Source organism: Arachis hypogaea, chromosome 18, assembly GCF_003086295.3.
Source record: "Arachis hypogaea cultivar Tifrunner chromosome 18, arahy.Tifrunner.gnm2.J5K5, whole genome shotgun sequence".
Lineage (NCBI taxonomy): Eukaryota > Viridiplantae > Streptophyta > Magnoliopsida > Fabales > Fabaceae > Arachis > Arachis hypogaea.
The window spans coordinates 58017440-58089528 of record NC_092053.1 but is presented as its reverse complement, the minus strand read 5'-3'; the positions used below and the strand labels follow the sequence as shown (position 1 = coordinate 58089528).

The following is a 72089-nucleotide window of genomic DNA, read 5'->3' as shown; positions in this document are numbered from 1 at the left end:
CAAAACTTCAAACATCCTATTTCAATTCCAAAAAAAAATTTAAGTGAGTTCAATGTGTTCCATCATTAAATTTGACACAAAAAAATCGCAACTGAAAAAAATTATACCATTCGAGTTGAATATGTAATGAACGATTTATCAACGATCTCAAATAAAAATTTTTCGTTGATTTTAAAACATTAATATTGATTGTTAGAATTTAAAATGTTGTATAGAAAAAAATTGAGGAAAAAAATGTTAAAGAAGATTTTGGTATGTTTTTCTAACTCAGAAGAAGATATGACTTACCTAATACGTTATTAACGTCTATGTCACTTATTACGTTAACTATTAAGTAAAACGGTAGATAATATTTAACCTGTTTGAAATTTTTGGGGACAGCAATAAGACACTTGAAATTTTAGGGAATTAAATAGGATTTGACCCAAACATTGGAGACTAAAATAATACTTTACTCTTTAAATATTAGATTATCTAAATTTTAAAATTTTAGAATATTCCAAGAAAGTAGATGAAATAGAAAAATAAAATCAAACCAACACAACACTGCACAAATTCTTTTTTATATACTGGATAATTTAAAATTGTAAAAAGTCACTACTAGAAAACTAGTTATTACAGACGGATATTTTCGACGGATTTTTATCCCACGGAAATATACAGACGAAAATTTTAGAGAGATTTTTTGTCGGAAAATAAAAAAATGAATAAGCATAAATTACAGACAAAAAGAGAATCCGCGATAAATCTGTCAAGAAAAATTAATTTTTTTTTGTGGGAAATAGTTACAGATGAAAAATTCGTCTGTAATTAAATGGACAAAAACGCTAACGTTCCATTAAATTATTACAGACGGATTTTCTGTCAGAAATAATAAGCTAAACCTACCATTTGCCCGAGCTCCATTCACAGCACACAAATCAAACGAGATAAACCTAGCAGCTACCTCTTCTTCTCTGTCAACAGGCTACTTCTTCTCTCCTTTCCTCACCCACACACCACCGCTGACCACCCTAACCACTCAGCTACCCTCTCCTTCTCTCCTCTTTTTAAACACTGAACCAGAGAACACAAACCCGTCTCTCTCTCTTTCCATTCACAGACAAAGCAAGCTCAACTCCATCACCGCCGCCCTCTCCTCTCCTTTTACACCCTCATTCTGCTAAGCCACATCTCTCCACACTACAACCTCACTCCTCCAGTCAATGCTGCGGCTACCTCCGCAGCCCTAGCTCCGGGCGACCAAATGGTTCCACCGTCAGCCGCGGTGCCACCTCTCTCTTTCCCCCTGTTCGAACCGTAGAGACCTGAGCATCCTTCTTTCCCTCTGCCCTGTTTTGATTGTCTCTGCTTCCAAGTTTGGTTCAAAATTGTTTTAATTTCTGTTGAGTTCAATAATTTTGTTTAGTTAGTTTGATTTTAGTAATTATTTTAGTTAGATTATTTTTTGATTAGTGATTTTTAGGTTGTTAAAATAGGATTAGATTAGGTTTTGATTCTAAATAGCTGAGAAATGTTTAGATTGTTAATCTGGATTGCTGAACAATGCTGAAAATTAATATGAGCTTGATGAATGTTGTCTAGAACAGAAATTTAATTCAGTTAATGGCTTCTTCTCTGGTAATGCTTCTCTCGGTAGTTTTGCATTTGGAGTATTGAGAATTTGTTTCTGCTTATCTATCAACCTATTTTGTTAATTTATAGATAGATAGTTATTATGAGTTCTCTGTGTCATGAGATATGTTAAATTGAGCAATAAAAAAATAAAATGGAATAATAGGTAAAATTCCTTTGCGTTATGATTTTACTTGTAGATTTGTTCCATAATTGATACTTTGCTGAACAAAATTTTGAATTGCAGAAAATTCTCTATTGTTCATGCTATTTTTGTATCTGTTATATTCTTTTTACCTCTCATGAGATCAGATATTAAGTTACTCAACTTCGTTTCATCGGATGCTGCATTTGGTAAGAACATCTGTATTTTGATCTCGCCTTCATCATCTACTGGTTGGATTGCCAGTGTTGTAAAATCTGGAATTGTGATTGATGATGCTGAGAACTGATGTTGAGGTATTGAAGAAGATCGTTGAATTCTTGAAGTTGTAATTTCTATATCTATATGATGTAATTTTGTTAATCTGTAATTTTTGATCCTCTTGGTGCTGTGTGGTTGTGATTGAGATCTGGAATTTAATTCTTCTTCTTCTAATTATTCTCTGCCAGTTGTTCAATTTCTATTTGTGCTAATTTCTTCTTCTTCCTCTTTCTTTCTTGAATTTTATAAAAAGTAGGAGGAGGTTAGAATTTACAAGCTTTGCTGGTTGTGAAACAGGACCTACAGTTCAAGATCCTTCTCTCATCAAGGTCCCCTACATCATTAATTGAAGTTTAAAAACAAGAAGGTAAACAAAAACAACCCTCCTACCCCAAAACACACACACACATCATGACTCATGAATATTATTGATCAATTTACTGAAATTATTGTTTTGATAGGAAGTTTCAGATAAGTTGGAAAATTTGCTAAGAGAAAGTTGTTTTACCACCAACAGCCTTGTCTTTGACCATTCTTCTACACTTCTCATTTTTCTTTGCTAGTTCACCAAAATTAGATCATCATCGGAGTCTTGCTCAACAAAATCCTGGACTCCTGGTTCTAGTTAAACACTTTAACAGACTCATCCATGCACTCAGTCCAGTGATTCACTTAATTGTTCATTTTTGAATTATTTGTTTGTCTTGTTATAATGTCAGTATTTCGGGTTGCATTTCTACTCATTTGAAAAGTACATATATTTTATTGTAATACAGGGGCGCATTCTTACTATTGCTGGGGTGACTATAGCTATATGCTCTGCACCTTTTATTGGCCTTTTAAATTTAGTTGCTCTAGCTGTTTGGCCAGACTGGCTGGTTGTTGTCACTTGTGAAACATATAAGGAAAAAAGCAAGGAGAATCGAGTGTCACTCTTAGGTGATTCTGTCCATTACGGTGGTTCTATTCCATTGAGCTCAACTATAGAGAGGATGGTAACATAATTTAAGTGGCTTTAGATCTTATTTAATAGACATCTATTTATGTAAAATTTTTCTTTTTTTGTTTTATATGGAACAGAAAAAGCAGTTGGGCCGTACACAAACCCACGAGGAGGTCTCAAAGAAACCCACACACTTAAAAGTGACAAATCTAAATGGATGGACAAGCGCTCTCAAGACCACTCTGTGAGATATAGCATAAATGTTAAATTAATATACATGCTGCCACTTGAATATTATATACACATATGCATGTATATATATATTCAACTAGGAATGCTTAATTAAGACACTACCATGCATTACATGCATTACTAGTATATGGATTTAATTAATTAATGGACTCTGTGTTAACTAGTCATTATCCAAAGGACTGTTACTTCCCAACTAGATTCGTCTTTAAAGCTTGTATAGTCAAAACATGCTGCTGTCTAAACTCACTTGTGTATCGCCCTTATAAGGTAACGTTTAGTAAATGGCTCTTTCCTTATCCTCCCTCTTTTTTCTAGCATTATATGCTACCAATAAATTTCATCTTTAACTGCTTATCCCCTTCAACAGTTACTACTACCTATTTCACAAAGAAATATATAGATATACATGCATTAATAGCACTTTGTTACTTAGAAATTAGTTACCCCAATAGTGATGTAGAACCGTAACTAATCAACTGGTTAATTAAGTGATTAATTGCCCAAATTAGATTTCTGAAAAGTTAGAGTGAGAATTTGAGGATTTAAAGGTGATTTTTGGACTCATGGGTCTTTCTGAGTCAGAAAATGTATTTTCTGAAAAAATCGTGAAAAATTGCGAACCGGCAGTTGAACCAGTTGAACCGGTTGAACCGGTTCAAGTCTGCCTGTACCGCATAGAAAAGTGAAAACCGTCAAAAACTTTAGAAAAATATAGAAATGAAAATCTGGGCGTTAATTTTAAAGGTTTGGCCTGAAGTTGGGCCAAACGGGCTAAAAACGCTAACAGATTGGACCGAGCCCGAGTTGGGCCCAAGCCAACATATAAAAGGCTCATTTAATGAACCCATCTCATCACAAGACACTAACAAACACACACACCCAGCTGAAGGAGAAAGGAAAGAAGTGAAACCCTTGAACACTATTCATCTCAATCTTCCAAAGCTCATATCTTGAGCTAGAGAGCTCCGATCGCCGCACTGTTAGTTAACTTAGCGTTCTCTTTGCAAATGAGCACTGATTGTGAAAACAGAGCACGCTTTCTTGATTTAGTCATGGGCCACACTTTTAAAGCGTGGCCTAAGGCTCCAAAGCGTGCCCAAACTCCAAAATGTGCCCCAGAATTTCTCTTTTCTCCTTTTAACTTATTTTGTGCTTTTTGCTTCTTTTCTTCTTATTCCTATAAAGTTTATAAAATCAAAAGATCAAAGAAATATACCATTTAAGCACAAAAGTATTCAATATTAAGCACTAATCATCAATTTCTTGTATCAAAAAGCATAAAAAAACATGACATGATGACATGTCATCACATTTGCGGCTACGCGTTCCTTGTGAAGAGCTCTACAAAGTCCATACAAGAAACTGGGAAGGTAACCACAAAATCTTTTCTATTCTTCTCTCCAAAATTTCGGTTCTTAGGGTTTGTGATTAAGTGAGTTTTTGTGATTTGGATGTTTAGGTTTGCTCTAATCCTTGCTTAGCCTTGGATTCTTGCTATTAAATCTGTTGGAGAAGGTAAGAGCCATTAAACTCTTGTGAATTTATGTTTAAATGGAACTCTAGGTTGATTTGAGGTGATTTATATGTGTATAGTTTGATTATTGTGGCTTTGGGAGCTATTGGAACTTAATTGTGCTTATTGGAGTGGAATTAAAAGCTTGGATGTGGTTGAGAGCTTGTTTGTGCTAAATTGGAGTTTGATGCATATTGAAAATCGGCCAAGATATGATTTGGGTTTCCTCTATGTAGTATGTAATATTCATGGTCACTTAGGCTAGTGACATATAGGATAGGTTTAGATTTATGTGGTTGGTTGATGTTGTATGCTGAATGATATTGATATGTTGAGAATTAATGATGTGGGATATGATGCTTGATGATTTGAATGATGTATAATGTGGATATGGATTTAAAGCATAATGGGTAATGATTGGTGAATGTATTGGAGAAGGTTGATTAGAGTCATATATTTGATGTTGATGTTTGAGAATGGTAATTGGTGACCCTAGAGGTAAATTGTGTTATAAATGGGGTTTGGTATATATCTAGTTGATTGGCTTGTGAATTTGGTAAATTGATATATGCAAAATTTGGGTAAAAAGGGAATTTGGTGAACTTTGTTTGATCATAACTTTTGCCTCAGTTTTTGAAATTGATTGAAACTTATTTAGAATTAAAGACCTTTGAAAACCCTTTAAATCGATATAGGGTTTGTAAAAATTGGAATTTTGTAGAGAAAGTTATGATCATTCAAAGTTGGTGTTAAAAATCTGAAATTTTGCTAAGTTGCAGAATTTAGGATTTCTGATGTGTGCGCACGCACAGCCTTGTGCGCGCGCACAACCCTGCGAAATCATATTCTGTGCGGACGCACAAACCTGTGCGCACGCACAGGCAGGGAAGTGCCTACTAGTTGCAGCGCTAGCATAGCTGTGCGCGCACACATCAATGGAGAATTGCGACCTGTGCGGACGCACACACCCCTGTGCGCACGCACAAGTCGGGAAGGGAGTCTGTTGGGGCGCTAGCACACCCTGTGTGAGTGGACAGACCTTGTGAATTTCAGTCTCTATGCGTATGCATACACCCCTGTGCGCACACACACTTTTAAAACCTCTTGGGCGTGCGCACGTACACACCCCTGTGCGGCCGCACACGCCGTGTTTCTCAAAATTTACTTGTTGTCAACTATTCCACCTTTCCAACAACGTTGTAAGCTTCTATAACACTATTTTAAGACTTTTGGCTTGGTTTTGAGTATTAGAACATCGGATATAACCTAAGGGTTTTAGTAAATGATTTTTAAGACAAATTAGAAAACGGAGGCCTAGGTTTCTAGCGTGCTGAGGATGGTTGATATTATGTGAAGGATGATTGATATAGGAGATGAGAAATTGTGAATTGTTGATGTTTGGAAACTGAATTGTGGATTGACGGTGGTTGAGTGGAGTCTAGGACTCTAAATGAGATTGACGGATCCACTTTATACTAAAAATGTTTTTGAAAACCACTGTACCATTATTTTATATTGAGATTATGAGACGCTATGCGCCCGGCAGGGACGGCGGTTGGATCTCGCCTGTCGAGGTAGCGCGGTGGGCGTAAGAACGGTGGTTCGTCTCGCTTGCATTGAGATGTAAGGTCTGTGGCAAGAGTATCCCGCTCGCATCCCTTCGGATCTATAGAGTGTGTAGGCGCCGGTAGCTAGACAGTGATCCGAGCACTATATCTCGGGGGTTCCTATATGAGAATCTGAAGGGCGACGTCTCCATGGAGATGTGTCGGGTTGGCAGTTGAACTGACAATGTGATATCACAGCCAGTAGGACAGGCATTCATCATATGCATTTTCTATCTGTTTGCATGCTTTGTCTACTTGTAATGGCTTTCCTATTTGTATAACATGCCTAATTTCTAGTTGAATTAATTGCCTTATATGTCAATACTTGTGTTTTACTTGCATTGTATATTACCTGTGTTTTCTACTGGGATGAGGAGGTTCAGAAGGCGATGGCGATGGGATCGCATGGAGGATGGGTTGGTGAAGGCTGTGGGACAGCGGTGCTTGATTAGAGTAGAATCCCTAAGATAGATTACCCGGTTTATTTAAGTTAATGTTGTTCTAGTTATGCTTATTTGTTTTAGTATGCTTAAGTTTGAATCTTGTGATGGATATGGAGCTTAGGATTGCCTTTGGCGTCCTGGGGTCTTATATCCTACATCACTGGGTATTGTTATCATACTGAGAACCTCCGGTACTCATACCATATTTTCTATTGTGTTTTTCAGATGCAGGTCGCAACCCACCTTAGTGAGTTGCTTTGGATGGTGACAGAAGCGGAGGATCTTGGATTCTTTTGGAGTCTTTTTGGTTTATTTTGTTTATGCATATCTTTTCTTGTATTTTGTTCTTCCTAGAGACATGTATTTGAGAGAACAAAACTTGTATAAGCTGTTTTCACTGTATGGTTTTGTATACCTGTATATGGCTAGCCGGCTTAAACTCCGCGAGTCGTGGCTAGTTTCCTATGATATTATATACTTATCTTTTGTTATATCTTATCTGTTTCTTTTTCCTTAAGCTAGTAGCTTCGTTAGTACGTTTTGTGCTTTGAAATGCTGTTTTGAGCTATATCCTTCATCGGGCTTGTAGATTATACTATTCTTTCTATATATATACTATGCATGAGCTTAGAACTGCCGTAATCTCTAATTAACCTTTGCTTTATGACGCGAGGTAAGTGATAAACCACTATTTTATGGTTTATCTTGTGCTCAATTGAGTGGATTTTATCAACTCTTTACCCACTTATTCATACTATTTGCATGGTTTTACAACTCCTTCCTGTTTTTGTGCTATGATTGAAAACATGCTTCTTTGATCTATATTTGCTTATTATTAATCCTCTCTTATTACCATTAGATGCATTGATATGTGTGTTAAGTGCTTTCAGAGATTATAGGGCAGGAATGGCTTGGAGGATGGAAAAGAAGCATGCAAAAGTGGAAGGAGTACAAGAAGTTGAAGAAACTGCAAAGCTGTCAGCCTGACCTCTTCGCATTCAAACAGTCATAACTTGAGCTACAGAAGTTCAACGATGCAGTTTCAGTTGCGTTAGAAAACTAACGTCCGGGGCTTCGATTTGATATATAATATGCCATATTTGCCCTAACGCTAGGTGACACGACCGCGTGCTCCATGCGGACACGTCGCAGTGACGGAAATTCAACATGTTAAATTCGCAACCAGTGAATTCTGGTTGTTTCTGACCCAATTCTCATATCAGAAAACACAGATTAGAGGCTATAAAGTGGAGGAATGCATCCATTCATAAGGAGGCTTTCATATTCATAATTTTAGGAGTAGATGTAGTTTTTAGAGAGAGAGGTTCTCTCCTCTCTCTTAGGATTAGGATTTAGGACTTCTCTTAGTTTTAGGAGTGACTCTCAATCCCAGGTTCAATGTTCTTTTACTTTATATTTATCTCTTACTTTCAGATACTTAATGCTTATATTAGTTATGTTGCCTATTTGGCTTATGCTACATTCATGTTATGATTTCTTTGAATTAATATTATTTGAGGTATTTCAGTTATCATTGCTTTCTTTTATTTATATGATTATTGCTTCCCATCTGAAGGCATTTTTATTCCAGTAGATTACTTTTTCCCTTTTGGTTTTAGTTAAGAAATCAGTAACTCAGGAGTTATCCAATTCAACAGCATAATTGATAATTGTTATCTTGCCAATTGAATTGAACTTCAATAATCCCAATCTTTTCTTAGGAAATAAATAGGATTCGAAGATCAAACTAATTAATCCATTGACTTCCTTTCCTCTAGCAAAGGTTAACTAAGTGGAATTAAGATTCAATCTTCTTTATTGTTGAGAAGGGTAACTAATTTGAACTTCCAATTTCTCATACCTTGCCAAAAGTTTGCTTTACAGTATTTATTTATTTTAATTGCTATTTAAATTATTTGTCATATTTGTTCCTCATTCTTAAAACCCCGAATTTACAATCTCTATAACCAATAATAAGAACATACTTCCCTGCAGTTCCTTGAGAAGACGACCCGAGGTTTAAATACTCGGTTATCATTTTTAAAGGGGTTTGTTACTTGTGACAACCAAAACGTTTGTACGAAGGAATTTCTGTCGGTTTAGAGACTATATCTACAACGCGACTGTTTTTATGAAATTCTTTACTGGCAAAAATCCTAACGTCAAAATAGCGCCGTTGCCGGAGAATTGCAAACCTGTGCCTTATTATTGGTTATTGTAAATATTTTATTTTTGCTTTTTTTATTTGTCTTTATTTTGTTTTTTATTTTTTCTTTTCTTAAGTTAAGAGGTTATTGGTTTTTATTTTAAAATTTTATTTTATCTTAACTTATTTCAAAAATCAAATTTCAAAATTCAATTTAAAAAAAAAATTTCAAATTCAAAATTTAAAAGTTTTCAAATTTCAAATTTCGAAAATTCAAAATTCAAAATTTAAAATTCAAAATTTCAAAATTTAATTTTCAAATTCAAAATTTAAATTTCAATAACCTTTTAATTTAAAATTATTTTTATTTTCATTTTTAATTTTATTTGATACTATGAACTCTCACCCTTTAGCTATGAGTCTGTTACAATTATGTTGCAGGAAGAAGAAATTACAATGAGAACAGGCATCAAGGTTGGAACAATCAAAGATGGGAGGAGCCACAAGGATTTGATCAACCCTCATGGCAACAACCACCTCCAATGGACTATCAACAACCACCACCATATGCATAAACCCTCTCCTCAACACAGCTTTGAACCGCCATACTCACAAGCCACCTACAACCATTCACCTCCATATGACCCTAACTCGTATCCACCATACCAACCACCTTATGAGCCAAATGAACCATACACAGAACCACCACCTTTCCAACACAACTACTTGATGACAAGTCATCTTAGCCTATTTTAACTAGTCTTTTTCTTTTGTTTTCATTAGAATTATGCACTTTCTTGAGCCATAAGCAAGCTAATTGGGTAGATTTTCATGTTTCCTTTGATTTAATCAACCATGTATGAATTCATGCTATTTCATGAGGTTTATACTATAATTGTTACATATTATGAAAGAATGAATATCTCATGATTTTAAGCATAGCTTTGATGTGTTTGGTTGATTAATGATAGGTGAAGAAAGCTTGGAGAAAGGTTGAAGCAAGAAGGAATAGCTAGGAGTAAAGAGAAGACAATGGAACAAGTGAAATTGAACCAGGAAGCAAAAAGCTGGACCTAAAGTTAGCCTCAAACTTTTGCACAAACTTTTGGGTGAAAAGTTAGCCCCAATGTTAGCCCCTAACTTTGGGCTAACGTTGGAACTTGAAAATCACTCCCTGGGTACCAAAAGTTTGTGCCAACGTTAGCCCCTAACTTTGAGGCTAACGTTGGCACATGAAAATCACCCCTGGGCACCAAAAGTTTGCGCCAACGTTAGCCCCTAACTTGGAGGCTAACGTTGGCATGATGAAAATCACCCCTGGGCACCAAAAGTTTGCGCCAACGTTAGCCCCTAACTTGGAGGCTAACGTTGGCACATGAAAACTACAAGGGGAGGAGCAAAAGTTTGCGCCAACGTTAGCCCCTAACTTGGAGGCTAACGTTGGCGCCACAAGTGCACCAAGGAAGGCCAACGTTGGTGCAAAAGTTAGACCCCTAACTTTTGCACCAACGTGAGTATCAGCAAGATGTGGGAGCTGATATGAAAAGTTGGACCAAAAGTTAGACCCTAACTTTTGCTCCAACTTTTGGTCCAACTTTTGCAAAACTCCAACCCGGTTCAATTGGTTCACTTTGGTTCTTCTCCAAACTTCAAGAGCAATCAACCAAGGCCTCTTTCAACCCAATTCCACCAAGAGCAAAGGCCCAACTCAAGGCTTGAAGATCATTTGAAGAAAGTGTATAAATAGGATAGAATTCAAGTTCTTCGGGGAGCTTTTGCTTTTTGAATTTTCATAATAGTTTCCGGAGAGCTTTGGATATTGAGTGATCTTTAATTTCTTTGTCTTGGGGAAGGAGAATTCACTTCTCTTCCTCTCAGTTTTATTGCTTTCAATTTCAATTACAATTGTCTTGGATCTTGGGTTGAAGAATTGAAGAAATTCTGTTTCAATCTCATCCTTGGATCTCTCTGTTTATTTACTGCTTAATTGAATTTCAGTTTCGGTTAATTGTTCTTCATCTATTTTCCTTGCAATTTACAATTCCCTTGCAATTGTTCTTGTTGGATCTAGGAAGGCATTGAGATCTAGACCTGGTTTTCTAGTCTCTGGGTCCTGAGATCTAATTTCCCAATTTTACATTCTCTGTTACTGTTTCCATGTTCATTTACTTTTCTGCTCTGAGATCCAAATGGATCCCACTCCTCTTCTACTTCTCTGCTTGATGCAATTTGCTTTTCCTTGTTTAAATTCTGCAAATCCAATCCCCAATCCCCTTTACATTTCAAGCCATTTACATTTCTTGCACTTTAAGATTCTGCAATTTACATTTCTTGCAATCTAAGTTTCTGCAATTTATGTTACTTGCACTTTAAGATTCAGCAATTTAATTCTTGTTCTCTTTAATTTCATGCCTATCACCCGTTCCCTTTACTTTCCTTGCAATTTAAATTCTGCAAATCACCAATCAATCAACCAAATCTTGATTCGCTTGACTAAATCAACCACTAAACTAAAATTGCTCAATCCTTCAATCCCTGTGGGATCGACCTCACTCCCGTGAGTTTTTATTACTTGATGCGACCCGGTACACTTGCCGGTTAGATTTGTGTGTTTTGGGAGAAATTCATTTTTCCAACAAAATACTCATCAAGTTTTTGGCGCCGTTGCCGGGGATTGATTAGATTGACAATGATTAAGTGAGGTGGTAATCTAGATCAAGCACTTTTTCTTTAATTTTGATTAACCCACTAACTGTCTGATTTTTTGCTTAAACTAACTAACACTTCAATCTAGAAGTAGATTGAAGTGTCACTGGTTTTGTGCATTTCTCATGCTCTGCTTGTATGTCAGGTACAAGAAGAACCATACCCAATTTTCATGAACAAGACGAAAGAACTCTCAGGAGGTTAAGAAGAGCTGAAAGAGGGAAAAATATTGTTGGAGAAGAGGAATCAGACGAAGAATTCCAAGAGATGGAGGAACATTCAACCAATCCACCAGGTGGAGCAGACAACAACAATGACAACCCACCCCAGAGGAGAGTTTTGGCTTCCTATACCTTTGCAAATCCTAGACATTGTGGGAGTAGCATCTTGGCCCCAAATGTCAATGCTAACAATTTTGAACTCAAGCCACAACTCATCACTTTGGTTCAGAACAATTGCTCTTTTGGTGGAGGACCACTTGAAGACCCACACCAACACTTATCCACTTTCTTGAGGATATGCAACACTGTCAAAACTAATGGTGTGCCTCCTGACAGTTACAAGCTGATGCTATTCCCATTTTCTCTCAGGGACAAAGCCACTCAATGGTTGGAATCTTTTCCAAGGGACAGCATCAATAACTGGGATGATTTGGTAACCAAGTTTCTTGCCAAGTTTTACCCACCTCAGAGGATTATAAGGTTGAAGGCTGAGGTACAAACATTTACACAAATGGAGGCTGAACCCATCTATGAGGCATGGGAGAGGTACAAGGCTCTAATCAGGAAATGTCCCCCTGCCATGTTTAATGAGTGGGAGAAGCTGCAGAACTTCTATGAAGGCTTAACACTGAAATCCCAGGAAGCTTTGGATCATTCAGCTGGAGGTTCCTTGCAACTCATGAAAACTGCAGAGGAGGCTCAAGAACTCATTGATATGGTGGCCAACAACCAATATTTCTTTGCTCATCAAAGAGGCCGCCAACCATCACAAAGGAGAGGAGTAATGGAACTAGAAGGAGTGGATTCAATCCTGGCTCAAAACAAATTAATGCAGCAGCAAATTCAACAACAATTTGAGCAAATAACCAAGAGGATTGATGGCCTCCAAGTTGCAGCAGTTAACACCAGCCAACCATCAGCCACATGGGGGCAAAATGAAGAAATCCAAGAGGAGCAACAGCAGGAACAAGTCCAGTACATGCATTCAAATCCAAATGAATTCTATGGTGATACCTACAACCCCTCATGGAAAAATCACCCCAACCTCAGATGGGGAGACACTCACAACCAAAACCAACACCCATGGTAGAGGAACTCAAATCAAAACAACCCAAGAAACAACCAAAACTACAACCATCAGCAGACTAACCAAAACACATACAGAAAACCTCAAAACAACTACCCTAATCTCAACCAGTACCAATCCAATAACCAACCCACCAACCAAAATGCCTATCATCCACCACCCACATCTCACAACCTACCACAAGCACCACCTGAACCTCAAAGACTCACCAATTTAGAAACCTTGATAGAAAAAATGATGAAACACCAGGAAATAACAAACAAAAACCATGAAGCATCACTAAGAGTCTAGAGAGGCAGATTGGGCAACTCTCCAAGCAAGTATCTGTTGAGAGACCTTCAAACTCACTGCCCAGTGACACAATCCCAAATCCCAAGGAGGAGTGCAAGGCAATACAATTAAGGAGTGGGAGAACATTGATAAGCAACGATGACACTACAAAGAAACAAGCAGAGAACAGCAAAGAACCAACAGAGGATGAGAAGCAAGCAAAGGACGATGAAGCTAAAGAGCAAGTTGTGATGCCAAACAAAAGCACTGAGAAACTTAAAGAGAAGGACAACCAGCTACATAGCTCAAAGAAAATGGCTCAGGGACAGCAGCAAATAGGAAAGAGCATCACACCTCCACTGCCATATCCCCAGAGATTCAACAAAGAGGTTAAAGACCAGCATTTTCACAAATTCCTTGAGATTTTTAAGAAGCTGGAAATCAATATCCCCTTGGCTGAAGCACTTGAGCAAATGCCTCTATATTCCAAGTTTCTGAAGGATCTTATCAACAAGAAAAGAAGCTGGGATGAGAAAGAAACCATAATGATTATTGAGGAATGCAGGGCCTTGATTCAAAAAGGGCTTCCTCCTAAGCTTGAGGACCCAGGGAGCTTCCTGTTGCCTTGCACCATTGGGGAATTGACCATCACTAAAGCAATGTGTGATCTCGGAGCAAGTATTAACTTAATACCATCCTCCTTGGTGAAAAAGCTGCATATAGAGGAGGTCAAACCAGTACAAATGTCTCTGGAGCTGGTAGACAAGTCAATGGTATACCCCAGGGGTGTAATTGAAAATCTTTTGGTCAAGGTGGACAGTTTTATATACCCTGCTGATTTTGTGGTTCTAGAATCAAACGATGATGATGGTGACTCTGTTATACTGGGAAGGCCATTCTTGGCCACTGCTAGAGCTATCATAGACGTAGAGGAAGGGGAATTAACTCTCAGGATGCATGACCAGAGTGTCACTCTGAAAGTATTACCAGAGGCACAATTTAGCAAGGAGAAGAAAGACTATATGAAAAATGACCAGGAAGGTCACAGCAACATCCCAATGCTAAGGATTGTGCAGACTGATGAAGAAACCCAAGAGGATATTAGAGTATTAGCCACTGAAAAGAGAGATCCCCAAGGAAAGCCTACGGCCAGAAAAGAAAGATCAACAAAAGGAAAGATGAAACGCAGAAACAAAGCAAAAAGGGGTTGGAAGAATAGAAAGATTCCAACAGAGGGGCTTTCCAAAGGTGACAAAGTGCAACTGATATATCAACAGCTGGGGGCAAATCAACAAACCGAGGACTACTACACTGTCAGCAACATACTCTCATTAGAGCATGCTGAAATTGAACACCAGAGAACAAAGAAGAGGATCACGGTCAGAGGAGACAAATTGAGGCCCTACAAGCACCAACCACCATAAAAGAAAGCCTCAATGTCAAGCTAATGACAATAAAAGAGCGCTCCATGGGAGGCAACCCATGCTTTAAGATTCATGTCATTTTAAATTCAATAAGTTATGATCAATTGAGAATGAATTCTTTTCTCTTTTCATGAACATGTCCATTGACTGCATGCACTATTTTGAAACATATGCTAAGTTTGGTGTGCCTTCAAGCACACTAAACCAATGTTACAAATAATTCCATTTTGCATGTTTGGAGTATCTTGACAAAGCATATGGCCAAACACTAAGTTTGGTGTCCACATAGCTTCATGAAAAGTAGAAACTCATGCATCAATAATCATGCAATTGTTGTTTTCCAAAATCTTATAAATGGAAAAATTCTTTTCCGGTAATGAAGGCATTAATTGTGATGTACCCTTTGACAAGAAATAAGTTTGGTGTTCATCAAACTTTGATGCACCGATTTAGGGATACAATTGATCCTTCATGAAAAAAAAAGAGAAAAAGAAAGTATGATGAAAACAATTCTTATGAACATTTAACATTTGAATCTCACTAATTGGAGGAAGATACTCATTTTCTTTATATATGACCAAACATTAAGTTTGGTGTCCTCCAAGGAGAGTATCACGGTTCAAATGATATAAGAATTGATGGTTCACATAGTATTAATAAAAAGAACACTCTTGCTACGGTTGGATAAAACTAATGTATGTTGTCTTGTTGTGGTGACTAGGAGGTCAAAGAATCTTCAAAGAAAAAGACAAGACAAAGGAAAGCATAGCATGAGGACAAAATCCCATCACATGCCTCAAAAAAGAAATCTGCCACTCCTTGAGAATGATCACGGCAAAAGCAAGTGAAGAAGCAAGTTTTGTCTTCATTTATCCTTACATGCACACCTTTGATTCCTATAAGTCTAATTGCATCCTAGCCTTTCATTGTTCAATTAAAAACACACCACCTTCAAGCCATGCACATGACCGAATCACTCTAACCCTTGGAACTTCATTCCCTTCATCTCTCCTCAACATAACAAGCTCTGTTCAATATTTCTCTTGCTTTAAACTCCAACCATTTAAACCTCCCTTCATCATTTCTTGTCATAACAAGTTCGGTCTCAATCTCTTCTTGCTCCAAACACGCATCAAATTCTCCAACATTCTCCACACTCTCTCTAACCTCACAAAACTCAACCAACCAAGTGATCATGGCCTCTTCCTCAAGAACCAAACGAAGAAAAGGGAAAGATCCCATGGTGGAGGAAGACACACATGAATATGACCAACGGAGATTCAAGTCTTGGTTTCATCAAATGCAAATTCAATGGATGAACGAGAAAAGAATCTATCCTGAAATTCCACTCTTGTTGCCGGATGATGGATGTCAAGAAATGAAGGACAAAATTTGGAAGAGGAGGTGGGAGGAACTTGCATCACCAGCCACCCGAATCAATGCCAATATCATAAGAGAGTTCTATGCAAATATCCCAAGGCTTGACATGCGTGAGCCCCCAACGTACAAGAGCTATGTGCGGGGGGTGGAAGTAGACTTTAGCCCGGATGCAATCAAGAAAGTCTTGAAACTAAAGTCAGTCCGCTTTAGTGAACCGGAATACCAACAAAGATTGAATGAGGATCAGGATTATGATGAGATTGCGAGAGACATTTGTATGGAGAACTCAGAGTGGGAAGGAGATGATAAGAACAGATATAAGTACCTGAAGAGATGTAACCTCACCCCGGAAGCAAAAGGATGGTATGAGTTGATGAAAAGATCAATTCTGGGCACAGTGAACACCTCAGAAGTTAACAGGGAGAGAGCCGTGATGCTGCATTGCATCATTGTGGGAGGAGAGATAAGAGTTCATGAAATCCTTGCAAAAGACATTCAAAAGCTGGCTGAGAAGAATTCGGCCGGATCTTGGTTGTACTATCCGAGCACTATTTGGAGGTTGTGTGCAAAGGCCAAAGTTCCAATGGAAGAGGAGAATCCAATGTGGTTAAGCCAAGGCATGCCCATAACCATTGAACGAATGATGATGCCCCTTGAAGCACATCAAGGCCGAAGACCACATGGAAGAAGGGAAAGAGAAGAACCAATGGAAGAAGATGAGCCACACATAGAAGAAGAGCCACAAGAGGAGGAGGAACAGCCACACTTTTTCCCACATGGCAATATGGATATGACTCAAATGCAAGAAGCAATAGGAAGATTGTCACAACAGTACATGAGAATTTAAGAAAGGCAAGAGGAATACCATTCTCTATACATGAAAAACCAACAAGCACAAGAAGAAAGGGAGCTAAGAATAATGAACAAACAAAGTGAATTCGAGTCAAGATTCCTTGTGATGCAAGAAGAACATGCCTTTCAATCTCATGAATCTTTTGGGAAGTTGGAACAAATGCAAGCTGAAAATTTGAGGGCTCTCAAAGAATTCACAACACTCCAAGATGCAAGGTATGAAGTACAAGCCGATTACAACATCAATAGCCAAATCAAACTGAACTATATTGGAGAACATTTGCACAACATGGATCCGGCTTTCCCAACTTTTGATGAATTCTTCAAAAAGAGAAGTGAGGTAGAAGTAAGCAACGCCATGAGGCTTGAAGATAGAGTGGAGGAGGCTATGAATAAGGCTGGCTTTTGGCGAGGTCAACAGGCACCAAACACGGATGGTGGGAACACTAGCAGCCAAGTGTATGAAAGGAGAAAGAAAAAGCATGACAAATGAAAGGTGGACTTGCTCCTTGTTCATCACTACAAAGAAAAAAGCATGCATTCTATCTGTTCTAAGTTGTCTTTGCATCTTTAAGTAGTTCTTTTTAATTAAAAGTCTTTGCATTATGTTTGTTTCTTTTAAAATAAGTAGGCTAGTTTATGTGTGTGCTTGTGTGTTTACTTTCACTTGACAAGAAGCATGTGTTATCCCCTGCATCTTTAAGTTCAATAAAAGAAAAGTTTGAATGTGAAGCAAGATGATCTCTGTTAGATAGAAGTAGAATAAAAGTAAGTGGTGGTATGTGTGTGGTTGTATAATAGCTCACTTTTAGTGAATAAAGAGCTAAGATATCTCATTCTAAGTAAAGAGTGGCCTACTGTCTATGAATCTCAATTAAATAAAAAAAATTCCTTGGTTAGAAAGAAAAACAAAAAGAAAGAAAGAAAAGAGATAGCCAAAAAGTGGCAGAACAAAAGGAAACAAAAAGAAACAAAGCTGGACACCAATAGCTTGAACTTTAAAATATATGCCTGTGGTGTCTTTGTACTAGGATCTGCTTGGATTAGTAAGCTCTTAGGAGTGCATCAACACTCGGTGACTTGGGTTAACTAATCCGGGATCATCAGCTGAAAGTCCACTATCAAGAGCAACCTAACTACAAGGCATTTAGTAACCCAAAGAGGTGCTGGGCATCAATGTTTTAAGAAGGAATGTGAGCCAAGTGTCTAAGGTGAATAATGTGTCAAGTATAAAGAAAAGGGAAATGAACTTGCTACACATGACACTCAAATAAAGCTTATAAACAAAGTAATAGCCAAAGATAAAGGAATAATGAGAGGTCATAGCAGTATGTTACTTGAAGCTTGAAGGAGACTTTCTAGGCCTAGGAGTCAATAAGAAGTGAGTATTTACATATCCACACAAAATCCCATGAACTATCAATAATACTCTGCTAGCATGAACATCCTCTTCCATTTCATTCTTTCTTCTCAATAAATCTTTTCTTGCTTGGGGACAAGCAAGCTTTAAGTTTGGTGTTGTGATGACAAGTCATCTTAGCCTATTTTAACTAGTCTTTTTCTTTTGTTTTCATTAGAATTATGCACTTTCTTGAGCCATAAGCAAGCTAATTGGGTAGATTTTCATGTTTCCTTTGATTTAATCAACCATGTATGAATTCATGCTATTTCATGAGGTTTTATACTATAATTGTTACATATTATGAAAGAATGAATATCTCATGATTTTAAGCATAGCTTTGATGTGTTTGGTTGATTAATGATAGGTGAAGAAAGCTTGGAGAAAGGTTGAAGCAAGAAGGAATAGCTAGGAGTAAAGAGAAGACAATGGAACAAGTGAAATTGAACCAGGAAGCAAAAAGCTGGACCTAAAGTTAGCCTCAAACTTTTGCACAAACTTTTGGGTGAAAAGTTAGCCCCAACGTTAGCCCCTAACTTTTGGGCTAACGTTGGAACTTGAAAATCACTCCTTGGGTACCAAAAGTTTGCGCCAACGTTAGCCCCTAACTTTGAGGCTAACGTTGGCACATGAAAATCACCCCTGGGCACCAAAGGTTTGCGCCAACGTTAGCCCCTAACTTGGAGGCTAACGTTGGCATGATGAAAATCACCCCTGGGCACCAAAAGTTTGCGCCAACGTTAGCCCCTAACTTGGAGGCTAACGTTGGCGCCACAAGTGCACCAAGGAAGGCCAACGTTGGTGCAAAAGTTAGACCCCTAACTTTTGCACCAACGTGAGTATCAGCAAGATGTGGGAGTTGATATGAAAAGTTGGACCAAAAGTTAGACCCTAACTTTTTCTCCAACTTTTGGTCCAACTTTTGCAAAACTCCAACCCGGTTCAATTGGTTCACTTTGGTTCTTCTCCAAACTTCAAGAGCAATCAACCAAGGTCTCTTTCAACCCAATTCCACCAAGAGCAAAGGCCCAACTCAAGGCTTGAAGATCATTTGAAGAAAGTGTATAAATAGGATAGAATTCAAGTTCTTCGGGAGCTTTTGCTTTTTGAATTTTCATAATAGTTTCCGGAGAGCTTTGGATATTGAGTGATCTTTAATTTCTTTGTCTTGGGGAAGGAGAATTCACTTCTCTTCCTCTCAGTTTTATTGCTTTCAATTTCAATTACAATTGTCTTGGATCTTGGGTTGAAGAATTGAAGAAATTCTGTTTCAATCTCATCCTTGGATCTCTCTGTTTATTTACTGCTTAATTGAATTTCAGTTTCGGTTAATTGTTCTTCATCTATTTTCCTTGCAATTTACAATTCCCTTGCAATTGTTCTTGTTGGATCTAGGAAGGCATTGAGATCTAGACCTGGTTTTCTAGTCTTTGGGTCCTGAGATCTAATTTCCCAATTTTACATTCTCTGTTACTGTTTTCCATGTTCATTTACTTTTCTGCTCTGAGATCCAAATTGATCCCACTCCTCTTCTACTTCTCTGCTTGATGCAATTTGCTTTTCCTTGTTTAAATTCTGCAAATCCAATCCCCAATCCCCTTTACATTTCAAGCCATTTACATTTCTTGCACTTTAAGATTCTGCAATTTACATTTCTTGCAATCTAAGTTTCTGCAATTTATGTTACTTGCACTTTAAGATTCAGCAATTTAATTCTTGTTCTCTTTAATTTCATGCCTATCACCCGTTTCCTTTACTTTCCTTGCAATTTAAATTCTGCAAATCACCAATCAATCAACCAAATCTTGATTCGCTTGACTAAATCAACCACTAAACTAAAATTGCTCAATCCTTCAATCCCTGTGGGATCGACCTCACTCCCGTGAGTTTTTATTACTTGATGCGACCCGGTACACTTACCGGTTAGATTTGTGTGTTTTGGGAGAAATTCATTTTTCCAACAAAATACTTATCACTACTCTCATGAACCACCACCTCAATATTCACCATCTCCATATCATTATCAAGATGAACCACCTTCCTATTATGAACCCTCTCTCCCAACCAATGAATCCTCACATCCACCCCAACCTCCAATGGATGACAGACTTCGTGTTATTCTTCAAAGGCAAGAAAGGATGAATAAGAGTGTGCAAAATTTCGCGGCCGCCTTCGGCGAGTTAGTAAATATAATAGCTTCCCAATATCTGAGCACTCAAAGAACTCCCATGGCTACATGTGGAGAATCAAAAGAAGAGCAAAGCATGAAGGAAACACTAGAAACTTCGGTGGACAATGAGGAACATGGCTTTGTATTGGAACAAGTGGAGGAAGCCATAATAGTCGCAGAGGAAGAAGTGGTTGTAGACTTAGGAGATGCTAAACCTCCATGGGAAAGTCAAGACATAGAATCTCCTTTCAAAACAGTTGCATTTGATGTTGAGGAGGGTGTACAACCTCCAAGGCATATCACAGTTAAAGACTTGGAAGAGGTTGATCAAGAGATGGAGATTCAAGAAGAAAAAGCACAACCTCCCATGCCCTTGGAAAGCAATGAAGAGGGGATTAAATTGGAAGAAATTTACCAAGAGGAAGAGGTTGAAATTGAAGAAGCTTGCAAAGAGGTGGTAATTATCAGAGAAGAGAACAAGGGAGTGGAGCTTGCAATTTCATTAAAAATACCTCCCCCTAAGTTGCCATCATCCTTCACAACATTCAAGTGGGTAAAATTCATATCCCTTAGCTTTCTAATTCCACTTGAATATGGGCTACTGGAGATGGATGGTCAACTTAGAACTCTTTGTGGCATTAAGAGTAAGAGGAAGATGGTCAGTGGTAAGAACTATCCTGCAAGGTTCATTATGGTTGAAAGCTTAAAGTTTAAACGCAAAGGTTGGTGTAAAGCTCAATTGAATGGGTCTAGGAAGTTGTTTGGTCGCTTCAGTGAGAAATCTAAAGCTGAACCACCCGGATGGAATCATGATAATCAACTTGAAGACGGGTGCAAAAGCAAGATTTGGGACCCCGGAATTCATTCCAACAATCAACACTCTTGGGGCCTTGTAACTTGCTTTAACTTACTTGAAGGCTTTCTGCGCCTAGTTTGGGACCCCGTAGGTTACTGGAATCACAAACATTGGTGGAGATTCCTGGATGAGTTCAAGCATAAGCCACCATAACAGGGAGCTCACCAAATGTCCAACTTAAGGACTCTAACTAAAAGTGCTAGGTAGGAGACAACCCACCATGGTATGATCGTTACTTTTTCAATTTTATTTCGTTTTGTTTGTTTTTATTTTATTTTATTGAACCTGGAATCATTTCTTGCATCTACATTAGCATTGCATTCTGCACTTTTCATGCATAAAAAAAAAAGGCACGCACGCGACGCGGCAGCATTGCTGACGCGTCCGCGTCACCAGTGCAATGGGAAGAAAAGAAAATGAACAGAAAGTTACGCAGGAGCAGGGCTGGAAGCGTGCCAATGGCACAAATCACCCCACGCGACCGTGTGCCCCACGCGGCCACATGACCAGGATTTCGACGTAATAATGGTGCACAGCCGAAAGTTGTGCTAGAGTGGTGCTGGACTGGCGCTGGACGCGCAGTCCATCTCACGCGACCGCGTCACATCCTACTAAGTGACCATTCACGCGATCGCATGCCCCACGCGATTGCGTCACCCAAAATTTGGCACTAATATGATTTTGAACAGAGAGTTGTGCGAGTGCACGGCTGCCCTCGCGCCAGTGGCATAAAACGGGTCACGCGACCGCGTGACCGGCGCGACCGCGTCAATCAGTTTAAGCGCAAGTCGCGCGACCGCGTGCCCCACGCGTCCGCGTCACTTGCGCCGCACAGCTTATCCAGATCAGCCAATTATCTTATCTTTTCTTCCCCAATCCTAATTTCTTCTATCTTTTCTTCTTTCTTCTTTCTTTCTTATTTTATTTCTCTCCCTTCTCATTCTTCTTATCTTTTATTTTATTTTATTTATTTGCATACTTTCATTCATTGCATTCTAATTTTGTATATTTTTATTTTTTTATTTTCTTTTTTAAATTTATTATTGGTGTTCAAATGTTCTTATTCAACTGTTACATCTTTTCTGGTATTTTCTTGGTGCTTAGTAACTTGTTTAATTCTGATTGGGTAATATTATTTAAATCAATACTAATTTTTATAATACTGATATTCCTTTTGCATTGACATGAACTTACATTGTCTTTCATTACCCACTCTCTTCCCCATTGTTACAAATTTTGCACCATTGGTATGCCATGGCTTCTATTATTTTCTCACGTACATGTTGAAGCTTCCATGTAAATGAGACCCTTATCATTTGGCATTAACCCAACCATACTTCATTTATTTTCTTATCTCTATTATTGGGTTACCTTTCTTCCCTTTTTCTTTCAGGATGGCCACCTAGAAGGGAAGCGGAAGACGTTTAACATGGGGAGGCAGACAAGTTCATCTACAAAATCTTGAAGAAAAGCATCAGTTGGAGAAACCCGTCCACCTGCACATCTCAGCATGCACCGAGGACGGTGCAATCTTTAAGTGTGGGGAGGTCGATATCGATCTCCATGGGTTAGTTATTTCCTGACTCAACACCAAAATTTTTATTTTATTTGTTTGTTCATTGTTGCATTTGCATGTTTGATTGCATATTTGTTTAATTTTGTGCATATTTTACCACTTGATTGAAGTAATATTTTCTTTTTCAAGAAACCTTTTAAAGAGTATTTCACTAATTTGAATAAAATTTAATGTTACACTTGTTTGAAGAGATATTATACTGGAACATGATTTAGAGCTCGAACACACAATACCTGTGAGATTTTGAGCCTATTTGAATTGGTTGCATTTTTCAACCAATATTTTATTTTTGATGTGTATTTTTCTCTCTAAAATTGTGATCTTTGTCTTGCTTAATTCTATATTTCCATAATTTGATGTATGCATATACTTACATGATTGAGGCCTTTGTTTCACTGAGCTTACATACCCATATGGCCTTACCTTTCATTATCCCTTGCAAACCAATTTTGAGCCTATTTTACCCCTTTGTTCTTTTTATTTAGCACATCATTAACTCTAAGCGAAAAACAATAATGTCCTTAATTTGAATCCTTGGTTGGCTTAGACTAGTGAGAGTGCTTATGATTTAAGTGTGGAAAAATTGGGTTTGGAACCATTTGGTTTGAGAATTGAGTATGTTAGAATTTTCTGAAAATGTGAAAGAATTATTTAGGACATGTTCATGCATTCAATAATTTAATCATATGCATTGAGAAAAACAAAAGAAAAAGAAAAAGAAAAAAAAATATATATATATATATATATATATATATATATATATATATATATATATATATATATATATATATATAAAAAGAGAGAAAAAGAAAGAAAAAGAGCAAATAAGTAAAAGGGGACAAAATGCCCCAAAGTAAATAGTGAAAGCAATGCATATGTACTGTACTTGAAATTAGAATGCATGAATATGTGGAAAACATGGTTAATGGATAGTTAGATGTGGTATTATGATTACATGGATTGTCTAAAGTTAGGTGGAAAGTTTAAGTTAATTAAGGATTCAGATTTTAGTCCACTTGGCCAAATACAATCCTACCTTGACCCTAACCCCATTACAACCCTTAAAAGACCTCTTGATATGTGTATTTGTGCATTAAATTTATGTTGATTGTTAGATGAAAAGCAAGCCTTAGAAAGTAAGGATAGTAGAGAATTGAGAGAATCGAACCTTAAACACTTGAGTGATTAGAGTGTATATACTACCAGTGAGGGTTCGATGCTCAATTCCTTGTTCCCTGCTTTCATGAGCTATTTTCTTCTTGCAAGTCTATTTGTACTTCATTTTCATGATTTGAATTAGTGAAATCCAGTTCATATTTCTTCTTGAAAGATTTGTTTACTTTTAACTAAGTAGGTAGAAACATTTTGTATGTAGTTGCATTCATATAGATAGGTTGCATTTCATACATTCTTACTTTCCTCTTCATTCCTTTATAGCTTCTCTTGAGCTTAGCATGAGGACATGCTATTGTTTAAGTGTGGGGAGGTTGATAAACCACTATTTTATGGTTTATCTTGTGCTCAATTGAGTGGATTTTATCAACTCTTTACCTACTTATTCATACTATTTGCATGGTTTTACAACTCCTTCCTGATTTTGTGCTATGATTGAAAACATGCTTCTTTGATCTTATATTTGCTTGTTATTAATCCTCTCTTATTACCATTAGATGCCTTGATATGTGTGTTAAGTGCTTTCAGAGATTATAGGGCAGGAATGGCTTGGAGGATGGAAAAGAAGCATGCAAAAGTGGAAGGAGTACAAGAAGTTGAAGAAACTGCAAAGTTGTCAGCCTGACCTCTTCGCATTCAAACAGTCATAACTTGAGCTACAGAGGTTCAAACGACGCGGTTCTAGTTGCGTTAGAAAGCTAACGTCTGGGGCTTCGATTTGATATATAATATGCCATATTTGCTCTGACGCTAAGTGACGCGATCGCGTGCTCCATGCGGACGCATTGCAGTGACGAAAATTCAGCATGTTAAATTCGCAACCAGCGAATTCTGGGTTGTTTCTGACCCAGTTCTCGGCCCAGAAATCACAGATTAGAGGCTATAAAGTGGAGGAATACATCCATTTATAAAGAGGCTTTCATATTCACAATTTTAGGAGTAGATGTAGTTTTTAGAGAGAGAGGTTCTCTCCTCTCTCTTAGGATTAGGATTTAGGACTTCTCTTAGTTTTAGGAGTGACTCTCAATCCCAGGTTCAATGTTCTTTTACTTTATATTTATCTCTTACTTTCAGATACTTTAATGCTTATATTAGTTATGTTGCCTATTTGGCTTATGCTACATTCATGTTATGATTTTCTTTGAATTAGTATTATTTGAGGTATTTCAGTTATCATTGCTTTCTTTTATTTACATGATTATTGCTTCCCATCTGAAGGCATTTTTATTCCAGTAGATTTACTTTTTCCCTTTTGGTTTTGGTTAAGAAATCAGTAACTCAGGAGTTATCCAATTCAACAGCATAATTGATAATTATTATCTTGCCAATTGAATTGAACTTCAATAATCCCAATCTTTTCTTAGGAAATAAATAGGATTCGAAGATCAAACTAATTAATCCCTTGACTTTTCTTTGCTCTAGCAAAGGTTAACTAAGTGGAATTAAGATTCAATCTTTTTTATTGTTGAGAAGGGTAACTAATTTGAACTTCCAATTTCTCATACCTTGCCAAAAGTTTGCTTTACAGTATTTATTTATTTTAATTGCTATTTAAATCATTTGTCATATTTGTTCCTCATTCTTAAAACCCCGAATTTACAATCTCCATAAGCAATAATAAGAACATACTTCCCTGTAGTTCCTTGAGAAGACGACCCGAGGTTTAAATACTCGGTTATCAATTTTAAAGGGGTTTGTTACTTGTGACAACCAAAACGTTTGTACGAAGGGATTTCTATTGGTTTAGAGACTATATCTACAACGCGACTGTTTTTATGAAATTCTTTACTGGCAAAAATCCTAACGTCAGTAAGGCTTAGACTAATTAGGGTGTTACATTTAGTGGTATCAGAGCAGTTCGTTCTCGTGAGCCTGAGGGATGGACCGATTGTGTTTCATTGCATACTCCGTGTGTCTTTTCTTTGATGCTATTAGGTTATCTACTTGATATATGTATAGCATGCTTGTTTGTGAGTGCCTGTTTGGGATAATTGAAGTACTAGACTTTTGATATTGAGACTGATCACCTTGATATCGATTTCTTGGTGTAGACAGGAACCCTAATGGCCACTCGCGGGCGAGGTTGATGCGTGAGCATCTTTCCTATCTTTTTCTAGTAAATTTGCATTTAATTTGTTAAGTTTAATAAAGAATTAATTATCTTTTAGCCACTATGGATGCTACTTTGAGTCTTATGCAATTCTATTTATTTTAGGTAGAATTCGGCTCGATCTGATGGAGTTTCTGCAGCAAAGGAGATGGCAGCGAGTAGCGACGCGTACGCGTGACTGACGCGTACGCGTGACATGCACCACGTGTAGAAAACGCAGAAAATGCTGGGGGGATTTTTGGGCTGTTTTGACTCAGTTTCCAGCCCAGAAAAACACATTAGAAGCTGTAGAATGGATGAAACAAGTGGTCCCCATCCATCAATTGAAGACTTGCTGATTATTTAATTAATTCTGATTTAAATTTAAATCTTATTTTAGGAAAAGATATTATTTTAGTTTGAGAAATTAGATTTTAAAATTATTAGGATTAGATATAAAAGAAACTTCCCTGAGGGAGGATCCCATATTATTCTATTCCAACATTAGTTAACTTTTCATTCCACCTCAGCCCAATTTACAATCCTAGTTTTCTTCTCTGAAGCATGAGCAACTAAACCTCCATTGTTAAGGTTAGGAGCTCTGTCTATTTGTATGGATTAATTCTATTATTTTCTTTATTTTAATTTATGTATTGATTTATAATTTAAGAATTATTTTCATTATTTATCTTTTGAATTTGGGTGGAACGGAAGTATGACCCTCTTTCTAATTGAGTTCTTGTATAACTTGGAAAAGCTCTTTACTTGAACAACAGCTTGAAAACAATTTCTCCTAAACTTTTAATTATCTGGACTTAACGGGATACGTGACATATAATCTTTTTATATTTGGGTAATTAGAGTTTTTGTGGCATAATAACTAGAATTAAACTTCATCCTCTAATTAGAATTAATTGACCAAGGAATTGGTAGTTGATGAGAATTAGAGGAGATTAGAAAGGTCTAAGGAATTAGGGTCGAGTCACATATAGTTAGCCATAAATTAAATCTTGCATGATTAAAATAAATTAATAAGAAGAGTCAATCCGAAAAAATAGATAACTCTGAAACCTTAACTGCTTTCTCCATATTTTATTCCCAACTTATTTACTTGCCTATCTTTGAATTCTGAATTTACTGTTTAATGCTCCTTGAACTTTCAAACATTATTTTCTGCTTGTCTGACTAAGCCAATCACCCAATTATTGTTGCTTGATCCATCAATTCTCGTGGGATCGACTCTCACTCACCTGAGGTATTACTTGGTACGACCCAGTGCACTTGCCGGTTAGTTTGTGGTTGTAAAAATACGCACCAGAGGTCGATCACGTACACGGGAAATTAGGAATGAGCAATCGGATGACAATCATGCCGAATTCATGGCGGCAATGGCGAATCTCGCTAATACCATGGAAGCTAATGCTGCTGTGACTCTGCAAGCTGTGCAGAGATTAGGCCAACCGACCGGAAACGAAAATGGCAATGGGAATGTCGTAGGGAATGCCAATGATAATGTTGAGGGAAACGGCGATAACACGGGTGATGTTCCAATGGCCTTGGCGACGTTTCTCAAGGTTCATTCGCCAACTTTTCGAGGATCCACTAACCCTACTAAAGCAGACCACTGGTTCCAGGCTATGTAGCGTGCTTTACAGGCGCAGCATGTTCCCCTCAATCAATATGTCGAGTTTGCCGCTTATTAGCTAGCGGGAGAGGCCCAGCCCTGGTGGCTAGCAGAGTGTCACTTGCTACAGCTTCAGAACGCCGACATTCCATGGGAGGTGTTCCAAACGGCCTTCTACAAGAAATACTTCCCAGAGTCTGCGAGGGAAGCAAAGGAGATGAAACTAATGCAGCTGAAACAAAGTTCCATGTCTGTGGCAGATTACACCAACAAGTTTGAGGAACTCTGTAGGTTTTCTAGGGTATGTCAGGGTGCCCCGGAGACTTATTAGAGTTGAAAGTGCATTAAATACCAAAGGAGGCTGAAGGACAACATCATGACTGCTGTGGCTCCTATGGAAATCTGTGTCTTCTCTGAATTAGTGAACAAGGCTAGAGTAGTGGAAGAGTATGCCAAGACTGTGGCGGCATCCAAGGACACTCATGAAAGGAGCTCTAGTCGGGGGCGTGGCAAGTATTTTCATCCGAGAGGACAAAGCTTCAAGAGAGGAGGATATGCGCCTCAAGGTCAAGGAGGCTTTAGAAGGAACACCCATGATCAGTTTCAGCGTGACAAAGGGAGAGGAAATCAGAGTAAGAGTTCTCCGGATTTAGCTTGTAATCGTTGTGGACGTTTTCACCCATATGACTCTTACAAGATTGGTATAGTGGGTGCTTCAACTATGGCTTGCCTGGTCATTTTTCAAGGGATTGCACACGTGGGAAGAACCAAAGTGCGGGTCAGAGTCAACACCAGGGGCGAGTTTTTGCTGTGAACGCCAATGATGCTTCCAAGGCAGATCTGTTGATGAGAGGTACATGTCTAGTTGGTGGTAAATCCTTAGTTGCATTATGTGATACTGGAGCTTTGTATTCGTTTATTTCATTTGCTAAAGTTGAGGAATTAGGCTTGAAAGTGTCAGAGTTACCTTTTGATCTGCATGTACATACTCTGCATCAGACAGTTATGACTAGGTCAGGTTGTAGAGATTTTGTACATGATTTGATCTGTTTACCCATGGTGGGGATAGAGATGATTCTGGGGTTTGATTGGTTGTCAAGGAATCGGGTTTTGTTGGATTGCTTTGAATGGACTATTCGGTTTATGCCGGAAAGAGAAAATGGAGCAGTGGTAGCTATGGGGTATTACCTGAACTCTGTGAGGGTGCATTGTAGTGGGAAGGAGTGTCAGAGTTATATTCTGTTGGCTGCTAATGCATTGGGTGATGCCAAAACTTGGATCAGATACCGGTGGTTAGAGATTTTCCTGAAGTATTCCTGGAAGATATCCCTGAGTTTCCACCTCAAAGGGAAATTGAATTTGCAATTGAATTGGTGCTGAGAGCTGGACCAATGTCGATTATGCCGTATAGAATGGCTCCGATAGAGCTGGCAGAGTTAAAGACTCAATTGGAGGAACTTCTGAACAAGAGGTTCATTTGACTGAGCGTATCACCGTGGGGAGCACCAGTTTTATTGGTAAAGAAGAAGGATGGAGGAATGCGCTTGTGCATGGATTACTGACAGTTGAACAAAGTGACAGTGAAGAACAAGTACCCACTGCCAAGGATAGATAATTTGATGGATCAATTGCAAGGAGTTGGGGTGTTTTCCAAGATCGATTTGAGATCTGGTTACCATCAAATAAGGGTGAAAGAGGGTGATATCCCTAAGACTGCGTTTAGAACACGCTATGAACACTACGAATTTGCGGTAATGTCCTTTGGGCTAACGAATACACCTACTGTTTTCATGGATTACATGAACAGAGTGTTTCATCCCTTTTTGGACAAATTCATGGTGGTTTTCATAGATGACATCTTGGTTTATTCTAAGACGGCAAATGAGCATGAGGAACACTTGAGGATTGTTGACGTTGAGATTTTTGCCAGTAAAGAATTTTATAAAAACAGTCGCGTTGTAGATACAGTCTCTAAACCAACAGAAATCCCTTCGTACAAACGTTTGGTTGTCACAAGTAACAAACCCCTTTAAATTTGATAACCGAGTATTTAAACCTCGGGTCGTCTTCTCAAGGAACTGCAGGGAAGTATGTTCTTATTATTGGTCATGGAGGTTGTAAATTGGGGTTTTGAGAATGAGGAGCGAATGGTTTAATTAGAAATTAAAGTAAATGAAGAACAAGTAATTTAAATGGCAAGTAAAATAAATAGATGACTGTAAATAAACTTTTGGTAAGGTATGAGAAATTAGAGGTCCTATCCTAGCTACCCTTATCAATGACGATGAAAATTGAATCTTAATTCCACTTTGTTAACCTTTACTAAGGCAAAGGAAGGTCAAGGGATTAATTGGTTTGATCTTCGGATCCTATTTATTTCCTAAGAAAAGATTGGGATTATGGAAGTTCAATTTAATTAACTAAGATAACAATTATCAATCATGTTTGAGTTTGATAACTCCTGAGTTACTGATTTCTTAACCGAGACCAAAAGGAGAAAAGTAAATCTACTGGAATAAAAATGTCTTCAGATAGGAATAACAATAATGTAAATAAAAGAAAGCAATAATAAACTGAAATACCTCAAATAACATTAATTCAAAGAGTAATCTGTAACATAGAAGAATTCATAAATAAAATTGGGAAAATAATAAAAAGGAATATTGAACCTGATAAAAAAAGATAATCCTAAAAGCGAATAAAATCCTAATCTAAATCCTAATCCTAAAGAGAGAGGAGAGAGCCCCTCTCTCTCTAAAAACTACATCTAAAACTAAATTGTGAATATGAAAGCTTGTTTTTGAATGGATGCATTCTCCCACTTTATAGCCTCTAATCTGTGTGTTCTGGGTTGAAAACTGGGTCAAAAGCAGCCCCCTGTGATTTCTGTTATGTTCAGGTCGCGGGCAAGTGACGCGGAGGCGTCGTCCACGCGTCCGCGCAGATTGAAGTTCGCAGATGCGACGCGGGCGCGTCATTCACGCGTTTGCATCACCTAACTTCAGGTCAGCTATGGAAAATTATATATTAAATCGAATCCCCAAATGTTAGCTTTCCAACGCAACTGGAACCGCATCGTTTGGACCTCTGTAGCTAAAGTTATAGCCGTTTGAGTGCGAAGAGGTCAGGCTGGACAGCTTAGCAATTTCTCCAACTTCTTGTATTCCTTCCACTTTTGCATACTTCCTTTCCATCATCTGAGCCATTCCTACCCTGTAATCTCTGAAATCACTTAACACACATATCAAGGCATCTAATGGTAATAAGAGAGGATTAATATTAGCAAATATAAGACCAAAGAAGCATGTTCTCAATCATAGCACAAAATCAGGAAGGAAAATGTAAAACATGCAAATAGTATGAATAAATGGGTAAAGAGTTGATAAAAATCACTCAATTGAGCACAAGATAAACCATAAAATAGTGGTTTATCAATTGTGTTGCAAATCTTAAAGGAGCGAAAGTTGTACGCTAAGTTGTCAAAGTGCGAGTTCTGGAAGGAGGAAGTAAAGTTCTTAGGACACGTGGTGAGCAAAGGAGGAATAGCTGTAGATCCTTCTAAGGTAGAGGCGGTGATGGAATGGGAAAGACCAACAACAGTGACGGAAGTCAGAAGCTTCTTGCGTTTAGCCGGATATTACCGAAGATTTATCGAAGGGTTTTCCCGGATTGCACTACTGATGTTGAAGTTGAAAAGGAAAGAAGCGCCTTTTGTGTGGACGTCGGAATGCGAAGAGAGTTTTTAGACTTTGAAGTAGAGATTAACCTTAGCACCTATTTTAATCTTGCCGGAACCGCATGAACCTTTTGAAGTGTATTGTGATGCGTCACTGAAAGGTTTAGGTTGCGTGTTGATGCAACACCGAAATGTGGTGGCTTACGCATCACGTCAGCTGAGACCGCATGAGGTGAATTACCCCACTCATGACTTGGAATTAGCAGCGATTGTGTTTGCATTGAAGATTTGGAGACACCATTTGTACAGAGTGAAGTTTAGCGTCTTTTCTGATCATAAGAGTCTCAAGTACATCTTTGATCAGAAAGAGCTTAATATGCGCCAGAGAAGGTGGATGGAGTTGCTAAATGATTATGATTTTGAGCTAAGTTATCATCCCGGAATGGCGAATATGGTAGCAGACGCATTGAGTCGGAAATCTTTAACAATTGCTTGGATGAGAATCAAGGAAGAGGAGCTAGTAGATAATTTTGTGGATCTTAAGCTGGATATTGGTGAAGTTACCGGAAGAGCTTGTTTGAACCAGTTACAGATCTCAAGCACGTTTAAATCAGAGATACAAAGGGCTCACAAAGATGAGCAGAAGCTTCAGCAATTGTTTCAGCCAGTTGGTGAAAAGAGGCGTGAAGAATTCACTAAGGATGATAAAGAATTGTGGAGATATAAGGAAAGAATTTGTGTACCAGATGTTGGGAGTTTGAGGCGAGACTTGTTGTTGGAAGCTCACAATAGTGGGTTTTCTATTCATCCCGGAGGCAAAAAGATGTATTATGACTTAAAAAAGATGTTCTGGTGGCCTGGGATGAAGGGTGATGTAGCTACAGTGGTATCCAAGTGTTTGACTTGCCAGAAAGTATAGATAGAGAACCAGAAACCATCATGAATGCTACAACCACTTTAGATTCCTCAGTGGAAGTGGGAAGGAATTGTGATAGATTTTGTGACCGGTTTACCAAGGACTAGGTCGGGATTTGATGCGATTTGGGTGATCGTGGATCGCTTAACCAAATTCGCTCATTTTCTGCCTATTCGAGTAAACTGTTCTATGGAGGAGTTAGTGAGATTGTACATCAAGGAGATAGTAAGGTTGCATGGTGTGCCGTCAAGCATAGTATCAGACCGTGACCCCTGATTTACTTCAAGGTTTTGGGGAGCTTTCCAAGGAGCTTTCGGTACGAAGCTATGTCTCAGTACCGTATATCATCCGCAAACCGATGGACAGTCGGAAAGGACTATTCAGACATTAGAAGATATGCTCAGAGCATGTGTTTTGGATCAACCCGGGAGTTAGGATCATTACATGCCATTGGTGGAGTTTGCGTACAACAAGAGTTTTCATGCGAGCATTGGGACGGCTCTGTATGAAGCATTGTATGGACGAAAGTGCCAATCTCCACTTTGTTGGTATGAATCCGGTGAAGTAAGTGTTTTGGGTCCTGATTTAATAGCAGAGACTACTGAGAACATTAAGAATATTCGTGCAAGGATTCTAACTGCTCAAAGTCGACAAAAGAGTTATGCGGATCAGAGAAGGAAACTGTTAGAGTTTGAAGTGGGAGAGCACGTATTCCTTAGGGTTACACCGACAATTGGGATTGGAAGAGCAATCAAGACCAAGAAGTTGAACCCAAGATATATATGACCGTTTGATATTTTGAAGAGATTCAGGCCGGTGGCGTATCAAGTAGCTTTGCCACCTCATCTGTCTAACTTGAATGACGTATTCCACATGTCACAGCTCCGTAAGTACACGTCAGATGCGGCTCATGTGTTGGAGCCTGAATCGGTCGAGTTGAAAGAGAACTTGACTTTCCAAGTGACACTAGTGAGAATTGACGACAGTCGTGTGAAGAAGCTGCGAGGAAAGGATGTTCCATTGGTTAAAGTTGCTTGGGAGTGAGCAGGAATTGAAGAGCACACTTGGGAATTGGAGTCTGAAATGCGAAAGGATTATCCCGAGCTTTTCTCAGGTAATTCAAATTTTGAGGGCAAAATTTCTTATTTGGTGGGGAGAATGTAAGAACCGCAACTAATCAACTGGTTAATTAAGTGATTAATTGCCCAAATTAGATTTTGAAAAGTTAAAGTGAGAATTTGAGGATTTAAAGGTGATTTTTGGACTCAGTGGGTCTTTCTTAGTCAGAAAATGTGTTTTCTGTGAAAAACTGTAAAAACCACAAACCAGCAGTTGAACTAGTTGAACCGGTTCAAGTCTACCCGGTACCGCACGAGAAAAGTGAAAACCGTAAAAAACCTTAGAAAAACATTAGAAATGGAAAACCGGGCGTTAATTTTAAAGGTTTGGCCCGAAGTTGGGCCAAACGGGCTAAAAACGCTAATGGGTTGGACAGGACCCAAGTTGGGCCCACGCCCAACATATAAAAAGCTTATTTAATGAACCCATCTCATCACAACACACTAACAAACACACACACCCAGCTGAAGGAGAAAGGGAAGAAGTGAAACCCTTGAACACTAGTCATCTCAATCTTCCAAAGCTCATATCTTGAGCTAGAGAGCTCCGATCGCCGCAGCGTTTACGGCTACGCGTTCCTTGTGAAGAGCTCTACAAAGTCCATACAAGAAACTGGGGAGGTAACCACGAAATCTTTTCTATTCTTCTCTCCAAAATTTTGGTTCTTAGGGCTTGTGATTAAGTGAGTTTTTGTGATTTTGGATGTTTAGGTTTGCTCTAATCCTTGCTTAGCCTTGGATTCTTGCTATTAAATCTGTTGGAGAAGGTAAGAGCCATTAAACCCTTGTGAATTTATATTTAAATGGAATCCTAGGTTGATTTGAGGTGATTTATATGTGTATAGTTTGATTATTGTGGCTTTGGGAGCTATTGGAACTTAATTGTGCTTATTGGAGTGGAATTGAAAGCTTGGATTGTGGTTGGGAGCTTGTTTGTGCTAAATTGGAGTTTTGGTGCATATTGAAAATCGGCCAAGATATGGTTTCGGTTTTCTCTATGTAGTATATAATATTCATGGACACTTAGGCTAGTGACCTATAGGATAGGTTTAGATTTATGTGGTTGGTTGATGTTGTATGCTGAAATGATATTGATATGTTGAGAATTAATGATGTTGGGATATGATGCTTGATGATTTTGAATGATTGTATAATGTTGGATATGGATTTAAAGCTTGAATGGGGTAATGATTGGTGAATGTATTGGAGAAGGGTTGATTTAGAGTCATATATTTGATGTTGATGTTTGAGAATGGTAATTGGTGACCCTAGAAGGTAAATTGTGTTGTAAATGGGGGTTTGGTATTGATCTAGTTGGATGTGGCTTGTGAATTTGGTAAATTTGAGTATATGCAAAATTTGGGTAAAAAGGGAATTTTGGTGAACTTTGTTCGATCATAACCAAGGTTCTGAAAACCGAACCGGTCATCGAACCGCTCTAGCTACTGGTTCACCGGTTTATAGGTTTAACCGGTTCAATCGTAGTTGAATCGGAAAAACCGTTTTATAATAAAATAATAAATAAAATATAAATACACACACCAAAACTATATGATCTTATCAATTTACAAACTCAAAAGTTTTTTTAAAACACTCTTAAAATATATGTTTTCAAGCACTTTTGTCATCATCATCTTCAACTTTACACTCATCACTCAATTAAAAAATCCACAACCCTAATCCTCTATGATTTCTTTTGGAAAAATAAAATCTTATTCAAGAAGGAAACCATAGCTATAAGTAATTGAGAATATTTGTAAGACTCAACACCAAGACATAGAACAATTATACATATAGAGAAGTACCAACAATCCAATTCTCAATTTTATGAATCACCCTAAACTCTGAAATCAATAAATCTATCAACAAAAATTCAAAAATAGCATACTCATAAATTTAAAAACAACAGCAGCCGGGTTTAAAACAAACATTTAATCACTAACAATACAGAACCTTGTGTATTATTAGTTGATATGATGCAGGGTGCTTTTCTGAATTTTTATACACCCCTCAGAAAAATGATAGTTTTCCATACAAAATTGTCCCTAACAATACAGAACCTTGGAAAGCTTATCTTTGAACAATCAATACAGTTCCTCAGTTCTTGATTACCATCTGCAGGGAGTAAAGGAAACAAAGCACATGCACAGAAATAATATGAAACCTTATCGTAGCTGTCAATCTCTCAAACTCAATCTATACATATTCAACCAGAATTACGACTTAGAGGTATCTACAGTATTAGTTGTTTTAGTTTTAGCCTAAACATAAAAACTTCACTTATTCTGAGTAACAAGGAATTTATTACAATCCCATTTTACTTGATGCTTAAATATTATTGAACGTAATCACTAATCAGATAAAGTTGCAATATGTACTGAAATATGAAGTCCAACGAAAATAGAATTTAGGAGTTTCTGGCGAGAATAATTCCGATTAAGGAACATTAATCACAATTAAGCACAGCTTCTATTCCAACTCTAGAAATGCATAGAGCTTCTTAAGAATCATATTAAGTATAAATCATTTGTATTAATAACACCTTAAAACTGGATCCTAGGATATGGCTTTAAAATTTTGTAATTCGTAATCAAACGGTAGTAACCCTACTACTACAGAGGAAAACAACTTATGGATTAGTTTGTAGTCCAAAAATGTTATACTTTCACGGATACGAATCGAGGCGTGCAACCAAGTTCCGTTGAGAATACAATGGAAGGAAGGAAGGAAGCATTAGAGACAAAGCATAGGGTACCTCATCTTCGATATCCTTTATTTTCTGCATCACGGTCGCCATTGTTGAAGGATGATCTCAGAGGAAGAGAAGAAAATAGTTGCAGATGAATCCTCTTTAAGTATACAGGGATGATTAATGGTTACTCTTTTGCATTGTGATGTGTCGTGTTGGCTCTTAAGCTGGGGAAAAGGGAAGAACATGCAATAGGGAGAGTGGGAGACAGCGACGCCGAATGAACCAAGCAGTGGTGGAGCACGAACGACGGCTACTGCGCGATGGAGTTGACTGGTCGAAGGAGGTGACTGCGCAACGGAGGTGACTGCTCGACGGAGGCGACTGCTCGACAACGAACCTGTGTGGCCGTGTGAGACTATGATGGCGTTCTCTGATTCTGAAGCTCGATGAGAATTGTGATTTTGTGGAGGCAATTAGGGATCAGAACATTGATTTAGGGTTTCAGAGAGGGAAACGGCAGCATTTTGCTGTTTTGCCAAAAAACTGGCTGGGTCATGATGACAAGTCATCTTAGCCTAGTTTCACTAGCCTTTTTCTTTTGTTTTCAATTGATTTTATGCACTTTCTTAAGCCATAAGCAAGCCAATTGGGTAGATTTCCTTGTTTCCTTTGATTCAATCAACCATGTATGAATTCATGCACTTTCATGAGATTTTATGCTATAATTGTCATATATTATGAAAGAAACACAATCTCATGATTTAGGGCATAGCTTTGATTGTTTTGATTGATTGATGATAGGTGGAAAGAGTTTTGAAGAAGGTTGAAGGAAGAAGGAATGGCTAGGAGCAAGAGAGAACAAAAAGTTTGAGCCAAAGTTTGCCTCGAACTTTAGCTCAAACTTTTAGAAGAGTTGAAAACGTGCCAGAGGAAAAAAGCTTGAGCCAAAGTTTGCCTCAAACTTTAGCTCAAACTTTTGGAAGAATTGAAAACACTCCAGAGGAAAAAAAAAGCTTGAGCCAACGTTTGCCTCAAACTTTTTGGCAAATGTTGGCATCACAAAACCAACACCCTGGAGGAGAAAAGCTTGCGCCAATGTTTGCCTCAAACTTTTTGGCAAACGTTGGCGCCACACTTGCACACCCTGGAGGAGAAAAGTTTGCGCCAACGTTTGCCTCAAGCTTTTTGGCAAACGTTGGCGCCACACAAATACACAAGGGGGCCAACGTTTGAGCAAAAGTTTGACCCCAAACTTTAGCCCAAACGTTGGTAGCAGCAAGAGAAGCCATCTGGTATAAAAAGTTTGAGTAAAAGTTTGCCTCAAACTTTTACTCAAACTTTTACTCAAACTTTTTATGATTTCAACCCGGTTCACAATGGATCTTTCTCCAACTCCAAGAGCAATCAACCAAGGCCTTTATCAACCCAATTTCATCAAGAGCAAAGGCCCAATTCAAAGCTTGAAGACCATTTGAAGAAAGTGTATAAATAGCTTAGGATTTAAGTTTTAAGGGAGCTTTTCCTTCTTAGTTTTGCTAGGTAGTTTTTGGAGAGCTTTTGGATTTTGAATTGTTCTGAGTCTCTGAGTTTGGGGAAGGAGAATTGAATTCTCTTCCTCTTAGTTTTCTTGTTTTCAATTTCAATTACACTTGTCTTGAGTCTTGGGTGTTGAGAATTGGGGAAATTCTGTCTCAATCTCACCTTGAGATCTCTTTCTGTTTCTTTTACTGCACCATTGGAGAATTGAGATTTACATTCAAGCTTTCTTCTGTTTTGATCTTTAATTTCTTGCAATTGAATTCTACATTTGGATCTAGGAAGGCATTGAGATCTAGACTCGATTATCTAGTCTCTTGGGTCCTGAGATCTGGAGTTTGCATTTTAAATTCTCTGTTTAAAGCTTTTCAAGTTCAATTACATTTCCGTTTGAGATCCGGTTCAATTCAAGTCACTTTCTACTTGTCTGATTAATGCAATTTACTTTTCCTTGTTTAATTTCTACAAATCCACTTCCCAATTCCCTTTACAATTCAAGCCATTTACATTTCTTGCATTTTAAGATTCTGCAATTTACATTTCTTGCAATCTAAGTTTCTGCAATTTACATTACTTGTTCTTTAAGATTCAGCTTATTTACTTTCTTTGCTCTTTAATTTTCTGCAATCTACCCTTCTCCCTTTACATTTCAAGCAATTTAGCTTCTGCAATCACAAATCACCCAACCAATACTTGATTCGCTTGACTAAATCAACCACTAAACTAAAATTGCTCAATCCTTCAATCCCTGTGGGATCGACCTCACTCCCGTGAGTTTTATTACTTGATGCGACCTGGTGCACTTGTCGGTTAGATTTGTGTGTTTGGAATTCGTTTTCCGAAAATACACATCAAGTTTTTGGCGCCGTTGTCGGGGATTGATTTAGATTGACAATGATTAAGTGAAGTGGAAATCTAGATCAAGCATTTTTTCTTTTCGGTTTCTTTAATTTTTGACTAACCCACTAACTGTTTGAATTTTTGCTTAAGCTAACTCAAACTTCATTCTAGCAACAGATTGAAGTGTCACTGGTTTTTGTGTGTTTCTTGTGTTTTGCTTGTACGTCAGATACAAGAAGAGAGATCCCTACCTTTCATGAAACTGACGAAAGAATCCTCCGAAGGCTAGGAAGAGAAGCAAGAGAAAAAAATGTTGCTGGAGAGGAAGAATCAGATGAAGAATATGATGAATTGGAGGAACACTCAACAAATCCAACAAATCCACCAGTGAGAATGGCCAATGGTACGCGGAATCGTGATTAAACTTCAATTATGTAAAATTCATTGCTCTTTCTTTCCTTGGAAATGGCGCCAAAAACATGATGCCAAGACCATGGTTCACAACTCCGTGTAACTAACCAGCAAGTGCACTGGGTCGTCCAAGTAATACCTTACGTGAGTAAGGGTCGAATCCCACGGAGATTGTTGGTATGAAGCAAGCTATGGTCACCTTGCAAATCTCAGTTAGGTAGATATAAATTGATAATGGTGTTTTCAAATAATAAATAATAGAATAGGGATAGAGGTACTTATGTAAATCATTGGTAGGAATTTCAGATAAGCGAATGGAGATGCTTTTCGTTCCTCTGAACCTCTGCTTTCCTGCTATCTTCATCCAATTAGTCTTACTCCTTTCCATGGCTGGCTTTATGTGATACATCACCATTGTCAACGGCTACTTTCGGTCATCTCTCGGGAAAATGATCCAATGCCCTGTCACGGCACGGCTAATCGTCTGGAGGCATCACCCTTGTCAATGGCTTCATCTTATCCTCTCAGTGAAAATGATCAACGCACCCTGTCACGGCACGGCTATTCATCTGTCGGTTCTCGATCATGCTGGAATAGGATTTACTATCCTTTTGCGTCTGTCACTAACGCCCTGCAATCGTGAGTTTGGAGCTCGTCACAGTCATTCATTCATTGAATCCTACTCGGAATACCACAGACAAGGTTTAGACTTTCCGGATTCTCTTGAATGCCGCCATCATTCTAGCTTACGCCACGAAAATTCTGATTAAGAGATCTAAGAGATACTCATTCAGTCGAAGGTAGAACGGAAGTGGTTGTCAGGCACGCGTTCATAGGGAATGATGATGATTGTCACGTTCATCACATTCAGGTTGAAGAGCGAATGAATATCTTAGAAGCGAAATAAGATGAATTGAATAGAAAACAGTAGTACTTTGCATTAATCTTTGAGGAACAGCAGAGCTCCACACCTTAATCTATGGAGTGTAGAAACTCTACCGTTAAAATACATAAGTGAAAGGTCCAGGCATGGCCGAGATGGCCAGCCCCCAAAACGTGATCAATAGATCAAAAGATAATCCAAAGATGTCAAAAAGACTAGTAAAATGTCCTATTTATAATAAACTAGCTACTAGGGTTTACATGAGTAAGTAATTGATGCATAAATTCACTTCCGGGGCCCACTTGGTGTGTGCTTGGGCTGAGCTTGAGTGTTGCACATGTAGAGGTCCTTCTTGGAGTTGAACGCCAGTTTTTGTGCCAGTTTAAGCGTTCAACTCTGGTTTTGGCTCCTTTTCTGGCGCTGGACGCTAGATTTGGGCAGAAAGCTGGCGTTGAACGCCAGTTTACGTCGTCTATTTTTGGCCAAAGTATGGACTATTATATATTTCTGGAAAGCACTGGATGTCTACTTTCCAACGCGATTGGAAGCGCGCCATTTTGATTTCAGTAGCTCCAGAAACTCCATTTTGAGTGCAGGGAGGTCAGAATCCAACAGCATCAGCAGTCCTTCTTCAACCTCTGAATCTGATTTTTGCTCAAGTCCCTCAATTTCAGCCAGAAAATACCTGAAATCACAGAAAAACACACAAACTCATAGTAAAGTCCAGAAATGTGAATTTAACATAAAAACTAATGAAAATATCCCTAAAAGTAACTAGATCCTACTAAAAAGAATGTCAAAAAGCGTATAAATTATCCGCTCATCACAACACCAAACTTAAATTGTTGCTTGTCCCCAAGAAACTGAAAATCAAATAGGATAAAAAGAAGAGAATATACTATAAATTCCAAACTATCAATGAAACATAGCTTCAATCAAATGAGCGGGACTTATAGCTTTTTGCCTCTTGAATAGTTTTGGCATCTCACTTTATCCATTGAGGTTCAGAATGATTGGCATCTATAGGAACTCAGAGTTCAGATAGTGTTATTGATTCTCCTAGTTCAGTATGATGATTCTTGAACACAGCTTCTTTATGAGTCTTGGCCGTGGCCCTAAGCACTTTGTTTTCCAGTATTACCACCGGATACATAAATGCCACAGACACATAATTGGGTGAACCTTTTCAGATTGTGACTCAGCTTTGCTAAAGTCCCCAATTAGAGGTGTCCAGGGTTCTTAAGCACACTCTTTTTTTTTTGCTTTGGACCTTGACTTTAACCGCTCAGTCTCAAGTTTTCACTTGACACCTACAAGCCACAAGCACATGGTTAGGGACAGCTTGGTTTAGCCGCTTAGACCAGGATTTTATTCCTTTTAGGCCCTCCTATCCACTGATGCTCAAAGCCTTGGGATCCTCTTTATTTACCCTTGCCTTTTGGTTTTAAGGGTTATTGGCTTTTTGCTCTTGCCTCTTGGTTTTAAGAGCCTTGGCTTTTTCTGCTTGCTTTTTCTTTTTCTTTCTATTTTTTTCGCCTATTTTTTTTTTCTGCAAGCTTTGTTCTTTGCTGCTTTTTCTTGCTTCAAGAATCATTTTTATGATTTTTCAGATTATCAAATAACATGTCTCCTAGTCATCATTCTTTCAAGATCCAACATATTTAACATTCTTAAACAACAACTTCAAAAGACATATGCACTGTTCAAGCATACATTCAGAAAACAAGAAGCATTGTCACCACATCAATATAATTAAGCTAAGTTCAAGGATAAATTCGAAACTCATGTACTTCTTGTTCTTTTGAATTAAAACATTTTTCATTTAAGAAAGGTGATGGATTCATAGGACATTCATAACTTTAAGACAAAGTTACTAACTACTAATGATCATGTAATGAAGACACAAACATAGATAAGCACATAACATAGAAAACGAAAAACAGAAGAAATAAGAACAAGGAATGAATCCACCTTAGTGATGGTGGCGTTTCCTTCTTGAGGAACCAATGATGTCCTTGAGCTCTTCTATGTCTCTTCCTTGTCTTTGTTGCTCCTCCCTCATTGCTTTTTGATCTTCTCTTATTTCATGAAGGATGATAGAGTGCTCTTGATGTTCCACCCTTAGTTGTCCCATGTTGGAACTCAATTCTCCTAGGGAGGTGTTGATTTGCTCCCAATATTTATGTGGAGGGAAGTGCATCCCCTGAGGTATCTCAGGGATCTCTTGATTTACAGCCACATGTTCTACCACTGAGCTATAGACCCTTGAGATGAATCTTTCCATCTCCCATGACTAGGAGGTGGAAGCCTTTGTCTTCCCTTCCCCTCTTTTAGAGGTTTAGGTGCCATCAATGGTAATGGAAAAATAAAAAGCTTATGCTTTTACCACACCAAACTTAGAATGTTGCTCGCCCTCGAGCAAAAGAAGAAAGAATAGAAGAAGAAGAAGATATGGAGGAGATGGAGGGATGTGTGTATGGATGTGAGTGGTGAATGGAAAACAGAAGGGATGGTCATGAATGGAGAGAGAGAGGGTGAGGTGGGTGGGGATCCTGTGGGATTCACAGATCCTAAGATGATCCTGTAGTGTCCACAGATCTTGAGGTGATCCTGTGGTGTCCACAGATCCGGAGGTGTCAAGGATTAACATCCCTGCACCCATTAGGCATGTAAAATGCCCTTGCACACAACTCTGGGCGTTCAGCGCCAGGTTGGTGCCCATTTTGGGCGTTCAACGCCCATTTGTTGCCATTTCTGGCGTTGAACGCCAGAACCATGCTTGTTTTAGGCGTTCAGCGCCAGGATGCTGCCCATTTTGGGCGTTCAGCGCCAGAACCATGCTCTGTTCTGGCGCTGAACGCCAGACAGATGCTCCTCCAGGGTGTGATTTTTCTTCTGCTGCTTTTGATTCTGTTTTCAATTTTTCTATTTATTTTGTGACTCCACATGATCATGAACCTATAAAGACATGAAAAATAATGAAAATAAAAATTAGATAAATAAACATTGGGTTGCCTCCCAACAAGCGCTTCTTTAATGTCAATAGCTTAACAGTGGGCTCTTCATGGAGCCTCACAGGTGTGCAGAGCTTTGTTGAGACTCCCCAACACCAAACTTAGAGCTTGGATATGGGAGTTCAACACCAAACTTAGAATTTGGTTGTGGCCTCCCAACACCAAACTTAGAGTTTGACTGTGGGGGCTTTGGTTGACTCTGCTTTGAGAGAAGCTTTTCATGCTTCCTCTCCATGGTTGCAGAGAGAGATCCTTGAGTTTTAAACACAAGGGAGTCCTCATTCATTTGGAGGACTAATTCTCCTCTGTCAACATCAATCACAGCTCTTGCTGTGGCCAGGATAGGTCTTCCTAGGATAATGGATTCATCCTCTTCCTTTCCAGTATCCAGGACTATGAAATCAGCAGGGATGTAAAGGCCCTCAACCTTTACTAACACGTCCTCTACTTGTCCATAAGCCTGTTTTCTTGAATTGTCTGCCATCTCTAATGAGATTTTAGCAGCTTGCACCCCATAGATTCCCAGTTTCTCTATTACAGAGAGGGGCATGAGGTTTATTCCTGAACCAAGGTCACACAGAGCCTTAAAGATCATGGTGCCTATGGTACAAGATATTATGAACTTTCCAAGATCCTGTTTCTTCTGAGGTAATGTCAGTTGATCCAGATCACTTAGTTCATTGATGAACAAGGGAGGTTCAACTTCCCAGTTATCAATACCAAATAATTTGGCATTTAGCTTCATGATTACACCAAGGAACTTGGCAGCTTGCTCTTCAGTAACATCCTCATTCTCTTCAGAAGAGGAATACTCATCAGAGCTCATGAAGGGCATAAGGAGGTTCAATGGAATCTCTATGGTCTCTAGATGAGCCTCAGAGTCCTTTGGTTCCTCAGAGGGAAGCTCCTTATTGGTCACTGGACGTCCCAGGAGGTCTTCCTCTTTGGGATTCACGTCCTCTCCTCTCCTCACAGGTTCGGCCATGGTGCTTATGTCAATGGCCTTGCACTCTCCTTTTGGATTCTCTTCTGTATTGCTTGGGAGAGTACTAGGAGGGATTTCAGTGATCCTTTTACTCAGTTGGCCCACTTATGCTTCCAGATTTCTAATGGAAGATCTTGTTTCATTCATGAAACTTACAATGGCCTTAGACAGATCAGAGACTAAGTTTGCCAAATTAGAAGTATTTTGTTTAGAGTCCTCTGTCTGTTGCTGAGTGGATGATGGAAAAGGTTTATTATTGCTAAACCTGTTTCTTCCACCATTATTAAAGCCTTGTTGAGGCTTTTGATCCTTCCATGAGAAATTTGGATGATTTCTCCATGATGAGTTATAGGTGTTTCCATAAGGTTCACCTAAATAATTTACCTCTGCTATTGCAGGGTTCTCAGGATCATAAGCTTCTTCTGCATAAGAAGCCTCTTGAGTACTGTTGGATGCAGCTTGCATTCCATTCAGACTCTGAGAAATCATATTGACTTGCTGAGTCAATATTTTATTCTGAGCCAATATGGCATTCAGAGTATCAATTTCAAGAACTCCCTTCTTCATAGGCGTCCCATTACTCACATGATTTCTCTCAGAAGTGTACAAAAACTGGTTATTAGCAACCATGTCAATGAGTTCTTGAGCTTCTGCAGGCGTTTTCTTTAGGTGAATGGATCCACCTGCAGAAGTATCCAATGACATCTTTGATAACTCAGACAAACCATCATAGAATATATCCAGGATGGTCCATTCTGAAAGCATGTCAGAAGGACACTTTTTGGTCAGCTGCTTGTATCTTTCCCAAGCTTCATAGAGGGATTCACCATCTTTTTGTTTGAAGGTTTGAACATCCACTCTAAGCTTGCTCAGCTTTTGAGGAGGAAAGAACTTGGCTAAGAAAGCCGTGACCAGCTTATCCCAAGAGTTCAGGCTATCTTTAGGTTGAGAGTCCAACCATATTCTAGCTCTGTCTCTTACAGCAAATGGGAAAAGCATGAGCCTGTAGACTTCAGGATCTACTCCATTAGTCTTAACAGTATCACAGATCTGCAAGAATTTAGTTAAGAACTGAAAAGGATCTTCAGATGGAAGTCCATGAAACTTGCAGTTCTGCTGCATCAGAGAAACTAGCTGAGGTTTCAGCTCAAAGTTGTTTGCTCCAATGGCAGGAATGGAGATGCTTCTTCCATGTAAATTGGAATTAGGTGCAGTAAAGTCACCAAGCATTCTCTTTGCATTATTATTATTTTTGGCTGCCATCTCCTTTTCCTGTTCAAAAATTTCTGAAAGGTTATCTCTGGATTGTTGTAATTTAGCTTCTCTTAATTTTCTCTTCAGAGTCCTTTCAGGTTCTGGATCTGCTTCAACAAGAATGTTCTTATCCTTGCTCCTGCTCATATGACAAAGAAGAAGGCACAGAAAAAAAATAATACTAATATGGATCCTTTATACCACAGTATAGAGGTCCTTGTGTTAGTAAAAAAAAAGAAGAAAAGAAAATCCGAACTCAGAGAGAGAGGGGGTTCGGATTTTTGGTGAGTTGAAGGAAAGATGTTAGTATATCAATAAACAAATAGAAGAAGATGAGAGGGGGAAGTGAATTTTCGAAAACAATTTTTTGAAAAAGAGTTAGTGATTTTTGAAAATAGTTTTTGAAAAAGGTTAGTAGTTTTTTTTTTTTCGAAAATTCAAAATAAAAATAAAATAATTAGTTAATTAAAAAGAAATTTTTGAAAAAGGGGGAAGATATTTTCGAAAATAGAGAGAGAGAGTTAGTTAGGTGGTTTTGAAAAAGGTAAGAAACAAACAAAAAGTTAGTTGAAACAAAAATCAATTTTGAAAAGATAAGGAGTTGGGAAGTTAGAGAAGATATTTTGAAATCAAATTTTTTGAAAAAAAAAAGATAAGATAAGAAGATATTTTTCAAAAGATATGATAGAAATTAGTTTTTGAAAAAGATTTGAATTTTTAAAATCACAATTAATGACTTGATTCACAAGAAATCACAAGATATGATTCTAGAACTTAAAGTTTGAATCTTTCTTAACAAGCAAGTAACAAACTTGAAATTTTTGAATCAAAGCATTAATTGTTATTGTTATTTTCGAAAATTTGGTATAAAAATAAGAAAAAGATTTTTGAAAAATATTTTTGGAATTTTCGAAAATAACTAAGAATTTTGAAAAAGATTTGATTTTTGAAAAAGATTTTGAAAAAGATAAGATTTTCAAATTGAAAATTTGATTTGACTCATAAGAAACAATTTGATTTTAAAAATTTTTGAAAAAGTCAATCCAAATTTTCGAATTTTGATGAGAGAAAATGGGAAAGATATTTTTTTGATTTTTGAATTTTTATGATGAGAGAGAAAAACAAGTAAAATAATGCAATGCATGAAATTTTTAGATCAAAACAATGAATGTATGCAAGAATGCTATGAATGTCAAGATAAACACCAAGAACACCGTGAATATCATGATGAACATCAAGAACATATTTTTGAAAACTTTTATATGCAAAGAAAACATGCAAGACACCAAACTTAGAAATCTTTCATGTTTAGACTCTAATAAACGAAAGATGCACATGTAAAACAAGAAAAGACACAAAACAAGAAAACATCAAGATCAAACAAGAAGACTGACCAAGAACAACTTGAAGATCATGAAGAACACTATGAATGCATGAATTTTCGAAAAATGCAAGATGAATATGCAAGTGACACCAAACTTATGATATGACTCAAGACTTAAACAAGAAACACAAAAATATTTTTGATTTTTATGATTTTCTAAATTTTTTTTTTGGTTTTTTTCGAAAATTATTTGAAAAACAAAGATAAGGATTTCAAAATCTTTAATATGAATTCCAGGAATCTTGTCATGTTAGTCTTAAAGCTCCAATCAAAGGGTCAGGCATGGCTTAATAGCCAGCCAAGCTTTAATAAAAATATGAGTGTAATTCAGACATGACAAGCCTGACATACCCTATCCAGAAGGATTGGGCATGACTCCACTGAGGTGATTAGCCAATCCCAAAGCAGTTTGGGTATGGCTTTACAGCCAGATAGGCTTCAACATGCTTCATGAAACACTAGAATTCATTCTTAAAAATTTTTGAAGCCATAGAATAATTTATTTTTGAAAACATTATTTTTTAGTAAATTTTTTTTTTCGAAAATAGGTGAGAAAATTTTGAAAGATTTTTGAAAAATTTTTGAAAAGAAAACAAAAAGAAAATTACCTAATCTGAGCAACAAGATGAACCGTCAGTTGTCCAAACTCGAACAATCCCCGGCAACGGCGCCAAAAACTTAGTACGCGGAATCGTGATTACACTTCAATTATGTAAAATTCATTGCTCTTTCTTTCCCTGGAAATGGCGCCAAAAACATGATGCCAAGACCATGGTTCACAACTCCGTGTAACTAACCAGCAAGTGCACTGGGTCGTCCAAGTAATACCTTATGTGAGTAAGGGTCGAATCCCACGGAGATTGTTGGTATGAAGCAAGCTATGGTCACCTTGCAAATCTCAGTTAGGTAGATATAAATTGATAATGGTGTTTTCAAATAATAAATAATAGAATAGGGATAGAGGTACTTATGTAAATCATTGGTAGGAATTTCAGATAAGAGAATGGAGATGCTTTTCGTTCCTCTAAACCTCTGCTTTCCTGCTATCTTCATCCAATTAGTCTTACTCCTTTCCATGGCTGGCTTTATGTGATACATCACCATTGTCAACGGCTACTTTCGGTCATCTCTCGGGAAAATGATCCAATGCCCTGTCACGGCACGGCTAATCGTCTGGAGGCATCACCCTTGTCAATGGCTTCATCTTATCCTCTCAGTGAAAATGATCAACGCACCCTGTCACGGCACGGCTATTCATCTGTCGGTTCTCGATCATGCTGGAATAGGATTTACTATCCTTTTGCGTCTGTCACTAACGCCCTGCAATCGCGAGTTTGGAGCTCGTCACAGTCATTCATTCATTGAATCCTACTCGGAATACCACAGACAAGGTTTAGACTTTCTGGATTCTCTTGAATGCCGCCATCATTCTAGCTTACGCCACGAAGATTCTGATTAAGAGATCTAAGAGATACTCATTCAGTCGAAGGTAGAACGGAAGTGGTTGTCAGGCACGCGTTCATAGGGAATGATGATGATTGTCACGTTCATCACATTCAGGTTGAAGAGCGAATGAATATCTTAGAAGCGAAATAAGATGAATTGAATAGAAAACAGTAGTACTTTGCATTAATCTTTGAGGAACAGCAGAGCTCCACACCTTAATCTATGGAGTGTAGAAACTCTACCGTTAAAATACATAAGTGAAAGGTCCAGGCATGGCCGAGATGGCCAGCCCCCAAAACGTGATCAATAGATCAAAAGATAATCCAAAGATGTCAAAAAGACTAGTAAAATGTCCTATTTATAATAAACTAGTTACTAGGGTTTACATGAGTAAGTAATTGATGCATAAATCCACTTTCGGGGCCCACATGGTGTGTTCTTGGGCTGAGCTTGAGTGTTGCACGTGTAGAGGTCCTTCTTGGAGTTGAACGCTAGTTTTTGTGCCAGTTTGGGCGTTCAACTCTGGTTTTGGCTCCTTTTCTGGCGCTGGACGCCAGATTTGGGCAGAAAGCTGGTGTTGAACGCCAGTTTACGTCATCTATTTTTGGCCAAAGTATGGACTATTATATATTGCTGGAAAGCCCTGGATGTCTACTTTCCAACGCAATTAGAAGCGCGCCATTTGGAGTTCTGTAGCTCCAGAAAATCCATTTTGAGTGCAGGGAGGTCAGAATCCAACAGCATCAGCAGTCCTTCTTCAACCTCTGAATCTGATTTTTGCTCAAGTCCCTCAATTTCAACCAAAAAATACCTGAAATCACAGAAAAACACACGAACTCATAGTAAAGTCCAGAAATGTGAATTTAACATAAAAACTAATGAAAACATCCCTAAAAGTAACTAGATCCTACTAAAAACATACTAAAAACAATGTCAAAAAGCGTTTAAATTATCCGCTCATCAGCCAACAACAATGGTCAACCCCAGAGGAGAGTCTTGGCTTCATATACACTTGCTAATCCAAGGCATTGTGGGAGTAGCATCCTTACCCCAAATGTCGATGCAAATAACTTTGAATTGAAGCCCCAACTCATCACCTTGGTGCAGAACAACTGTTCCTATGGAGGAGGCCCCTTGGAAGATCCAAACCAGCACCTATCCACCTTCCTGAGGATATGTAACACAGTGAAGACCAATGGTGTGCATCCTGACAGTTACAAAATTGCTGCTATTTCCATTTTCCCTCAAAGACAAAGCCATTCAATGATTGGAATCCTTCCCAAGAGACAGCATCAACAACTGGGATGATCTAGTAACCAAGCTCCTTGACAAGTTTTACCCACCTCAAAGAGTTATTAGACTGAAGACTGAAGTACAAACATTCACACAAATGGATGCTGAACCCTTGTATGAGGCATGGGAACGATACAAAGCTCTAATCAGGAAGTGCCCTCCTGAGATGTTTAATGAATGGGATAAACTCCAAAATTTTTATGAAGGACTGACAATGAAAGCTCAAGAGGCACTTGACTATTCAGCAGGAGGCTCAATGCAACTCATGAAGATAGTTGAAGAGGCCCAAAACCTCATTGATATGGTGGCAAACAATCAATATTTCTTTGCTCATCAGAGACAACGTCAGCCATCACAAAGGAAAGGAGTGATGGAGTTGGAAGGAGTGGACTCAATTCTGGCTCAAAACAAAATGATGCAGCAGCAAATTCAGCAACAATTTGATCAAATGGCCAAGAGGATTGATAGTCTCCAAGTTGCAGCAATCAACACAAGCCAATCATCAACCAAATGGGGGCAAAATGAAGAAAACCAAGAAGATCAGCAGCATGAACAACCTCAATATGTGCACAACTAAAGCTGCGGCCAAAATGAAGTTTATGGTGACACCTACAATCCATCCTGGAAGAACCATCCAAACATAAGATGGGGAGATAACCACACTCAAAACCAGCAACCATGGCAAAGAAATTCAAACCAAAACAACTCAAGAAATAACCAAAACCACAACCAGCAAAACACTAACCCCAATCCATATAGAAAACCCCAAAACAACCACCCAAATTCCAGTTACTATCCACCCAATAACCAAACCACTAACCAAAACACCTACCATCAACATTCAATATCTCACAACCAGCCACAAGCGTCACAAGACACTCAAAGAATCTCCAATTTGGAGATATTGATAGAAAAGATGATGAAGCACCAAGATATAATGATGGAAAAACTCATGAAAAATCAAGAGATGGCCAGACAAGATCAAGAAACAGCAAGAAAAGATCAAGAAGCAGTAAGAAAAGATCAAGCCATAATAAGCAAAAACCAAGAAGCTTCAATAAAAAATTTTGAGACGCAAATGGAACAAGTAGCTAAACAAATTACAGAGATGGGTGAGAAGCAACCAAATGCATCCCCTAGTGCCACTCAAAACCACCCAAGGGACAAAGGAAAAGCTACAAAGTGGGAGGAGTGCAAAGCAATCATAGTGGGAAGTGAGAAGACTGGGGAGAAGGAAGCCATCAATCAGGAAGAACACAACAAACAAATTCCACAAGAAGAGACAGAAGAGAGAAGTGAAGAGGATAGAAAGACCAAGAATGCAAAAAGCTCAAAGAGAGATAAGGACATCCCTGAAACACAACTACAAGAGAAGAAGGAAGGGATGAAGCCATATATCCTCAAACTTCCATATCCTCAAAGATTCAAAAAGAAAACGAGGATAAGCAATACTCAAAGTTCCTGAACATATTCAAGACACTCAGCATCAATATTCCTTTCTTAGAAGCACTTGAACAGATGCCATTATATGCTAAATTTATGAAAGAAGTGCTAACAAAGAAAAGACCCTTGAAGGAAGGACAGATTATTGAAATGACAATGGAGTGTAGTGCTATTCTCCAAAGAGGTCTACCAGAGAAGAAGGATGATCCTGGAAGGTTTTATATACCTTGTACCATAGGAAACATAACTATTGAGAAATCATTCTGTGACCTTGGTGCAAGTATAAACTTGATGCCTCTATCTCTTATGAGGAAGCTTAAAATTTTTGAGCTGAAACGCACTCGAATAACTCTTCAAATGGCTGACAAGTCCATTCAACAAGCACTTGGAGTTGTAGAGAATGTGCTGGTAAAAGTGGGAAAATTCCTTCTCCCAGTTGATTTTGTCATCCTGGATATGGAGGAAGACCCTAACACTCCCATCATCCTGGGGAGGCCTTTTCTTGCTACGGGCAGAGCATTGATAGATGTTGAAAAAGGGGAATTGTTGCTGAGAGTGCATGATGAGCACCTAGCATTCCATGTTTTCAAAACCCCACATGAGCCCACTCAAGAAAAAGAGTGTACGGAGGATAAGGCCAGAGATCAAAATTTGAAGGAGGTAGTCAATGAGTTAGCTTCAAGACTTCCAAATCCATGCTTGAAAGAAGTAGAGATGGTGCAACAGACCAAAGAAATCAAGAAGGAACTAGATCCAAAACCTCCAGATGAGAAATTCAACATCTCAGATAAGGAACCACCAAGGCAGGGAGTATCTCTTGAGAAAGAAAAGAAGAAGAGGCCAAGAGGGTGGAGAAACAAGAAGATCCCTACTGAAGGCTTTTCACCAGGGGATAAAGTAGTGTTAAACACCCAACCAATGAAGGTGTCCCCACAATCATCTAAATACTACACTGTGAACCGGATCTTTTCACTTGAACACCTAGAGATCATCAAAAAAGAGACCGGAAGGAAGTTCACAGTAAGAGGAGAAAAGCTGAGGCACTATGATTTTCAACCCCCATGATCTAAGGGGATCGATGTCAAGCTAATGACAATAAAGAAGCGCTTGTTGGGAGGCAACCCAACCTGAGGTAGTTTTCTTTTCATAGCCTTTTCAATAAAAATGTTGAATAATTGATATGCATTGCAAGGAGCTAAGTTTGGTGTTGCACACCAAAACAATTTAAGGGAGAATGAAGGATTCTAAGTTTGGTGTTCCACCAAAATCTCATTTAAAAGCATACTCTCACCTCCTGCATAATGCTAGCTCCAAGCAATCAGACAAATTATTCAACCATTTAATTTCTTTTAGTTTTGGTTCCATAACCTTTAGCAAGGCCAAAAGAATTCATAAATGTACAACCTGTTGCATTAGAGACAGTGGCAAGGAATTAAGTTTGGTGTTCTCACACCAAATTAAATCCAAAAGCCACACTCAATTCATGCATACTAACCAGTCACCTAAGGGCTTGAGAAGCAAGCAACTTTTGAGAATTATGCAGGGAACTAACCACCATTTGAGGACATTATGCATCATAACTCAAAAGGGACACAACAGAAGGAAGGACAAAAGAACTGCAAACCAATAGGTTGTATCTATACTTAACTTCTGCTGTTGAGAAATGCTTTGATTTATGTCTTGCTAAAGTGTTCATCTAGTACAAGTAGAATCATTTTTTTTGCAATAAGTAAGCTAGTCTAAGTGTGTGCTTGTGTGTTTACTTTCACTTAACTAAATGCATGCTTTGTCCCCTGCATCTTTAATTCAATAAAAAAAATGTTTGGAATGTGAAGTAAGATAGTTCTTTGTTAGCTGGAAGTACAATAATAGTAAGTGGTGGTATGTATGTGTGATTGTATGATAGCTCACTTTTAGTGAATAAAAGAACCAGACTGTCTCCTTTTAAGTAGAAAGTAGCTCACTGTCTATGAATCTCAATAAAATAAAAGTCCTTGGTTAAAAAAAAATAAAAAGAGAAAAGAAAAAGCCAAAGGTGGCAGCAGAACAAAAGAAAAATAAAAAGAAGTAAAGCTAGACACCAATAGCTTGAACCTTAGAATATATGCCTGTGGTGTCTTTGTACTAGGATCTGCTTGGATTATTAAGTTCTTTGGAGTGCATCAACACTCGGTGACTTGGGTTAACTAACCCGGGATCATCAGCTGAAAGTCCACTATCAAGAGCAACCTAACTACAAGGCATTTAGTAACCCAAAGAGGTGCTGGGCATCAATGTTTTAAGAAGGAATGTGAGCCAAGTGTCTATAGTGAATAATGTGTCAAGTATAAAGAAAGAAAAGAACTTGTTACACATGACACTGAACTAAAGCTTATAGAGAAAAACAATAGTCAAGGACAAAGGAATAATGAGAGGTCATAGCAGTGTGTTGCTTGATGCTTGAAGGAGACTTTCTAGGCCTAAAAGTCAATAAAAAGTGAGTGTTTACATATCCACATAAAACCCCATGAACTACCAATAATACTCTGCTAGCATGAACATCCTCTTCCATTTCATTCTTTTTTCTCAATAATTCTTTTCTTGCTTGGGGACAAGCAAGCTTTAAGTTTGGTGTTGTGATGACAAGTCATCTTAGCCTAGTTTCACTAGCCTTTTTCTTTTGTTTTCAATTGATTTTATGCACTTTCTTAAGTCATAAGCAAGCCAATTGGGTAGATTTCCATGTTTCCTTTGATTCAATCAACCATGTATGAATTCATGCACTTTCATGAGATTTTATGCTATAATTGTCATATATTATGAAAGAAACACAATCTCATGATTTGGGGCATAACTTTGATTGTTTTGATTGATTGATGATAGGTGGAAAGAGTTTTGAAGAAGGTTGAAGGAAGAAGGAATGGCTAGGAGCAAGAGAGAACAAAAAGTTTGAGCCAAAGTTTGCCTCGAACTTTAGCTAAAACTTTTAGAAGAGTTGAAAATGTGCCAGAGGAAAAAAGCTTGGGCCAAAGTTTGCCTCAAACTTTAGCTCAAACTTTTGGAAGAATTGAAAACACTCCAGAGGAAAAAAAAGCTTGAGCAAAAGTTTGCCTCAAACTTTAGCTCAAACTTTTGGGAGAAAAGCTTGAGCCAACGTTTGCCTCAAACTTTTTGGCAAACGTTGGCATCACAAAACCAACACCCTGGAGGAGAAAAGCTTGCGCCAACGTTTGCCTCAAACTTTTTGGCAAACGTTGGCGCCACACTTGCACACCCTGGAGGAGAAAAGTTTGTGCCAACGTTTGCCTCAAGCTTTTTGGCAAACGTTGGCGCCACACAAATACACAAGGGGGCCAACGTTTGAGCAAAAGTTTGGCCCCAAACTTTAGCCCAAACATTGGTAGCAGCAAGAGAAGCCATCTAGTATAAAAAGTTTGAGTAAAAGTTTGCCTCAAACTTTTACTCAAACTTTTACTCAAAATTTTTATGATTTCAACCCGGTTCACAATAGATCTTTCTCCAACTCCAAGAGCAATCAACCAAGGCCTTTATCAACCCAATTTCATCAAGAGCAAAGGCCCAATTCAAAGCTTGAAGACCATTTGAAGAAAGTGTATAAATACCTTAGGATTTAAGTTTTAAGGGAGCTTTTCCTTCTTAGTTTTGCTGGGTAGTTTTTGGAGAGCTTTTGGATTTTGAATTGTTCTGAGTCTCTGAGTTTGGGGAAGGAGAATTGAATTCTCTTCCTCTTAGTTTTCTTGTTTTCAATTTCAATTACACTTGTCTTGAGTCTTGGGTGTTGAGAATTGGGGAAATTCTGTCTCAATCTCACCTTGAGATCTCTTTCTGTTTCTTTTACTGCACCATTGGAGAATTGAGATTTACATTCAAGCTTTCTTCTGTTTTGATCTTTAATTTCTTGCAATTGAATTCTACATTTGGATCTAGGAAGGCATTGAGATCTAGACTCGGTTATCTAGTCTCTTGGGTCCTGAGATCTGGAGTTTGCATTTTAAATTCTCTGTTTAAAGCTTTTCAAGTTCAATTACATTTCCGTTTGAGATCCGGTTCAATTCAAGTCACTTTCTACTTGTCTGATTAATGCAATTTACTTTTCCTTGTTTAATTTCTGCAAATCCACTTCCCAATTCCCTTTACAATTCAAGCCATTTACATTTCTTGCATTTTAAGATTCTGCAATTTACATTTCTTGCAATCTAAGTTTCTGCAATTTACATTACTTGTTCTTTAAGATTCAGCTTATTTACTTTCTTTGCTCTTTAATTTTCTGCAATCTACCCTTCTCCCTTTACATTTCAAGCAATTTAGCTTTTGCAATCACAAAACTAAAATTGCTCAATCCTTCAATCCCTGTGGGATCGACCTCACTCCCGTGAGTTTTATTACTTGATGCGACCCGGTGCACTTGCCGGTTAGATTTGTGTGTTTGGAATTCGTTTTCCGAAAATACACATCAGGTCACGGTTTGGTTCGACCAAATATCCTTTCTTTTCTGCATCACGGTCGCCATTATTGAAGGATGAGCTCAGAGGAAGAGAAGAAAATAGTTTCAGATGAATCCTCTTCAAGTATACAGGGATGATTAATGGTTACTCTTTTGCGTTGTGATGTGTCGTGTTGGCTCTTAAGTTGGGGAAAAGGGAAGAACATGCAACAAGGAGAGTGGGAGATAGCGACGCCGAGTGAACTAAGCAGTGGTGGAGCATGAACGACGGCAGCTGCACGACGGAGGTGACTGGTCGAAGGAGATGACTGTGCGATGGAGGTGATTGCGCGACGGAGGTGACTGCTCGACGGAAATGACTGCTCGACGGAGGTGACTGTGCGACGGAGGCGACTACTAGACAGCGAACCCGTGTGGCTGTGTGAGACTGTGATGGCATTCTCTGATTCTGAAGCTCGATGAGAATTGTGATTTTGTGAAGGCAATTAGGGATCAGAACATTGATTTAGGGTTTCAGAGAGGGAAACGGCAGCATTTTGCTGTTTTGCCAAAAAACCGACCGGGTCACGGTTCGGTTCGACCGACCGGTTACTGGCCGGTTCACTGGTTCAACATCGGTTTTCAGATTTTGCGGTTTTGCTGATTGACCAAATCATTTTGGGGTCCGGTTCATGATTCGACCGGTTCGACCAGCTGGTTCGAACCGATTTTCAGAACATTGATCATAACTTTTGCCTCAATTTTTGAAATTGATTGAAACTTATCTAGAATTAAAGATCTTTGAAAATCCTTTAAATCGATATAGAGTTTGTAAAAATTGGAATTTTGTAGAGAAAGTTATGATCATTCAAAGTTGGTGTTAAAAATCTAAAATTTTGCTAAGTTGCAGAATTTTAGGATTTCTGATGTGTGCGCACGCACAGCCTTGTGCGCGCGCACAACCCTGCGAAAATCATATTCTGTGCAGACGCACACACCTGTGTGCATGCACAGGCAGGGAAGTGCCTACTGGTTACAGTGCTAACACAGCTGGTGCGCGCACACATCAATGGAGAATTGCGACCTGTGCGGATGCACACACCCCTGTGCGCACGCACAAGTCGGGAAGAGGAGTCTGTTAGGGGCGCTAGCACACCATGTGCGAGTGAACAGACCTTGTGGATTTCAGTATCTGTGCGTACGCACACACCCCTGTGCGTACGCACACTTTTAAAACCTCTTGGGCGTGCGCACGCACACACCCCTGTGCGGCCGCACACGTCCTGTTTCTCAAATTTTACTTGTTTTCAACTATTCCACCTTCCCAACAAGGTTGTAAGCTTCTATAACACTATTTTAAGACTTTTGGGCTTGGTTTTGAGTATTAGAACATCAGATATAACCTAAGGATTTTAGTAAATGATTTTTAAGACAAATTAAAAAACGGAAGCCTAGGTTTCTGGCGTGTTAAGGATGGTTTGATGTTATGTGAAGGATGATTGATATAGGAGATGAGAAATTGTGAATTGTTGATGTTTAGAAACTGAATTGCGGATTGACGGTGGTTGAGTGGAGTCGAGGACTCTGAATGAGATTGACGGATCCACTTTATACTGAAAATGTTTTTTGAAAACCACTGTACCATTATTTTATATTGAGATTATGAGACGCTATGCGCCCGGCAGGGACGTCGGTTGGATCCCTTCGGATCTATAGAGCGTGCAGGCGTTGGTACCTAGACAGTGATCCGTAGGGGTTCCCATATGAGAATTTCGAAGGGCGACGTCTCCATGGAGATGTGTCGGGTTGGCAGTTGAACCGACAATGTGATATCACAGCTAGTAGGACAGGCATTCAACATATGCATTTTCTATCTGTTTGCATGCTTTGTTTACTTGTAATGGCTTGCCTATTTGTATAACATGCCTAATTGCTAGTTGAATTAATTGCCTTATATGTCAATACTTGTGTTTTACTTGCATTGTATATTACTTGTGTTTTCTACTGGGATTGAGGAGGTTCGAAAGGCGGTGGCGATGGGATCGAATGGAGGATGGGTTCGTGAAGGCTGTGGGAAGCGGTGCTTGATTAGAGCAGAAATCCCTAAGATAGATTACCCGGTTTATTTAAGTTAATGTTGTTCTAGTTATGCTTATTTGTTTTAGTATGCTTAAGTTTGAATCTTGTGATGGATATGGAGCTTAGGATTGCCTTTGGCGTCCCGGGGTCTTATATCCTACATCACTGGGCACTGTTACCATACTAAGAACCTCAGGTTCTCATACCATATTTTCTGTTGTGTTTTTCAAATACAGGTCGCAACTGACCTCGGTGAGTTGCTTTGGATGGTGATAGAAGCGAAGGATCTTGGATTCTTTTGGAGTCTTTTTGGTTTATTTTGTTTATGCATATCTCTTGTATTTTGTTTTGCCTAGAGGCATGTATTTGAGAGAACAAAACTTGTATAAGTTGTTTTCACGGTATGGTTTTGTATACCTGTATATGGCTAGCCGGCTTAAACTCCGTGAGTCGTGGCTAGTTTCCTATGATATTATATACTTATCTTTTGTTATATCTTATCTGTTTCTTGTGCCTTAAGCTAGTAGCTTCGTTAGTACGTTTTGCGCTTTGAAATGCAGTTTTTGAGCTATATCCTTCATCGGGCTTTTAGATTATACTATTATATATATATATATAATGTATGAGCTTAGAATTGTCGTAATCTCTGATTAACCTTTGCTTTACGACGCGAGGTAAGGCTTAGGCTAATTAGGGTGTTATAGTGTACACTGTTTTCTTTCTTTCTAAGCCCATGATGTCACCTAAATTAGAATATTCCTCTCCGAGCCATTTTGTAACCACATTCATACAAAATACAAAATATATTGTTTGAAACTTGATTATATAATTGTTATTATCATTGTGCAACAGGAAAACTTTATAAAAAAGTTGGCAGAAGTTCAGGCGCAACATGCCGAGGCTCAAGCACAGGGAATAGAGCTACCACCAATTGATGAACACTTGATTTGGGAGAAAGTGTGTGGTGGGCAAAAGAAGAATCGAGTTTACGGAAAAGAGTCATTCTTTTCTAGCTCTATCAAGTCTGGAACCACTTCTATCAATTCTATACCTGGAAGAGCACCTAGAAATCAAAATTCTATTCCTGATTTACGAGAACAGATTCATAATCTCAATGAAGAGCTTTTTCAGCGTGTTACTCAACAAACAGATGAGCGTATTAGTAAGTTGTTAGATACACGCTTGGCTCCTTTGGAAAAGACTCAAAATAAGTTAAAAAAGTTGGAACGAACAATTGAAAAGGCCAAGAAGGAAAAGCTGAAAAAGAAGACATGGAATGAGGCTTATGTTAGCTATTATGAGAAGGTTAGAGCGTCAAGTAGTTCTAGTGCAGTTCCACTACCACCGCCACCGCCGCCACCCTCAATCTCTTTGGATGAGGACTATGATGATGATGAGGATGAAGATGACACTGAAGACTATAGCTGATAGTTTTAGTATGGTTGAACAATATTCTAGGAATTATAGTTGATGATCAATACACTTTGTTTATGTTTTGAATTATATTAACTTGCTTGTTTATAGTACTTTTCTTTTAGTTTGATATTACGATGAATTTGTTTATTTTTTGAAATATTATAAATATTCGAATACAAATTAGATAAAAATTTGTATAAAATTTATATTTATTTTGTATGAAAACAAGTTTATTTTTTAATTGGAAAAGTCTAAAAAAAATTCTATTTTACCTTACTGACAGATTTACAAACAGATTTTCTGTCTGTATTTAGAGTGTGAGATGATTTTCCAAAGCTCAAATTACAGACAAAAAATCTGTCGAAAAATCTATTGCCAATTACCGACGAAAAATTCGTCGGAAAGTTCGACGTTTCAGGAAAATGGATGGAGAATTTATAGAGGAAAAATCTGTCGTTAACTGGTAAAAATTCGTCGGTAATTTTTTGACGGAAAAAAATCCGTTGGTAAATAATATCCGACGAAGCTTTTACAGAGACACAAAATCCGTCGGTAACCAAAAATCTGTCTGTAATAAAAATTAAATCTATCTGTAAATCTGTCTGTATTAATCCATTTTCTAGTTCTGAGTTAATTTTTTAATTTAAAAAATTTTAAATCGTTAATTCTGTTTTTCAAATCGAATATCCAATTAACCATATGTGTACAACAATACGAGTATGTAATATTATTGTTAAATCGTTATAATAACACACCTATCCCAAATACTGAGACACCTAAATATGAATATATATACAGATATCTCGAGTACTAAGTATCCGATTTATAAATAAATATGCAATTTGTATGCATTCGGGATACAACCGATTTATTTATTTTCAAACATTATTAATTATCCCAGGTAGTAAATTACCGGATTGTATTTTTTATAATTTTTGTGTCTCAATATTCGAAATGTATAATATATATTTAAATTAGTAAATACTTTACGGATTAGATATTTTAGTAAATATTAAATTTGTTTAATTTAAATATCATAAAAGCCATTTTTCTGTTCTGTATATATTTTCTAATATTTTTGTTCATACTAATATTAAGAAATACACCCAAATGATTATAGAAATACACCCAAACGATTACAGAAATACACCCAAAGAATTACAGAAATATACCCAAACGGTTACAGGAATTCACCCAAACAATTATAGAAATACACCCAAAGGATTACAGAAATACACCCAAAGGATTTAAGAAATACACCCAAAATTCGTTGAAGTATACCTTATGCATAATTCAGAACTCTTTCTCTTTCTCCTCCTCATCTTTTGCTACTTCTTCTTCTTCAAAAACGATTTCAGAGCTTGATGTCAAAAAATAATGGAAATCGAGAATAACGAAGAAAGAAAACAGAGAGAAAAGCACGTAAATGAAGAAGAAGGAGAAGAAGACGAGGAAGAAGAACGTGCAACAAGAAGAAGAAGAAGGAGAAAGAGAAGGCAAGAAACGAAAGAAAAGAAGAAGAAGAAGAAGAAGAAGAAGAGGAAGAAGAACATGCAGCAAGAAGAAGAAGAAGGAGAAAGAGAAGGCAAGAAACGAAAGAAAAGAAGAAGAAGAAGACGAAGAGGAAGAGGAAGAAGAAGAAGAAGAAGAAGAAGCGCATTTTTAGCGTTAGTTTTAATTGGACTTGTAAGGCTTACAAGCCTTCATCGCTTGTATGCGAAGAATTTCTGATTTTCTAATATTTTTGTTCATACTAATATTAAGAAATTGTAAATTAATTTGAGATTAATATCCAAATTAGTTATTAGAAATTTTTAGTCTGTTAGTTCTCAACAAATTTTAATTATCGAATATTCTTAAAATTTTACTTTATTAAATAAATTAGTCTCCACATCATATATTTTATCTATATGAAAGAGCTGATTGAGAATTTAAAAAAAATTTAGAAATTATGACTTTTTAAAAAAATGACGAATCAATTTATCTAATTTTTTATTAAAATTAAATATAAAAATTTATATGAGAAACAAAATAAAAAGTTAGAAACTAGTTTAATAATTAAAATTTGCTAAAAATTAAATTACCCGACTAAAAATTCTTTTGAATTGATTTGGTATATTACTATTATTTGAATAAATCGTATGTCAATAATATTTAATCTTTATTATGAAATAAAAGAACTTAATCATATTAATATTTTAGTAATAAAAATAAAAAAATTAACAAATTAGAGAAGAAAAGTGATATATAATGTTCTCCATAGTGTTAATTTTATGTCAGTTTGATCCTATGTCCAAGGATTACGACAACAAAAGGCTTGTTTATGTACATTTATATAAAAAAGATTTTTTTAGTCATTTTTTTAATAATTTAAAAAAAATAAAAGTAATTTCATATTTAGTATCTCATATAAAAATAACTTTTTATTTAACAATTATATTTGAGTACAATAATATAAAAGTATTTATTTATTTATTTATTATGTTTAAAATATTATATTTTAGTAAAATATTTTTTTATAAAAAGATGTAAATTATAATTTTTAAAATATTTTTTTTATATTTTTTTAGTATTTTTATTTTTATTATTGAAATTTTACTAAATACACTAAAAATAGAAAAATATATTTTTCTTAACTTAATGACACCCAAATAAATTCAAAGACGGACAAAACTATGGAACTGTTAGACAACTCAAATATGTAGGCCAACTATCATTATCCATCTTTAGTCAACCGATTTTAGGTGACTTTCTTCGCTCGTAGGAGCTTCTTTTATCAGCTCTATTTGGGCCATGATCTCACGATCTTTTCAGAGGAATCTTCTCTTAGTCATGTAAATCTTTATTATTGTAATTCATGTATATAAGATCAAATTAACATAGGATTGACACTGTGGAGAACATTATATATCTCTTTCTTTCTCTGATTTGATAATTTTTTTAATTTTTATTATTAGAATATTAATATGATTAAGTTCTTTTATTTTATAACAATTATTAGAACTTAATCATATTAATATTCTAGTAATACAAATTAAAAATTTATCAAATTAAAAAAAAAAAGAAAGATATATAATGTTATCCATACCGTCAACTCTATATCAACTTGATCCTATATCCATGAATAAAACCCATAGGAATTAGGACTAAGAGACCATTTCTCTGAAAAAATCTTGGACTCGTGGTCCAAATAGACCCAATCAAAAGGCTCCTATAGGCTAATTAAGAAGGTCACCTAAAGTCAATTAATAGACATTTCGAGATGGACAATGATAGTCGGCCTACATATTTCAGAATTGTCTCTCTCTCTTTCTCTTACTCCTAGTCCATTTCTAAGTTTTTTTTTATTGATTTTGAATACTAAAGGAGTTTTAACATGAATTTCATGGTTATTATACTCAGAAAAATAAGCAAAATTCTTTCTCTCTTTCTCTCACAATTTAAATAAACAACTTTATTGAGATCTTTTGAAAAGATATTTTGAAAAAAGAACTTGAAACATAAGGGCATATACTAAAAATAGCTTATAAATAAGTTATTTTATATTTGGTATTTTAATCATAGAAGTATTTATTTTAAAGGAGAAGTCAAGTAATGTACAATTTTTTATTGTTGGAGAAGTCACTTTTTTAATTTCTTTACAAATACTTTAAATAAATTTTTAAAAAAGTTACAAATTAATTTTAAAAATTATATCAGACACTACTATTATGACTTTTTATAAATTAAAAATTAAACAGAGATAAGTATTGTTTTGGTTCTTAAGATTTGGGATCAAAATCAAAATTGTCACTAACTTTTTTTTTTAATTCAAAATGGTCTCTAACATTACATTTAGTATTAAAATTATATTTTTTGATAAATTTGTCCTTTATAAAATTTGATAATAAAAAAATATCATGCTCTGCCCTATCACATCCTTTATATTCCTTCTTCTTCTTCTTTCATCTTCATCTTTCTCCATCACCTCTTTTCCACCTTCACCAATGACCCACAATCTTTTCATTCACTCTTCCTCACCTAGACCCAGTGCCTTATCTCTCAGACTCAGAGACTTTCTTCCATCAGAGAACAGTCTAATCTCCTTCTTCCTCTCAAGCCTATGCCTCCACTTCCACCTGTGTTGCCTCTTCTCCTCCACTGGTGTCGTTGCTTTAGCTACATCCGCGATAATCTGCTTGCCTCCAGCAGTCCAGTTATACCTCTGTCTCCACGAACAGAGTTCCTGTCACTACTGCTCTACCTGTGTCGCTTTTCCTCCTCCACTCGTGTCATTATTCTGTCTCTACCTACAATAATTTGCTCACCTCTAGCAGTCTAGCGGTACCTCTGCCTCCACCAACAGCATCCCATCACCGTTGCCTCAACCTATGTTGTTACACCCTATCATCCTAAACTTTACCTCTAAAGCAAAGGACGACAAAGCATCACGACAGTTTTAAAGCTCACACAGTAGTATATAATCAAGAAATATAATATGCTAGAAGTATGATGAAGGAATAAAAGCTCAAACACGCAGAAAATAGAGATACAAAAGCACGAAACATTCACACACGATAACTAAAGCGCAAAGGTAAGAAAAAGATATTATAGATACAAGATAAATAAGGTATATATATATATATATATATATATATATATATATATATATATATATATATATAGTTGGGAATAAGTAGTATGACCACAATCTAATCAATTATGTGTCAAATAATTTGTTATTGTTATTATATTAAAATGTTAATATAATAAAGTCCTTGATTAAATTTAGGAATTTATCATTGTGATAGTAATCATAATATTGAGAGATAAATCTTTTATAATTTAATCTAAATTGTTCTTGGTCATAGGATTATTAAAAGGACATTAATAATCCAGAAAGATCAATATATATATAATTGTCTTCATTGGATGAAGATTAATAGATCTCATTTATTAAATTATATATATAGATGGTACATATAGAGATATGACCATTGAACTGACTCACTCTGAGAATTCCTAATGGTTATAATTACCGCATATTTGTCAATAGGATATTCTCAAGATGAACATAGTAATAGAGTTTTCTTTGACCTGCGACTGTCATAGTAATTAACAATATATTTATTATACTTTGATTCCGGACACCTAATACCCGAGGGCGATAGTTGAATGGACATTGGGTATGATTTAAATACTTGTAGAATTAATGATTAGTCAATAAGGAATCCGTCAACTCTCGGTAAAGAGTTTGAGCTCTATGATTATAATGACTGAGATGAATATAACATTGGCCAAGGGGATTGAATGAATGAAGAAATGAGTTTCTTAGGTCATTCACAGTTCATTGTAATAATGGTAACAAGTTAGAGTTTGACGATTAAACCATACTCTAAGGGTTAACCAAGAGCTGGAAAGATGGAAGGAATTATACTTTGTTCTTCTAAGGTTCTTAGTAAAAATATATTACTTCATACTATCGGGTTGTTAAGGAGTGTTGCTAGACGCCAACCTTGATTAGTAAATTTAGTATGACTAATTTACTACCCGCTTAGTATTGAACCTATGGGGTCACACACTAACGAGTGTTCTAATCTTTGCTGTATAATTATTTAATTATTATTTTGATTTGATCAAATAAATAATTATATTAATTCAGATAGAATATTATTATATTTTTTGCTAGCACCAAGAATATGATAATAGTATGATAATTGATAATATTAAATGAAATTTGAGAATAATTAGTTATTCTATTTCTGAATTTGAATTATAAATTTGAATGAGATCCAAATCGATTATGTTTTTTAATTGTTATGATATGATTAATAAAATTTAAAGGATTCAAATTTGGAATTTCAAGATATGATTTAAATTTGAATTGAGAATCAAATTTAAAATCAGTAACAAATCTCATACTATATATATGTATGCCAAGAGTAGAGGAAAGGTGAGAGAATAACAAAGGTTTTTATTCCTTTACCTCTATACACATAAACGTATGTGAGCCTAATTTTTGGAGAAGAATTTTATGGTGTGCAAAGAGTTGTAAGAGGTTTCTCAATTTAGATCAGATGTCCATTGGTCAAAGAGTTGATAGCAAAGGTTGGTCTCAGTGTGGATACGCATAGCGCCTTCGTACCATCGAAGGGGAAAAAGATTTTTACTAGCCTACACAGGTATTTAGATCTGATCTATACATATAATTGTTTATTCAAATAAAATTTAAGCACAAAATAGATCTTTAGGATTACTTTCTTTTCTTCCGCTGCGTGTTATAAACACATGGTAATCCTACAGTGGTATCAGAGGTTTGGCTTTTTTGTGTTTAAATTTGTATTCCTATTTTTTTAAAAATTTGTGAATTATTAATTCAAATTTTGTTTTTTTAAGCATGTGGTATATTTATTTCCATTGAGATGGTTTTCTAATAAATTAATAGTTAATTTATTTTAATTATTTAATTATGATTAAATTGTCATTCTTTTAATATAAAAATTATATTTATAATCAAATATTTTGTTTATATATTAAATTTTATTGTGATTTTGATCACAATAAAAGGAATAAGATGCAAAATATTTTTTGTTTATTTCTTATATATATAAGTGCATATATAAAGGTCAAATTTGATTTGATAATTTTTTAAGGCTAAACATTAGTACATGAAAAATCACATTTTGATTTGATTGATGTGTTTTACTATAATTTTAGAAATTAATTTTTCTAATATTCTTGATTTTAAAGAGCGGCCTGACAACCAGGAGTTCTATTTTCAAAATAATAATCAGTGTATACATTTGATATATTAAGGATTAATTTTACATTGTTATATAGACAATCTGAGAGTATAAAATTTAATCTATGAATACTGGTAGAAATTCTCTAATAATTGAGATAAATACTAAAAGTTAGGAGTTTGCTAAAAATAAATTTATCTCTTGTTTACAAGGAGCAACCTGAAAACTGGGAGACTTGTAGTCAAAGATAGAATTTATTTATGCATATGATAATGCATAAGGAGAATTAGTTTTATACTTGAACCTAGACAACCTGGGGGTATAATATATAATTCAGTTAAATAATTGTCTGATAATCAGATAATTATTTGCGATTATAATTGTATGTGATACAATTTAATCATATTTATTTAGAATAGGTATGAGTAACAACTTGACAACCAAGGTACTCATTCACGATTCTAAATAATTTTAACAGAAATATAGATTTTTTAATTTACTTTCATATTTTAAATTTTTAAATATGTCCATTTTATATGGCATACTTGAAAGTAATGTATTGGCTACAATTTAGAATTGTTTTTTCAAAAGGTTATCATTAAAATGACAATTTTATTACAATAATATTCTCCAATAAATTTGGTTATGAAATGGTTAGAAGTTGTGAAGAATTTGGAATATTACTTTACTGCAACATGGGTTGTTTTGACAACCATGAGTTCCAATTTTAAAGACAACATACTATTTATTATTAAACATCTTGAGAAGATGTATGATGCCCAAAGTAAGATAGTATGACTATCAAAGATTTTATTTAAACTAGTGGGAGTATTGGGCAATATATTTTGAATTAAACAACTTTAGAAATTGAAATGCCATTAGACAAATAGCTTTAGCGAGAATTGTTCTTGCAAATATTTTTAGAGATTTATTTTGTTACAAATAGAATTTTCCTTAATATGATTAAGGTTTGTGATCTTTTTGGAAAAACTCAATATGAATATTGAGGATGTGAATTAAAATTGCTCTTAATGGTTGGTTTGACCAATAATAAAAATATTGAGTATTTTTATTACAAGAGCTTAAAGTAAAATCTCTAATTATTTAATTGATATTCTATTGAATAGAGAATGAGATTCTCTCAATGCACAAATATTAGTACTCTATGTACTCCATCATGTTTACGAAACATGAAATTTGATTTAATTGAATATCACTGTTTGTTAAATATTTAGACTACGGTTTAGAAATGTTGCTAAATTAACAAATTTTTCACTAAATTAGTTTTTTACCTATATGAGATATGGAAAGGGTATAAGCCGAAACTCAAGAACATTAGAGTTCGAATATGTCTAATATGTGTTAAGAGATTGCACAACAATAGAACTAATATTAGGTCCGATAAATGAGATTTATTGGTTACCCTAAAAAAATAATGAGATTATTTTTATCACTCTTCTTATGACAAAGTGTCTGTGATAAGAGATTAAACTCTTTTAGAAAAGGGATTCCATCTTAAAGAAAGAGTGGGAGTATAATTACTTTTATTAGAATTGTATACCACTCAATAGAGGATATACTTACTCCTGAAATCCTAAAAGGTTTGATTGTCAAACTAACTTTTCAAAAAATTAGCCTATTTGTATAATGATACAATTCTATAAAGATAGATCTAATGGTTACTTAGATTTTTTTATAATCATGTTTAATAAGGATTGTCCTTAAAATAAAATTATGCACTATTGTAATGGGAGATTTCATGTTTTGAGAAAACATGATATTTATTATGCACTAGGTGTATTTTGCAAAAGGTCAAGCACATATGCTCAAAAGCTAAGGTATTTAAGGTCAAAAGAGTTTTGATAAACACAAATGTGCATTGAAAAATTATACACATGATTGATTGGCTCTAGTGTAAGTGGGAGATTATTGTGATAATAGTATGCCCAAGATCCAATCTATCATGATTGGCTCTTGTGCAAGTGGAAGATTTTTGGGAATAAGTAGTATGACCACAATCCAATCAATCATGTGTCAAATTATTTGTTATTGTTATTATATTAAAATGTTAATATAATAAATTCCTTGATTAAATTTAATAATTTATCATTGTGATAGTGATCATAATATTGAGAGATAAATCTTTTATAATTTAATCTAAATTGTTCTTGGTCATATGATTATTAAAAGGACATTAATAATCTGAAAAGATATATATATATATATATATATATATATATATATATATAATGGTCTTCATTGGATGAAGATTAATAGATCTCATTTATTAAATTATATATATAGATGGTGCATATAGAGATATGACCATTAAACTGACTCACTCTGAGAATTCCAAATGGTTATAATTACCGCATATTTGTCAATAGGATATTCTCAAGATGAACATGGTAATAGAGTTTCCTTTGACCTGCGACTGTCATCGTAATTAACAATGTATTTATTATACTTTGATTTCGGACACCTAATACCCCAGGGTGATAGTTAAATGGACATTGGGTATGATTTAAATACTTGTAGAATTAATGATTAGTCAATAAAGAATCTGTCAACTCTCGGTAAAGAGTTTGAGCTTTATGATTATAATGATTAAGACGAATATAACCTTCACCAAGGGGATTGAATGAATGAAGAAATGAGTTTCTTAGGTCATTCACAGTTCATTGTAATAATGGTAACAAGTTAGAGTTTGACAATTAAACCATACTCTAAGGGTTAACCAATAGCTGGAAAGATGGAAGGGTTATACTTTGTTCTTCTGAGGATCTTAGTAAAAATATATTACTTCATACTATTGGGTCATTAAGGAGTGTTGCTAGACGCCAACCTTGATTAGTAAATTTAGTATGACTAATTTACTACCCGCTTAGTATTGAACCTATGGGGTCACACATTAACGAGTGTTCTAATCTTTGCTGTATAATTATTTAATTATTATTTTGATTTGATCAAATAAATAATTATATTAATTCAGATGGAATATTATTATATTATTTGCTAGCACCAAGAATATGATAATAGTATGATAATTGAGAATATCAAATGAGATTTGAGAATAATTAGTTATTCTATTTCTGAATTTGAATTATAAATTTGAATGAGATCCAAATCGATTATGTTTTTAAATTGTTGTGATATGATTCATAAAATTTGAAGGATTCAAATTTGGAATTTCAAGATATGATTTAAGTTTGAATTGAGAATCAAATTTGAAATCGGTAACAAATCTCATACTATATATATGTATGCCAAGAGTAGAGGAAAGGTGAGAGATTAACAAAGGTTTTTATTCTTTTACCTCTACACACATAAATTTATGTGAGCCTGATTCTTAGAGAAGAATTTTATGGCGTGCAAAGAGTTGCAAGAGGTTTCTCAATTTAGATCAGATGTCCACTGGTCAAAGAGTTGACAGCAAAGGTTGGTCTCGGTGTGGATACACATAGCGCCTTCGTACCATCGTAGGAGAAAAAGATTTTTACTAGCGTACACAGGTATTTAGATCTGATCTATACATATAATTGTTTATTCGAATAAAATTTAAGCACAAAATAGATCTTTAGGATTACTTTCTTTTCTTCCGCTGCGTGTTATGAACACATGGTAATCCTACATATATATACAAAAGAAACCTAGTCACAGCCCGTGGAGTTTAAGCCAACTAGTTAAACAGAATATAACAGAGTTTTTGAAAGTTAAAAATGAATATATCCTGTCTCTCAAAGTTTAAGCCTCTAAGGCAACAAGTACAATAACCAAAAGTGAGAGAAAAACTGTAGCAAAATAAACAAAAGACAAAAGCGAGCCATCCTTCTCTCTGTCACCATCCACAAACTCACCGAGGTGGGTTGCGACTTGCATCTGAAAAATAACAAAAAAATATGGTATAAGAATCAAAGGTTTCAGTATAGTAACAGTGCTCAATAGATAAGATATAAGGTTCTGGAAGCCAAGACAATCCTAGAACTTCAAACCGATATAAAGATTCAACTTATAATAAAAACTTAAATCATAGAAAGGTCATCTAACTTAAGAGATTTCTAAACTAACAGATCACCACTGTCCCACAGCCTTTACCAACCTATCCTCCATGCGATCCCATCGCCACTGCCTATTGAGCTTCCTCAATCCCAGTAGAAAACAGAAGTAATGCAAGCAAGTAAAACACAAGTAATACACAATGTAATAGGTAGTTCAATTAGCAATTAAACATGTTATACAAGTTGACAAATGCAGGTAAACAAAGAAAACAAACACATAAGAATGCATATGATAAATTCTTGTCCTATTGACCGTGATATTTGCTGTAGAAATAAGTTTTTCACACCAAACTTCAAATGCATATAACTTTTTCGTTAAAAATGATTTTTTCTCCGTTCTTCAAACGTCATAAACATCTTAGACCCAACTTTCATTCAAAATAAGTTTCATCAAAATTGAGGGTCTGGAGGCCAAGTTATGACGTTAAAGTTGGTTAAAATCAAGGTTTTATCAAATTTTGCAAAGTCCTCTTGTTTTCCAAAACTCAAAACCAAACCAAACTAAATTCAATAATTGTCATACCAAACTCAATACTAATACTACTACACATATCAAATCCTTAATTTAATCATTCCAAACCTAAACATTCAATTTACCAATCCATCAATCCATTAAAACTGTAATTTTTTCCAAATTTTAACACCATTATTCCATATTAATTACCATATAATTTTCATCCATCGTCTTCAAAATGCACAATTTTCAACAATTCAATGCATAAACAAAACTTCCATCATACAACTCAATCCACATTTTAATATTCATCCAATATTCACATACAATTAATCACATATTACCCATTCAATCATTCAATCCTATCTTAAAGGCCACTAGCCTAAGTTGCCTATAACATTACATATTATTTAAAGAAATTTGAAACCATATCTTGGCCGATTTTCACATAAGCACAAAATCACCAAAAATGACCTCTAAATAAGTTCAACAAAGCTCCAGCCCAAATTCGCTCAATTCCAAGTGCATCAATTCTTCAATTCAACTCCAATCAACAATAATTCAAACTATATCCATACAAATTACCAAAATTAATACTAAGACTCACAATTATATCAAACCACAAGGGTTAAGAGTTTTCTTACCTACCCACTGTGGATTGAGACAAAATCCAACAATTTTTCACTATTAGTTGGCACCTAAACAACCAAAATCATAAAACTCACTTAATAACCAAACCCAAAATTTGAAATTATGTGGAAGAAAGGACTGGAAAAGAAATTGAAAGTTTCTTATCACTTTTTTCGGATGAAAACGAAGAGCTCAACGAGAACTATGCATGGCTGCAAACAACATGCAAATCAGAGCTCCGTAACTCAAGATATGAGCCAAGGAAGATGAAGGTGAATAGTAAACCCTTTTCTTCTCTTCTCTGCTTCACTATATCCCAGCTGCACTCTTCCTCTCTTTGTGATAAATGAGGCTGAGATGGCCTCATAATGAACTTATATATGTTGGGTCATGGGCCTAATTTGGATTTGGCCTAACCGGTTAGTATTTTAGGTTCATTTGGCCCAACTTTGGGCCAAAACCTTTAGAACTATTGTCCGATTTTTAATTCTAAATATTTTTCTAAGTTTTTCTACATTTTTTATTACTCTTATACAATACTGGATAGACATAAGTCGGTACTGCCGGCTAATTTATCGGTACGTATTTTTACGCAAATTTTCAAAGAAAAGTACACTTTTCCACTCGGAAATATCCACTGAATCCAAATTTCACCTTCAAATTTTTAAATTAATATTTCTAAATTTTTGAACTTATTCTGAAAATTAAATTATTATTTTATTTTAATTAATTGATTAATTAAACTTTCGGTTCTTACATATGTCGCTTCTCCTCCTCCACTCGCATCGTTGCTCTGCCTCCTTGTGCGGATTTTGCAATCTCTAACTTACCGGCAAGTGAACCGGATCGTACCAAGTAATAAACACAAGTGAGTGAGTATCGATCTCACGAGGATTAATGGATTAAGCAAACAATAGTCAATTGATTATTCTAGTCAGACGATCAAAATTTAGGGTTTCAATAGCAAATAACATAAAAAGAGAGTTAAATAAAAGCAAACTAAAATTGGTTAAGAAAATAATATGATAAAAATAGTTAAAGTGTCAGAGATATTTAAATTTTCGGATTAATACTCAATATCAACTACCTTGATCGTGCAAGGATTATATTCATGGCAAACCCCAAACGATTAAATTTCTATTCCTAGGTAATTCAATCTCTTCTAACCTAATCAACCGCCAATTCTTTGGTCACTTAATTAAATTAGAAGGTTAAGTCTAAGTTCTAGTTTATAAGCCACACAAACCCTAAGAATCCAAAAGATAAGACGATTATATGTCACGTATCGCATTAAATCCAGATAACTAGAGAATTGTGAGAAATTGGTTTCAAGCTATAATTCTAATGATATAAATTTTTCAAGACTCAAATAGAATTCAAGTTGAATTAGAGTTATTTCCCAATAATCACTAATTCTTAAGATGAAGAACGAAACCAATTCTTAAACAATAATCAAAATATTAATCAAAAGTAAAAGAATAAATAATTATTAATCTATCAATGTAAATAGAGCTCCTAACCTTGACAATGGAGGCTTAGTTGCTCATGGAGAAAGTAAACCCTAGCAGAGAAAAGTAAAAAGTGCGAAAGAGAAGAAGAAGAAACCCTAGGTCAAGATATCTTCTCCTTTTATATCTAATCCTAGTA

The 72089-nt window shown here is 36.5% G+C and overlaps 1 non-coding gene across 1 annotated transcript; it reads left to right on the top strand.

The window, feature by feature from the left end:
- The first annotated feature begins 44599 nt into the window (after positions 1–44599).
- Positions 44600–44707, top strand: LOC112773783 (small nucleolar RNA R71). Its single transcript, XR_003188313.1, has one exon. It is a non-coding gene; the product is annotated as a small nucleolar RNA R71 (small nucleolar RNA).
- Positions 44708–72089: the final 27382 nt, after the last annotated feature.